We start from the raw sequence: 72,089 nt of genomic DNA, 5'->3' as shown, positions 1-72,089 counted from the left end.
AGCCTGCACAGGAGAGGAGCTCCTTCCCCTCCTCTTACCCAGAGGCCTCAATACATCCCAAGGGAATATCCTCCCATTACTCCCTGATCAAATCAAGTGCTTCTACTTGTCATCAGCCTACCTGAGCATGAGCCAGCTCTTACTCTTAAGTGTCACTTGCTGGACTGAAGCCTGAACTGCACTATCAAATAAAAAACCTGCTGCCAGGCCGGGCGCGGTGGCTCAAGCCTGTAATCCCAGCACTTTGGGAGGCCGAGACGGGCGGATCACGAGGTCAGGAGATCGAGACCATCCTGGCTAACACAGTGAAACCCCGTCTCTACTAAAAAATACAAAAAACTAGCCGGGCGAGGTGGCGGGCGCCTGTAGTCCCAGCTACTCGGGAGGCTGAGGCAGGAGAATGGCGTAAAACCCGGGAGGTGGAGCTTGCAGTGAGCCGAGATCTGGCCACTGCACTCCAGCCTGGGCGATAGAGCGAGACTCCGCCTCAAAAAAAAAAAAAAAAAAAAAAAACCTGCTGCCAGAAGGGCTTAGTGCTAGTGTATGAGATAAGCTTTCTAAGACCTCTGTACCCTCAGCCCTAAGGGGATAGTGTGTTGGTTTATACATCTAATTTCTATAACAAGCAGCACCTGAGAAAGCCACTGTACAGAAACTACCTACAACCAAGAAACCAATACAGAGCCTTGACTCCCTGAAAGCACCCAGAAATGAAGTCAAATAATCATACAAAACATAAAACACAGTCCAAAGGAAAAAAATAATTAAAAATCAACAAGTCCCATTCAAATGATAGCAAATTCAAAAATAAGGAGCAACAGATCACTTAGATAAGATGGAATCAGCACAAGAACTACAGAAATACAAAAACAAAATGTATTGGCAATGCTGAAAGGTCACTCTAGAACTCTAGCAAAGAATCCTAACCAAATTGAAAAATCTGAAAAAATAAAGAATTCAAATTATATCTTGCAAGAAAACTCAAGAGATCCAAGATAAAGTTGAAATCCAACATAAAGAAAACTAAAAATGATTCAGGATATGAAAAATGAGAGCTTTAAAAAAAAAAAACATATAACTTCTGGAATTTAAAAAGTCACTGAAGGAATTTCAAAATACAGTTGAAAGCTTAACCATAGAGTAGGCAGAAGAAAGGAGAAGAAAGAATCTCAGAGCTTGAAAACTGGTCTCTTGAATTAACCCAGTCAGAAATAAAGACAAAAAGACTTGAATTTCAACATGAACAAAGACTTTAAGAAATATGAGATTATGTAAAGTGACCAAAAGTTTAACCTGTTGACATTCCTAAGAAAAATAAGTAACTTGGAAAACATATTTGAGGAAATAATTTATGAAAATTTATCTAATCTTGCTAGAGATGTAGACATCCAGATATAAGAAATTCAGAAAACTCTTGTGAGATACCAGATGAGCATCACAAATGCATATGAAAGTGGTGAACTCTGCATCACACTATCCAAGGTGAATGCAAAAGATAGTCATCACACTATCCAAGGTGAACGCAAAAGAAAAAATCCTAATGGCAACTAGAAAGAAAAGGGCTAAATTACCTATAAAGGAAACCTCATCACATTATCAGCAGATTTATCATCAGAATCCTTACAAGCCAGAAGAGATGTAGTGCCTTTTTTCAGCCTTCTTAAAGGAAAAAAAAAATGCCCATCAAGAATTTTGTATCATCAAACTAAGCTTCATAAATGAAAGAGAAATAATGTCTTTCCAAGACAAACAAAGGCTAAGGGAATTTGTCACCACCAGACTGGCCCTACAAGAAATGCTCAAAGGAATTCTAAACATGGAAACAAAAGAATGATACTTGCTACCACAAGATCACATACAAGCACAAAATTTACAGATATTCTAAAGCAATCACACAACTGAGACTACAAAGCAACTAGATAAAAACACCATGACAGAAACAAAACCTAACATATCAATATTAACCTTAAATATAAATGGCCTAAATAGTCCACTCAAAAGATACAGCTTAGATTTAAAAAAACAAAACCCAAGCATCTGCCACCTTCTAGAGACCCATCTCACACATAACACCCACAGACTCAAATAAACCTGTATGTCCATCAGTGGTGCGTTGGAAAAAGAAAATGTGGCATATATACACTACAGAATACTTCATTCCTTAAAAAAGGAATGAAATCATGTCCCTTGCAGCAACATGGATGCAACTGGAAGCCATTATCCTAAATGAAATAACACAAAAACATAAAATCAAATACCACATATTCCCACTTATATAAGTGGAAGCTAAACAATGAGTATAGATGGACATAAAGATAGAAACAATATATATTGACGACTGTCAAGCAGGGGAGAGCGAGTGCTAAAAACTACCTATTGGATACAATATTCACTATTTGGGTGATGCATTCACTAGAAGTAAACCCCAACTTTACTTAGTATACCCATGTAACCAACCTGCACATCTACCCCCTGAATCTGTGATAAAATAAAATAAAATACATGTTTTTAATCAACTATGAGTGATTAACAAATCTGATATGCTAATTAAATGTATTAAATGTATATATTCATTGTTAAATATGAATATTCAAGGACAATCTATTTTGAAGTCATTGACAAGTTTTCCAAAGTTCATTCCTGAAAACAGAAACTGTAATGTCATCATTCATTATTATGACATATTAATATACAAGTATAAATTTCTTCAACATATAAAGAAATGATTCATGTCTTTAAAAAGTATCAATCTACAGCTTTTTCCTTTTTGTATTTCAATATATATTTTTAAATTTTCATTTTTTTAAAAATGTTACTGGCATGGTCATATATTCAAAATACAAGAAAAGAAAGTTTTCTCCCATCCACGTACTAACCATGCCCAAATCTGCTTAGCTTCTGAGTGGAAGACAGCGTGGCGATTCCTCAAGGATCTAGAACCAGAAATACCATTTGACCCAGCAATCCCATTACTGGGTATATACCCAAAGGAGTATAAATCAATCTACTGTAAAGACACATGCACAGCTATGTTTATTGCAGCACTATTTACAATAGCAAAGACTTGGAACCAATTCAAATGCCCATCAATGATACACTTGATAAAGAAAACGTGGCACATATATACCATGGAACACTATGCAGACATAAAAAAGAATGAATTCATGTCTTTTGCAGGGACATGGATGAACTCAGAAACCATCATTCTCAGCAAACTAACACAGGAACAGAAAACCAAACACCACATGTTCTCACACATAAGTGGGAGTTGAACAATGAGAACACATGGACACAGGGAGGGGAACATCACACACCAGAGCCAGCTGTGGATGGGAAGCAAGCGGAGGGAGAGCATTAGGACAAATACCTAATACATGCATGGCTTAAAACCTACATGACAGGTTGATAGGTGCAGCAAAACCATCATGGCACACGTATACCTATCTAACAAACCTGCACGTTCTATACATGTATACCAGAACTTAAAGTAAAATAAAACAAACAAAAAACAGCTTTCACTGTCTGCATTTTTTTCTGGCCAGAATTAGTATTTCATTTTTCTTATTGAAAATAGTTGTGTCGGCCGGGCGCGGTGGCTCAAGCCTGTAACGAGGTCAGGAGATGGAGACCATCCTGGCTAACACGGTGAAACCCCGTCTCTACTAAAAATACAAAAAATTAGCCGGGCGAGGTGGCGGGCGCCTGTAGTCCCAGCTACTCGGGAGGCTGAGGCAAGAGAATGGCGTGAACCCAGGAGGCGGAGCTTGCAGTGAGCTGAGATCCGGCCACTGCACTCCAGCCCGGGCGACAGAGCGAGACTCCGTCTAAAAAAAAAAAAAAAAAGAAAGAAAAAGAAAATAGTTGTGTCATTCCAGAGAAAATGTCAATACACCACTGTTCATGCTACTGCTGTGAGGGATCTAACATGCATTTAACGTATTTATTTTCCATTTAATGAAAATAATATTTAATATTAAAGTTATTTTCTATTTAATGTAGTCAGAATACATTTTGTTATTTGCAACTAAGAACCCTGATCTCTTTGAAAAGATATTCAAAGGGAGTGATTTAAAAGAGATTTTAAAGGCATAAAAGATACTCTACAGATGACTGCTCTAACAGAAGGAAATAATGACAAGATCTTAAAACTTACAATGTTATGCCTCTAAAACTCAAAGTAAATACAATATCTCCTTAATATATATTTTTAAATGATAGCAAATACTTCAGGCTTACCTCTTGTAAATTTCTCTTTATGTGGGATCCCTAGCCAATCAAATATTGATAACAGTGCTAAGTGTTTTGAGTTTCATTTACACATAGTATTTTAAAGCAGGTGTTGAGTTTAGAAATAGGAATAAAGAATGCTTTTTCTTTAAGGGGTTTACTATATTATTTGGGTAGAAAGACATAGGCATTAGGAAGGCAAGTGAAAATGAAAAAACAAAAGGGTCAAAGGTCAATGTGCAAGGATGATATTGTTGCTCTAATTCTAAGAAAATACTGAAGATTTTTTACGTTATTAACTTTTCCATTGTTCAATATTCAGTGATACTGTCAGGCAAAAAGTTCTATGAATTGTTTTATGTATGAATAATCACAATAACAACAATATTTAACATGAATTGACTGCTTCTATGTATGAGACACCCTTCTGAGCGCTGTATGTGCTTTAACTTAAGAAATTCTTACAAACTTAGGACTGGCTTTAAAGCCTAAAATATCATGATTAAATACTACCCCCAAACGATGACAGCATAATTTTTCAGGAGTAAATAATTTTTTCTAGTGCTTTTTAATATTGATAAAACATAATTCTATTTTTAAATGAAATGTTCTTTAAATGTGTATCTCTTTATGTTCATGTTTCCTGAGCACATTCCACATTTTTCTCTTTTGTGGTATCATCAAAGGTTTCTGCAACAGACCTGGTATTATGAACGGGCGCCACACACATAATCCTACATACCTGTGCACATGGCATGCTTCCCTATATATCTGGATCATTCCCATTACTAATGAAATTTTATGAACTATCATAAAATACACAAGATATGCACACCTTATAAGCTACTTTATGTAGGAATGACCTGAAGTGCCACGTGCATTCACAAAATCCAAGGAGTTCTAAAAATCATTTCCACCAGGTGGAAGGTAAGAGCTTGTTTACAAAATTAATTTGACAACAGTTCATATTTTCTCCAATATCAAGTATTCAATTAAGCAACCCATAAACTTAAAAGAGATGAATAAGTGCATTGAAAATCTTCTCAAAGAAATGCTTTAAGACAATGCCTTTTGTACTTAGTATTTTTAACTTACTAACTTTTATAATAGATTTGTTCATTATGAATTTATTTGGTGTTAATGTAGGTGTCAGTTTTTCTGGAGGGCAGTGATAACAAGCAATAACGAAATGGCAAAATATACTTTTGAAGACACAAGCAAATTATAGCTTCAATAAAAACAATGTATCCATTTAATAGCCAACTAAAAGTGGAGATAATAAATGCTACAAGGCACAGAAAGCCATTTAGTCATTTAGAAATAATCAAAGAGAGAGCGTGCAGTCCTTGAGCATCTCTGCTCATTCCCAGAAGTCTCAGTTTAAAAGTAAAGTTGTATTATAGCTAAACATGTTCTTTAGCAACTCCTATGCCTCCTTCTGTAGCATTCCCCCTTCATTTTCCACACAGGTGCCAATTACCTTTGAACTCTGCTCTTCCTCCCAAAGCCTTGCATCACAAAAACAGCATAGTGAATATGTATTCCTCTTCCAAATAGAGTGGTTGTTTCTATTTATTTATTTTTTTTGAGACAGAGTCTTGCTGTCACTCAGGCTGGAGTGCAGTGGTCCAGTCTCTGAGCAGTGAGCAACTTCTGCCTCCCAGGTTCAAGCAATTCTATCTCAGCCACCCGAGCAGCTGGGACTAAAGGCATGCAACCACCACGTCCAGCTAATTTTTGTATTTTTACTAGAGATGAGGTTTCACCCTGTTGGCCAGGGTGGTCTCGATCTCTTGACCTCGTGATCTGCCCGCCTCGGCCTCACAAAGTGCTGGGATTACAGGTGTGAGCCACCGCACCCAGCCTAGAGTGCATTTTTAAGTTATAAAAACAAATCCACTGAGATTGTTCCAAACCTAAAATTATAACTCTTAAGACAAGGAGAAAAATTCTAAGAAAATTCTAAAAATTCTAAGATTGACAGTTCAGGAAACAGCAGTTAGGTTCCTACTTCTGCACATATCACCTTCACTTTGTAGATTTAACCAGAATCTGACTCCCACCCTCGAAATATTAATTGCCTTGGAGTTTTCATTCCCCACACACAACAGGAAGACAGCTACTTCCAAAGAGTTCTTCCTCCCCCACACCAAGTTCAATGCTTGTTACTTGTAGACTCATATTACTCATATAACATCTTTTATTCTCCCTTGAATCCATTCACTGAAAACTAATGTCTTTCTCTTTAGCTAATTTCCAGCATCATCATCAATGACTTCCATATACAAATTAATGACCAATATATATTTCTGACTTCATAGTCCTGTTACTTCACTGTCTATTATTTTCAACTGTACTCCACTCAGTCACTTACTCACATAGTCACCCACTAGTTATAGCTTTCAAGTGAACTCTACCTCTGAAATCTAGACCTGGGCCTTTGAGACCACAATTCATGTTTTTCCTTTTTTTTTTTTTTTTTTTTTTTGAGACAGTCTCAGCTCTGTCATTCAGGCTAGAGTGCAGTGTTGGGGTCTTGGCTCACTGCAAACCTCCGCCTCCGAAGTAGCTGAGATTACAGGCGCCCACCAACACGTCCCGCTATTTTATTTTATTTTTTTTTAGTAGAGACAGGTTTTCACCATGTTGGCCAGGCTGGTTTTAAACTCCTGACCTCAAGTGATCCACCTGCCTCAGCCTCCCAAAGTGCTAGGATTACAGGCGTGAGCTACCAATATTCTTAATCAGTTACTCCCATTTTGTGGTATTTTATTTACCCAGCAACGTCTCTTAATCTACCTACTTCCTCTACCTTTAGCAGCCTTTATGTATCTTTACCTCTTTCCCTATACAACAGATTTCACACCCATCTCTTTAAGCTCTCTCTGATCAACTTCCTCTACTTTTGTGCCCCACTGGGCCTCTCGCATTCCATTTTACAGAGGCCAATGCTGTTGAAATCCAGCTGCCTGGTTTCTCTCTGTCTACTTAAGCAATCTAAGAGCAACTGGAGAAAATTTACTACCAGATAGACTTGTGCCTCTAAGTTGACAGCCATTGACCTCACCAAAGGAACGCTTCCCAGCAACTCTTATTTCCTATTTAGAATCTTTTTTAAAGTTCCAATCTTCATCAACTTCTCTTCAGTCTCAAATTTTACCTTATTTATTATGCTGCAAAATAGGCAAAATATCATAGAATAAATTCTGTAAGCTCTTGGAACAAATATACAAACCCATTGGTATCTGCATTTATCTCTTCCTGTCTCCCCACTGTTAGAAGAGAAGAGCTTACCCTTTCATTTGCAAGCCTTTCATTTTGTGCTTGTGATCTTATTTCCACCAATTTCCCCTACACATAAATCGCTCTTTAAAGGGTTATTTTTCAACTCCTCCTCCTCTCTACTGGCTATTTATCATTAGCATTTAAATATATTCAGTTCTTCCTCCAACTCAAAACAAAACAAAAGCAACTACACACTCCCCATCTCTTTCCTCCTTTCATAATCAAAGTCTCTAATGGGTTTTCTTAAGCTTTGTTTTTAATTCCTCACTGGTGATGCCTTTCTCCAAAATTCCCTAGTTCCATAATGGAAACAGCTTGCACCGATTCAAGAGAGCCAAGTGTGTGAATCTCTTCCCAACTGCACTATCACGTAACAGTGGCAGCTCAAAAAGTAAGTCATGATAGGAATGTTTATCTCATGCAAACTAGCAAATGTTACACATCTACGAACCAGCTTCGTTAACCAGCACGATGCTTTTTATCTTCTTCCACCCATCCTGTAAATGTCATTTCGCAGCATTCTAGATGTTGATACACACAGGCTGACTTCATGTTCTGAAATTCTAACATCATCTATGTACTAAGAATTCTCATATCTATACCACAAGCCTAAAACTCACTCCCTATAGGTCTAAACTCACGTTTCCAATGTTTGTCTCCATTTAAATGTCTCCAGCACATGTCAAATTTTACATTTCCAAAACTGAACTTTTTCTTTCACAAAATTCTTTGCACCATGTTTCAGTAAGTGACACATTGAGTTGCTCAAGCAAGAAACCTTTGTATTATACTTGACTCTCTTATCTTCCTTCACTTGGCAGCCTAGTCCACATTTCTCAAATCCACAAACTTTTTATCCTTACCATTGCTGTCCTACAACCTTAAGGTAAAATCTAAATTATGTCAGCAGCCTTCTAACTTGTGTCTTTGTCTCCAGTACTATTCCAGGTCAATTCATTATCCACACTACAGCAAGGCTAGTATTTTAAAAATCAAATCATGTAACTCTCATATTTAAAACGTTGCTAATTCAAAACTCTTTTGTATCTCATAAAGCATCTTTTAATCTAGCTCCTGATTATTTTCCCAGGGTCCTCACTCTCTTCTAGCTCTACCTTATGCTACAGCTATTTCAATGCTTTCTGTTCTCAATTTTGAGATGCTTCTGCTTTCTGTGGGGTCTTTACTTATATCACTACTGTCCACCTCCCTAAGCCCTCTACTTCTTCTTGTGTCATTAGTCATTGCCCCTGATTTTTAATTCACTCATTATTATATTATTAAAATTGGGTCTCGCTATGTTGCCCAGGCTGGACTCAAACTCCTGGACTCAAATGATCCTCCCACCTCAGCCTCCCAAAGCACTAGGATTACAGGCATCAGCCACCACACCAGCCTATTTTTTCTTTCCAAAAAGGAAATCCCTTCAAAAAGTTAAAATTTTGAATTCCTTTCAAAATTATGACTGTGGATTTCTTTCAGATTTTGTATCAGATTTGTATCATTCCTATGACAAATTTCCACAAACGTAGTTCCTTAAAACGACACAAATTCGTTACCTTAGAGTTTTGTAGGTCAGTAGCGTGACCAGGTCTCACTGGCCTAAAGTCAAACTGTCTACAGTGCTGTGTTTGTTTCTATACTCTCTAAGACAGAACCCATTTCTTGGCCTTTTATAGATGTTAGAAACCACCCACATTCACAAGCACAAAATGAAAGGCTTGGAAATGAAAAGGGTAAGCTCTTCTAACAGTGGGGAGACAGGCAGGGATAAATGCAGATGCCGATGCGTTTGTGTATCCGTTGCAAGAACTTATATGAATTTATTCTATGATTCTATTGTGTTCCCCTTCCTCCATCTTCAAAGCTAGCAGAAACTGATGGCATCCTTCTCACGTTATATCATGTGACCTTGCTTCTGCCATCACATCTCCTTCTCAGACTCTGACTTTTATGCATGTTTCTTTCACTTTTAAGGAGTTTGAGATTACACTGAATCACCTGAATAATCCAGGATAATCTCTTGTTTTAAGCCCTTTCCTTAAATTATCTATAAGGTAACATATTTACATGTTCTCAGGATTACACTGTGAACACTTTCAGAGCCCTTACCATGCCTACTATAGAACCTCATCTCTTCTCTTACCAAAGTTCTGGGTGTTCAGTGTACATTCATGAATATTCAATGATGTGTTTTCCCACATCACTCAAGATAAAACCCTGTAAACAGCTCTACATATTTTTTAAGTACCTAGGGATATTAGCAGAGACTCAAAGTATCACAATTCATCATTTTAAAGAGAAATATTTATTAAGCTAACTTCCGTTTATGGCTTTATCTTTTATACTAAGATATATGGGCCCAAGTATTCTTGAGTAACCTTACATTCTGTATTTCAAATATTCTATGACGCGATACTAACTGTACTTACTATTTGAAATTATGATCAATGAAAATTTAGGCCAAAAAATTTTAACTCCCAAATTTAAATGTTAATTAGGATATTGGAATTTTTTTATTCAAGGGTATAGTAGACCCACCTTCCCTAGCAAACCTTAAATGACATGAAGAAATTGAGTATCACTATGAAAACAAAGCACTTTTGTATTACACTCCATTGGTTACCAGTATATTATAATGTAAAGACCAAAAATATCTTTTCTTTAGGATGTAATATAAAAATACATCAAGGTCCTCAAAGCCCAATCTGAAAACATGCTAAGTACATAAAGTTCTGAATTTATAGGAAAATGTGACGCAAATAAATAGCATTTTTGCTGCTGCTGCTGTTTCATGATACAAATATATTTAACTTACAAATGAAGTTATCAAGTATCAAGAGATTCTTGATATCTCTCGAAACCCAAGAGATAACAACACTGGCATTCTTGTATCTACCCATTGTATTTCACTGTCTGAAAATGATACAGGCTGTCATAGTTATAACTAGATTCAAACTTGAGTCATCATTGGGACAATTTCTATCACTAGAAAAATAAAATACATAAACATTTAGAGACAAAATTTGTCACTGATAAGGGAATATGCAAAGAAAACAGTTCCCCTCTTCATGGTTTCGTAACCCATAATCTTCTAAAAAGGATTTTGCAAACAACCACAATGTGTGAGGTTTTATATAATCCATAGAGGGCCTGAGCAGGATGGCTGCTGGAAAAAGTTCTTCTGCCCTCAAAATATGTTGTCCTTTAGTCAGCTGACCAATGCCTTCCACTTTAACTAGTCATTTATTTTTTGAAATACGGAATTTCTAAATGCCTTCATTATCAAAATGGAGTAACACAAGAACCACTCTTGCCTTTATTTTTTTTTTTCCTGTTAATACTCAGCTCTCTAGGAAGGCATGCGAGGAACAAAGAGATTTTTTAAGAATGAAAAGTTGGGAAGGGCAGTGGAGTAAAGGGAGAGCTGGGCAATGAGGCGCCACCAAATGAGACTGTGGATACTTCAAGGGCACAGAAATTTCAGAAAGGAAGGTCAAGAGAGCTTGCCTACTTTGCAGTTTTACCTATAGCTAGCCATGCCAGAGACCATTGTATTTGCTTTACTTTTTTAACACAGGGTATTAAAAACAGAACCTGGCTTGGACAGATGTCTTTAGATCAGGTTACGCAGTATAGGTAGAGCAGCCACAGCCATAGTAAGCCAGAATGATGTCCACAGGGTGGAGTCAGATCAGGGCTGCCCCATCTGTGCTTGCCTGGATTGGCCAGAGAAGTGAAGATATTTCCTCTGATCATCTTTTAAAATGAACACATTTTAATCTGCTTACTGTGACTCAATAATGAAGCTACTGACTTTATAATTCAAGTATTTAAATGGTACTTCCTTTCTAGACAGTATTAAAAAATTAAGACTGCATTTTAGTGATTTTTCAAAATAAGAATCCAAATGTTCATGCGTAAGATTCTTATGTTTGTGCTGTCTTCTATATTTATTAGGAACTCCTAAATTTGATTAAAAAGCAGTTATAGGCAGCTATATTTTATATTAATAGAAAAGCATATTAAAATGCTCTAGTGACTTCAATGTGTATGGAATTCTAAAAATGCTTTTATGTTTTCTTCTCCTAGAAGGAAGTACTTCAACAGTTACTCTTGAATGTCACTAAAATGTTTTTAAAGTTTATTTCAACACTCTTCAGTCTCAAAAAACAGACTTTTAAAACAGCTTGGAAAAAATCTAGTTTGGAAAAACTTGTTTGATACTGAAATGAAGAACAGTAGCTATGAAATATTTACACACTTGATGCATGCTTTTTTTTTTTTTTCCAAATTGCCTCAAGGCAGATATGGTGCTTCAAACAAATAGAGTCTGGAGGTAATCTGAGTGGGATGACTGAGTTATTGTCCTTGTTAAGAAAAGTGAATAAATTTACATCACTGTAAATTATTCAGCTTTATTCCAGTGACTATCTCTTATATTCCCTTATCAATGATAAATTTTATTTCTAAGTGTTTGTGTTGTCTATATATTTTTCTTTTCCGGTGACAGAAATTGTCCCAATGAGAACTCAAGTTTGAATTTAGCTGTAACTGTGACAGCCTACATCAGCTACAGACAGTAAAATACTACAGGTAGATATAAGAATGCCAATGTTGGTATCTCTTGGGCAGGCCTTTTTCTTAAGTTAAATATATTTGTATTATGAAATATTACAAATAACAAAAATGCTATACAATGGACATCTATATGCACACATTCAAAAGGTTACTAAATTTCATGCATTGCTGTAATTATTTCATACTTTTAAGTTATATAATGGAGGAAGACAGTAGAATAGTGATTAGCAAGGCTGGCAAGGATAGGATGGTTGGATGGAGAGAGGTTGGTCAATAAGCACAAAAATACAGTTAGGAGCAATAAATTACAGTGTTCGATAGCATAGTCGGATGAATATAGTTAATAATTTTTTCTGCTTTTTGTCTTTAAAGGTGCAAATTTTAGGATAAATGACCTAAATAAAGGCATCACTTCTGCACTTAAACTGGACTGCATAATATTCATTTAAATAGTCACATAGCTGAGAATTCTGTAGTATTATCAAGAAGATGTGTTTCAAGATTCAGGAAATGATAAAGTATAAATACAAATATAAAGTTGTAAGAAAACATTATGGACTGTAAAAATGTGCAATGTTAACATTTTCAATTCATTAGACAATCTGTAAAATGGCAATATTAAATTTTGGTAAATTTAGTATTTAACAAAATTGTTTTATAGAAATAAGAAAGCTCCCCAATTTTTGACTCCATTTGTTGAGAATAGCTTGAGGGCTTTTTTACTGAATCTTACAGTTTCTAGTTTGTGATTTTTCCTCATGTTATAAAACACTAATATTTTTACAAGCACTATTTCAAAAACTATAAAGTTATCTATTATTTAAAAAGTTTAAGTTTCTGAATTTCCAATTACATAGCTGTCTTAGTTATTACATGAGATGTTTCTAAGTAAAATCATGATGGAAACAAGTAGAGAATTAACCATATGATTCCACCATGGCCTGATGGCAACATCTGATACAAAGTGTTGAGAGCAAAGTATTTCATTGGATAGCATTCTTTAAGTCTCCCCAAACAGAATTATATCCCCTGGTTTCTAAAATAATCTTTGGAATTAATGAGGTGCAAGTGTGTACGTATCTCCCAGAAATTGGAAAGGATGCTTGATGGCAAAATTTCAAATAATAAATAAATCTTTATTTTGCATCTTTCTCCCCTCATGAAGTGTGCAGACCAACTGGAAACATAAGATTAATACCTGAAATATCAAGATATAGTGGGATATAATATGAAGTTGCAAAATTGGAGTTAGAGGGAAGATAGAGCAAGATGGCCAGATAGAAGCCTCCACCTGCAGGAAAACCAAATGGAACTACTATCCACACACACACCAAAAAATGTTAATAAGAACCAAAAATCAGGTGAGGAATCACAGTGCCTAGTTTTATGATTCATATCACTAAAAGAGGCATTGAAGAGGGTAAGAAATACAGTCTTGAATAGATGATACCACCCATCCACAACACCATGAAGGTGGCAACCGCGTGCCATGGAGAAGCAATCTGTGCAACTGTGGGAGTGAGAGAACAGTGATTATCAGAATTTTCATTGGAACTCAGTGCTGCCCTGTCATAGCAGAAAGCAACTCCAACAGTACTCAGCTGATGCCCATGGAGGGAGCATTTAGATCACCACTACTCAGCGGCAAATTGGGCATCCCAATAATTGGAACCTGAGTTCTGTTAAATCTTATAACTAAAGGGCTCTGGGGTTCTAAATAAACTTGAAAAGCAGTCTAGGCCTGCAATTTCTGGGTTATGTCCCAGTGTTGTGATGAGCTTGGAGCCAGTGGAGTTGGAGGCACATGACCCAGTGGGAAACCAGGTGGGTCAGCCAAGGGAGCATGTGCCTCCCTTCTCCCTGCCCTAGGCAGCACAGCCTGTAGCAACTGGAGAGACCCCTTCCTTCTGCTGAGGAGAGGAGATGGAAAAGTAAAGAGAATTTTGTCTTGCAACTTGGGTGCCAGCTTAGCCACAGTAGAAAATGGCACCAGGCAGAGTGCTGAGGTCCCCAGTTCAGGCCTTTGCTCCTGATGATGTTTCTAGACACATCCTATTTCAGAAGGGAATGCTTGAGGGGAAAGATCCAGCCGTGAAAGGATTAATCACCTGCTGAATAAGGAGCCCATGGGCCCTGAATAATCATTAGCAGTACCCAGGCAGTGCTCACAATGGGCTTTGGATGAGACTCAGTGATGTGCTGGCTCCAGACGTAACTCAGCACATTCCCAGCTGTGGTGGCTACGGGGAGGGACTCTTTCTGTTTGAGAAAAGAAGAGGGAAGAGTAAAGGGACTTTACTTTTTGCGGTTTTAGTCCTAGCTTGGCCACAGTGCAGTAGGGCACCACATAGGCCCTTGGGGTCCTGATTCCAGGCCCTGGCTCTTGGACAGCATTCCTGGACCTGCTCTGGGCAATAAGGGAGCTTGCTGCACTAAAGGGTAAGTACCAGGTCTGGCAGCATTCACCATAAGATGACTGAAGACCCCTTGGGCCTTGAGTGACCATACGCAGTAGCCAGGCTGTACTTGCCATGAGCCTGGTGTAGTGCTGCCCATGGAGAAAGACTCCTCTGCTTATGGAAAGGAGATGGGAGAGTTGCAAGGACTTTGTCTTATGGCTTGGGTGCCAGCTCAGCTGCAGTGAATAGAGCACCAGGTAGATCCCTAAGGTTTCTTACTCCAAGTCCTGGCTCTCAGACTGTACCTCTGAACCTACCTGAGACAGGGGGAAACTCACCACCCTGAAAGGAAGGATACAAGCCTAGCTGGATTCACTCCCTGCTGATTGTAGAGCCCCAGGGCCATGAGTGACAATAGGCAGTATCCAGTCAGTGATTACTGTAGTCCTTAGGTGAGACCCATAGCTGTGATGGCCTCAGGTCTGGCCCAGCATAGTCCCAGTGGTGGTAGCCACAGGTGTGCTTGTGTCACCCCTCCCTCAGTTCCAGGAAGCTCAGCACAGAAAGAGACTCCATTTGTTTGGGGGAAAGGAAAGGAAAGGAAAGAGTCTCTGTCTGGTAATCTACAGAATTCTTCCAGATCTCATCCAAGAACACCAAGGTGGCACCTCCCTAAGTCTGCAAGAGTCACAGGGTTACTGGGCTTTGGAAGTTCCCTAATGTAGATATGTCTGCACTAACAAAAAAACAGGTTACACTACCCATGTCCCTTCAAATAGCTGGAAAGCCCTGGAAAATCTTCCCAAGAAGAATGGGTACAAATAAGCCCAGATTATGAAGACTATAAGAAATACCTTATTCTTCAATGCCCAGACACAACATACCTCCACAATCATCAAGCCCATCAGGAGAATATGACGTTACCAAACGAATTAAAGCACCAAGGACCGATCATAGAGATACAGAGATGTGTGACCTTTCAGACAGGTAATTCAAATAGCTGTCCTGAAAACACTCAGTGAAATTCAAGATAAAACAGAGGCAGTTGGAATCCTATCATATAAATTTAACAAGAAGATTGAAATAATTTAAAAGACTCGAATAAATTCTTGAGTTGAAAATACAATTGACACACTGAAGGATACACCAGTCTCTTAATAGCAGAACTGATCAAGCAGAAGAATTAGTGAGTTTCAACATAGGCTATTTGAAAGTACACAGTGAAAAGAGACCAAAGAAAATAAAAATAATGAAACACATCTACAATAACTAGAAAATAGCATTAAATGGACAAATCTAAGAATAATTAGCCTAAAAGAAGAAGTAGAGAAAGACATAGGTGTAGAAAGTTCATTCAAAAGAATTATAACAGAAAACTTATCAAACCTAGAGAATATCAATATTCAAATACAAGAAGGTTATAGAACACTTAGCCAATTTACCCTAAGAGTAAGACTACTTTAAAACATTTAATAATCAAACTTTCAAAGGTCAAGGATAAAGAAAAGATCCTAAAAGCAGCAAGATAAAAGAAACAACATACAGCGTAGCTCCAATGCCTGGCAGTAGACTTTACAGTGGAAATCCTACAGGCCAGGAGAGAGTGTCATGACATACTTAAAGTGATGAAGGAAAAAATAATTTGTCCTATCCTAATATATTCGGTGAAAATATCCTTCAAACATGAAGAAGAAATAAAGACTTTCCCAGACAAAAACCAAGGAATTTCATCAATATACGTGTCCTAAAAGAAATGATGAAGAGAGTTCTTCAATTTGAAACAAAAAACATTAATGAGCAATAAGAAATCATCTGCAGGTACAAACCTCACTGGTTGTAGTAAATACACTGAAAAGCACAGGATACTATAACACTGTGATTGTGGTATGTAAATGGCTCATATCTTGAGTAGAAAGACTAAAAGATGAACATACCAGAAATAACTACAACTTTTCAAGGCATAATCAGTTAAAAAAAAAAAAAAGGTATTAGCAAACAACAGAAAGTTAAACATCGTAACAAAATTAAAGGGTAGAGGTTTTATTACTTTTCTCTTTGTTTTTTGTTTATGTAATCAGTGTTAAGTTGTCATCAGTTTAAAATAATGGGTTATATTATTTACAAGCCTCACAGTAACCTCAAATCAAAACACAAACACAACAAATACACAAAGTACAAAAAGCAGTAAATTAAAATACACCACCAGAAAAAAAATAGCCTTCACAGAAAAGAGGAAAAATAAGGGACAAGATTTAAAAAAAAAAAAAAAAAAAAAAAAACAAGAACCAGTAAACAAAATGGCAAGAGTCTTTATTAATAACATTGAATGTAAATGGACTAAATTCTCCAATCAAAAGATGTAGAGGGGTTGAATAAGGAAAAACAAAAGCCAATGATCTACAAAAAATATGTGTCACCTATACACACTAACTGAAAATGAAACAATGAAAAGATACTCCATGCAAATGGAAACATAAAAAAGAAGTGGTAGCTATACTTATAGAACTAGATTCAGGACAAAAACTATAAACAGGCACAAAGAAGGCCATTATATACTGATAAAGGGGTTAATTCAGCCAGAGGATATAACAATTATAAATATATATGCTCCTAACAGTGGAGTACCCATGTATACAAAGCAAGTATTGTCATAGACAGAGAGACAGACTCCAATCCCATAACAGCAGGTGACTGCAACACCCTAATTTCAGAATTGGACAGATCATGAAGACAGAAAATCAGCAAAGTAACATTTGACTGAATCTGCACTATAGACCAAAATGGACCTCACTGATATTTATAGAACATTTCATCTGATGGCTGCAGACTACACATTCTTGTCCAGACCACATGGATCAAGGATAGGCTATATGTTAGGCCACAAAACAAGTCTTTAAAAAATTCAAAATTATTGAAATTAAATCAAATGCCTTCTCTAACCACAATGGAATAAAACTATAAATAACAAGAAGAATTTTGGAAACTAAAACACATGGGAATTCAGTAATATGCTCCTGAACATCTACCGGGTCAATGAAGAAATTAAGAAGGAATGTTAAAAATTTATTGAAACAAATGCTAATGGAAACACAACTTACTAAAACCTGTGGAATACAATGAAGGCTGTACTAAGAGGAAAGCTTACAGCTATAAGCATCTACACCAAGAAAACAGAAAAACCTCAAATAACCTACCAATTAATTTTTAAGAACTAGAAAAACAAGAGTAAATAAAATCCCAAATTAACAGAAGAAGGGAAATAAAAGATCAGAGCAGAAACAGATCAAATTGAAATAAAGAAATAAGAAAGATCAATGAAACTAAAAGTAGGTTTTTCAAAAAGATAAATACATCAACAAACATTTAGCCATACTAAGAACAAAGAGAGGATACAAATGAATAAAATCAGAGATGAAAAAGGAGACATTACAACTCATACTGCAGAAATTCAAAGGATCATTAGAGGTTATCATGAGGAACTATATGCCAATAAAGTGGAAAATCCAGGAGAAACCCATAAATTCCTAGAAACACATAACATACCAAGATTGAATCATGAAGAAATCTAAAGCCTGAATAGAACAATAACAAGTAATGACATTGAAGACTTATTGAAAAGTCTTCCAGCAAATTAAAGTCCAGGATCTGATGGCTTTTATGCTAAATTTTACAAAACATTTAAAGAAGAACTAGTATCATTTCTACTCAAAGTATTTTGAAATATGGAGGATGGGGGAATACTTCCAAATTTATCCTATGTGCCAATGTTACCCTGATACCAAAACCAGGCAAAGCATATCAAAATAAATATATAAATAAGAAAACTACACATCGATATCCCTGATGAAAACTGATGCACAACTTCTTAAAATATTAGCAAAACAAATTTCAACAACACACTGAAAACATCATTCATCGTGGCCAAGTGAGATTTATGCCAGGAATGCAAGGATGGTTCAACAGACACAATCAACGTGATACATCAACACAATGAAGGACAAAAAAACATATGATCATTTCAATGATGTTGAAGCATTTGAAAAAAATCCACACTTTTTTGTGATTAAAAACCCTAAAGACTTGGGTATATAAAAAACATACCACATCACAATAAAAGTCATATATAACAGACCCACAGCCAGTATCATACTGAATGGGAAAAAAACTGAAAGTCTTTCCTCTAAGGTCTGGCACACGAAAGGATGTCCACCAACACCACTGTTATTCAACATTGTACCTGAAACCCTAGCTAAAGCAATCAGAAAAGAGAAAGACATAAAGGGCATCTAAGTTAGAAAGGAAGAAGTCAAATTATCCTTGTTTCCAAATGAAATAATTTTGTATTTAGAAAAACTTAAGACACTACCAAAAAGGCTCTTAGAACTGACAAATTCAGAGAACTTGCAGGATATAAAATCAACATACAAAAATCAGTAACACTTCTTTATGCCAATAGCAAACCATTTGAAAAAGAAATCAAGAAAGCAATCCCATTTATAATAACTACAAATAAAATACCTATGAATTAGCCAAAGATAAGATCTCCACAATAAAAGCTATAAAATACTGATGCAATAAGTTGAAGAGGACACAAAAAATGGGAAGATACTCTATATTCATGGATTTTAAGAATCCATATTGCTAAAATGTCCATGTTACCTAAAGCAAAGTACAGATTAAATGCAATCTCTATCACCATACCAATGACAGTCTTCACAGGAGAAAAAAAATCTTAAAATTTATTTAGTACCACAAAAGACCCAGAACAGCCAAAGTCATCCTGAGTAAAAAGAACAAAACTGGAAGAATCACATTACCTGACCTCACATTGTACTACAGAGTTATAGTAACCAAAACAGCATGGCACTGAAATAAAAACAAACCCATAGACCAATGGAATAGAGACTCCAGAAACAAACCCATACATTTACAGCAAACTCATTTCTGACAAGGTGCCAAGAACATACACTGGGGAAAGGACAGTCTCTACAATAAATGGTGCTAGGAAAACTGGATAGCCATATGCAGAAGAAAGAAACTAGACCCCTATCTCTCCCCATATACAAAGTCAAATCAAAAGGTATCAGACTTAAATCTAAGACTTCAAACTATAAAATACTAAAAGAAAACATTAAGAAAACTCTCTAGGACATCAGACTGCGCAGATTTCTTGAGTAGTACCCTATAAGTACATGTAACCAAATCAAAAATGGACAAATGGAATCACATCAAGTTATAAAGCTTCTGAACAGCAAAGGAAACAATAGACAAAGTGAACAGACAACCCACAGAATGGGAGAAAATATTTTCAAACTGCCAGTCTGACAAGAAAACCAGGATATATAAGGAGCTCAAACACTATAGGAAAATATCCAATAAGCCAATTTAAAATGGGCAAAAATCTGAATAGACATTTCTTTAAAGACATGCAAATAGCAAATAGGAGTATTAAAATATCCTCAATATCATTGACAGAGAAATGCTAACTGAAAATATAATGAAATATCATTTCACCCCAGTTATAATGACTTGTACTCAAAAGACAAGCAATGCTGGTGAGGATGTGGAGAAAAGTGAACCCCGTACACTGTTGGCAGATATTTAAAATTGTAACACAAAATTTAATGAAAAAAAAGTGAGCACGAAATGAATCAAAGAACAAAAACAAAACAATGAACGAAGGAGGAAATGAATTAACAAGTGAAGGAATTTTAGAAAATCATGTTAACATAACAGACTAGCAAGCCATAGTTCCCTCAGGCCTCTTATTCAGTAATAGGAGCCCCACTTTATAGGGAGCCGACACATACACATACATAAATATATATGCAGTCTGTATGCACATTTACAAAACCCACCTAGACCAGGTTACCCATAACTAAGAAGACCATATATTTCGGTTTGCCTGGGACAGTTCTGGTTTACGCCTGTTGATCTACTGCAATTACTAACAGCATCCCCTTTCCCAATAGTCCCAGTTTACACAATAAAACATACGATTTTTCTACCCCAAACCAACACGGTTTATGAAAGACATGATGGTAAATGCCCACATGAGCCTATAAGACAGCCCTAATAATGCTAACAAACAATGACAAAGAAAAAAAAAGGGTAAATGAGATCCTACAGACAGGGTCACATTCCATGAAGGGTATCTTGTTAAATAAAGGCAAGTTTGAAGCTCACTTTGTGCACCAAGGATTAATTTGTTCTCAGCTAAAGATGACAAAATTCCAAACACAAACAGCAGGGGAAGAGGTGAGGCTCGTAAGAACTAATGGGACCTGCGGGGGCAGCTCAGACCCCAGAAAATACAAGTCTGTCGAGCCTCTCCAAAGATGCTGGGAAGACTTAGGCCCATAGGCAGGCAAGCAACCAAAATTATGGCCTTCCAGTATGCCTGGGGTACAACCTACAGGCTGCAGTGTACAAGTGGCAAATCTGCCCACTGTAGAGTCCCAGACTGGCCCCTTAACCAGGATTTCTTGTATAGCCAATGAACCTGCTGGGTCATCAGACCTCATCTTCAGACATACATTCGCTGAACAAGGCTTTATTAAAGGTCATACTTTGACCCAACTGAATACACTTTCAGACATAAAATTGCCCTAGAGATGAGCCACTTGCAGCCCACAATTGCCGTAGATATGCCAGTTTACCTTTGTAGATACCCACATTGAATCATCAGTTTTCAGATGCAACCAGAGTTAGACTTTTGTGAAGCTAATGAAGCTTTATTTTCAGAGCCATTTCCAAGGCCCTATACCTAGTTTTATATTCATATTTTTATTAAAACATCTAATTAGTTAAAGCTTCCATCCACAAAATCTGGATCCACCCTGGTCATGACATGAACAATTGGAGAATTGTCACTAGAATCTGCCCTACTCCTGGCATGTGGAGGACCTCACATGTAAAGGCTGCCTTTTCCTGGTGGTGCCTCAGTGGACACAAACAGCTCACCCAGGTGTCTCTCCCTCAGCAAAACATCATCTCAGGCAGGTAGAAAGAAGCCAGGACTTGGTGCTGGAAATGAATGAAGCAAGCCAAGAAGAAAGGAGGAAGTGGTAATGGGAAGGAAGAAAGGAGACATGAAAAGCAAACTAGCAATAAATTAGCACAGCTTCCTAATGCTGTTAGCCAGGCAGTATGCTAGACTGCGAGCCCCTTGAGGGGAGCACTGTGCATTCCTCTGGGTAGTTCCAGTGCCCAGCATAGTGCTTCATCAACATTAAAGGATACCCTTCCTTTCATCTAGTCATTTTTCATTTCCCATTTTACCAGGTAATATTCTCAATGTTCACCTTCTCAGAGGCTTGTAAACCAGCGGAAGCATAGAAGAATCAATGCTGCTAGTGCCTCCTTAAATGTTCCCCTTTAGAGTGCAGCTGAAGGGGAAAAGCTCCTTTGCTGCCTATTTTTTCTTAAATCGTCCGTGTACATCAGACACCTTCATTCCTTCACCCTGTGTCCCAGCCAGGAAAGCAGCAGCAACGACTTTGCACTAACAACCTTTTCCCCACTGAGCACTCTTTCCATTTGGAATATGCAGGGTTGGCTTGGCAGTCTTTATGTTTTTTTTTTTCCTTCTTCTTTCCTATTCCCCAGGATAGAGTCTCACTCTGTCACCCAGGCTGGAGTACAGTGGCACGGTCTCAGCTAACTACAACCTCCACCTCCCAGGTTCAAGTGATTCTTGTGCCTCAGTCTCCCAAGGAGCTGGGATTACAGGCATGTACCACCATACCCAGCTAATTATTGTGTTTCTAGTAGAGAAGGGTTTTGGCCATGTTGGCAAGGCTGGTCTAGAACCCCTGGCCTCAAGTGATCCGCCTGCCTTAGCCTTCCAAAGTGCCAGGATTACATGCGTGAGCCACCATGTCCAGCCTACTTGGGATCTTGTCTTAACTGGAGTCAAACACTTTTAACACAGACAAATGGAATTGGTTTCTTTTCACAGGTAGCATCTCCAGGGCACAGAATGCTTCAGGCCGCTATTCCGTTTACATTCAGAGTAACAACAGTGGACATGGGTTTGTTCAGGTTCTACTTCCATCAGTAAAGAAAGGTAAAACACACACGCCTGTGGTCCCAGCTACTTAAGGGAGGATCCTTTGAGCCCAGGAAGTGGAGGCTGCAGTGAGCCATCATCCCGCCACTGGACTCCAGCTTGGGCATATAGTGAGATCTTGTCTAAAAATAAAAATAAAAATAAAAATAAATAAAAAGCCGAACACTGTTATTACAGGAAGTTTATTACCCACCTCTCACTCTGTATTATAGGGATGTTTTACACATTAGAAAAGTTTAGTGATTTTTTTTTTGTTTTTAAAAATCAGTGAATATGTGTTCCTTATGAAAATAGTAGGAGAGGATATTATTTGTCTTTACACTGATGCCAAAATAAAAATGTAGAAGTGTTTTAAAGTTTTGAAGTTATTAAAACTGAGCTCTAGGTTTGGCAAGTAAAAATGAGCAACTATGAGCACATTTTGCAGCAAGTCCACCAGACCAGCAGCTGCACCTACGGCACCAAACGAGCTGCTGCACAATCAGGCCCAGTATCATGGCTGCGGCCTTTGCTAGAGCCACACCTAAATCCTCCATGATGCAACAGTGACACTGTAAATGGAAGAACAACCACTGGTTCTGAAGAGGAAACCTCATTGGGTTTGCATTTCAGCATTTATGGCTTTTGTGTGTTTGCATAGAGCGAGGTGACCCACCAGGCCCAGGGAAACCTGGACCTGGGGTGGGGTAGGGGAAAGAAAGGCTGTTAAACAATGGAGTCGGCACCGGCTCCCAGTCTGTCCTCACACCATGTTATGAGAAGAGTCGCAAGGTGTAACTCAAACAACTGAACACGTGAAAGTCTGAAGTCCACTCTCGACATGTAAGCGCGCATGTGTTGATTCTTCTTGTCCTTGCCTTCCACAGCGGCTGCTGTAAGGTGATATTGCAAAGCCTGCGACTGCAAGGCCTCTACCGCGGCCTTCAGTCAGTTGAAAGCATTGGTCTCCTCTTCCGGTTCCTGGTGCTTTTCCACCACCTTGCACTTCTCCTGGTGGACGCACTTCAGGTGTCCAAACTCCTCGTGGAGCTCCCTTTCCTTCTCTTTCAGCTTCACCTCCGTGGGGAGGAGTGGTGTCGGGGAAGGGCGTGTTCAAAAAGGATACAAAGCAAATAATGAAAATGAGAATTTTCATTATTCTGAAAAAGAAAGACACCTCATCAGTTTTGCATTCCAGCATTCGTGGCTTTTATGTGTTTGCATAGAGAGAGGTGGCCCACCAGGCCCGGGGAAGCCTGGACCTGGGGTGGGGTGGGGGAAAGCAAGGCTGTTAAACAGTGGAGTCTGTACCAGCTCCCAGTCTGTGAATTTTCATTAAAATGAATACTGAAAGTGAGAATTTTCATTATTTATTTGACCACAAATCATAGACAGCAAGAATGTCCAGAAAAAAAAGTGGCTATTAGGTACCCATGTAGAAAGAAGGAAACAAACACAGCAATGGTGAGATATCCGTATTACAGGGATGGCAGGCAATTAGCAAATGACCTGGGGGAGACATCTTGTTCAAGGACCATGCTGTCCCACAGGAGTAGAGACAGGGGTCATGAACTGCCCAAACTTTATACAAGTCAGCTCCATCCTGTGGCTCACGGAACAAATAATTCTCTTTATTATTATCTACAGAAGATAGTAAATTATCAGCAGCTAGCACTGCACAGCATTCAGCCAGAAATAGTGACACCCATACGTGTTTCAAAATGTTGCATGCTTCTCATCTGAATTTCCTGTGGGCACCTTTCCTTTCCAAGACTAAGGATTATTGTAAGCCAAGAAGAGTCACAGTGGTACACTTAAGACCTACTTGGCAGGTAGTGAGACTACAGAAACAGTATTGAACCAGCTTGAGGCTGTGTTGAGACTCTTTAAGAATATACCCATTATACAACCACCATGGGAATGTATACTTCCAGGTGAGCATAGCAATTTATTCAGAGGTAGAAAAAGTCATAGTTGACAATCACTGCTAAGCATCTGTATCTTCCTGGAGCAAAATATTTAAGAATTTTGAAGAAAATATTAAACTAATAGTAATGACACACCAAATATTACTGCAGGCGCTTTCAAATCTGGCCTCAAAAAACTCTTTTCCTTTGGATTTTAGCTGTTTCTCCTCTGATAAAAGGATTCTTCAGTAAGAAAGTTTGGGCTGGGTGCTGTGGCTCACGCCTGTAATCCCAACACTTTGGGAGGCCAAGGCAGGCAGATCAAGAGGTCAAGAGATTGAATCTATCCTGGCGAACTTGGCATGGTAAAACCCTGTATGTACTAAAAACACAAAAATTAGCTGGGCGTGGTAGCAGGTGCCTGTAGTCCCAGCTACTCGGAGGCTGAGGCAGAGAACAGCTTGAACCCAGGAGGTGGAGGTTGCAGTGAGCCAAGATCACGCCACAGCACTCCATGTTGGCAACACAGCGAGACTGTCTCAAAAAAAAAGAAAAGAAAAGAAAAAAGAAAAAAAAGTCTGAAAAACGACACTACATAGTAACAAACTGTGAATCTTTATAGTATCCTTAATTATCAGAAAAAAATCATTTTTAAAGTACATGATCCTGATGAGGTATACCATAAACTAAACCTTGAAAGACAGTAAATATTTATATAAATATGAAGCAGCATTTTAGAATTTTATATGGAACGTTACATCCTTTACCTTCCTGATTTAGGTAAAAGCCTAATGCTGTTATCAGTTAGACATCAGTTAGGAGCAGAAACCACACTGGTAATCCGAAGAGTGAAAACAGAATATGAGGAAATATGAATTCACAACAGGGAATTAACCAAAAAGAGCAAAGGGAATCTAAAAAATATAGCCGAGGTGGGTGGATCACCTGAGGTCAGGAGTTTGAGACCAGCCTGACCAACATGGTGAAACACCTCTCTACTAAAAATATAAAAATCAGCTGGGTGTGGTGATGGGCACCTGTAATCCCAGTTACTCAGGAGGCTGAGGCAGCAGAATTGCTTGAATCTGGGAGGCAGAGGTTGCAGTGAGCTGAGATTGCATCACTGCACTCCAGCCTGGGCAACAGAGCAAGACTCCATCTCAAAAAAAAAAAGAAAAGTTATACAACTAGCAGATGTAAGTGGCTGCCACTACCTCTAGGGCTAGAAACAAGTATCCAAAAAAGAGACGATCTTAGAAGACAACCCTGGTAAGGCTAATATTTTGAACTGGTTAGAGAAGGTGCAGTTGTCACCCACAGGATGTCTGAGAACTTCACTGAAATGATGCACACCAAGCCTGGAAAACAGAAACCTGACCCCAAATATTCCACTGATACTCACTTTGAAACCAACAGCATCACCAGCCTCACCAGCTAGGGGGCAGTGAAACTTGCTGGGAAGCTACTTCTGGGATGAGAAATCTCACTAGAAAGCTGCTTCTGTAGTGCTGGCAAAACTCACTAAGAAGCCACTCACTGGGGTGCACACTACTGGTGACCCTCACCAATGACAGCTCAGCTGCATGTCACTGAAGCAAAAAAGAAAAGCAGGACACCAGATTCAGAAAGAGAAAAACGCTTCTAGATCCCTCTACTACAGAGCTTAGCATTATAGTATTAAAGGAGAAATGTTTACGGGGTCGAGCTCCAGTATTACAAAGTAGGGCAAAAAAGGATAGTTTGGGCATGAAAAGCAATATAGTGATAACAAGCACAGTGTGCTTCCAAATAACTTATCATTTTCCAACCATAAATACCAGCATTAATCTTGAAACTCTGCATACCCTTCTACATTTGTACATATATTTCTCTCTCTCTCTCTCTCTCTCTGTGTGTGTGTGTGTGTGTGTGTTTAACATCAGGAGTGTAAGCTTCTGGTCACTTCATTTCTTGCAGGAAGCTGCATGCCAATCAATTGCAGTGGATAGTATAGGAGCTTTGACAAAAATTTATTAAAACTGAGGTAAAAGGATGACTACATGCTCTTTTTATGTAATCCTGGAGCACCTTTTAACAAGTCCTCTTAAGAGTCATCTAAGTTTCTAGCAAAATCATTCTATGTACTACTAATTTTGTATCATTAGAGCTCAGACTATACAATAAGACACTGAATTGAAAAAAGAATAAAAATGATTATCTAATAGATATGAGTATGGTAAAAAAGGTAAACTCAAAACTTTATGGTTTTATCATCATGTATAAGACATTATACCAATATGGCATGTAACTAAGCAAACTGATTCTAGCCTATTTTATCTCTATCTCATATATTTTTATGGGAATATTTTTAACATATTCAGAATTTTACTTTGACAGAAAGAAGGCAAAATATGCTTATTTTTGGTAACAGTTTTATTGAGTGTAATACAAATACTACTTTTGAATGTGATATAAATACTACCTATTGAGTGTAATACAAATACCCATTTGAGAGGTACAATTCACAGGTGTTTAGTATATTCACTAGCTTGTGCAAACCATGAGTTAATTCCAGAACATGTCAATTACCTCAAACAAAAACCCTGTAACATTCAGCTGTCACCTTTCAATATTCCCATTCCCTCCCCACATCTTGGCAAACAGTAATCTGCTGTTTCTATAGATTTGCCTATTTTGTACATTTCATATAAATGGGATTACACAATATACAACACATGGCCTTTTATAACTGGCTTCTTTCATTTAGCATATTTTCATGTATCAGTACTTCATTACTTTTATGGCTTGATTTCATTGTATGGATATAAAATACTTTGTTTATCCATTTGTTAGTGGATATTTGGGTTGTTTCTGCCATTTGTCTATAAGAAATACTGCTGTATACAGCAATGTTCAACCTTTTATATGAACCTGTCTTCATTTCTTATAAGTAAATGTGCAAGAGTTAAATTGGTCAAATGTTAAGTGTACACATTTTTGAGGAACCAGTAGACTTCTTTCCAAAGTGGCTGCACCATTTCCCATTTCCATCAGAAGCAGTGTATAAGGGTTCTGACTTCCCAGTGTCTTTACCCAAACTGGTTATTGTCCACCTTTTTATGGTAACCATCCTAGTGGGTGTGAAATATATCTCATTGTAATATTTGCATTTCTCTGATGCTCAGTTGACATTGAGCATCTCTCATATGCTTATGGGATATTTGTATATCTTCTTTGAAGACATTTCCATTTCAGGACCTGTGTTATTTATTTTTTAAATTATACATAGTGTACATGTGCACAACGTGCAGGTTTGTTACATATGTATACTTGTGCCATGTTGGTGTGTTGCACCCATCAACTCGTCAGTACCCATCAACTCGTCATTTACATCAGGTATAACTCCCAATGCCATCCCTTCCCCCTCCCCCCTCCCCATAATAGGCCCCGGTGTGTGATGTTCCCCTTCCAGAGTCCAGGTGATCTCATTGTTCAATTCCCAAACACCACATGTTCTCACTCATACCTGTGTTATATTTTTAGTTGGATTAGTTGTCTATTGAGCTGCAAATATTATTCATGTATTCTAGATAAAAGTCATTTGTCAAATACATGATTTGCAAATTTTTCTCCCCACTTTGTGGCTATCTTTTCACTTTATTGATAGTGTCCTTTGAAGCACAAAGGTTTTTATATTTTGATTAAGCCTGATTTATCCAATTTTTTTTATTGTTGGGCTTTTGAGGTCATATAAAAAACACTGCCAAATCCAAAAGCATGAAAGGTTTACATGTATGTCTTCTAAGAGTGTTATAATTTTAGCTCTTACATTTAGGTGTTTAATCCATCTTAATCTTTATGTATGGTGTGAGGTTGGGACAGATGCTTATTCTAAAGAAAATATGCAAGTATCTTCTACATTTGCCCTCAGATCAAAAAAGAAATTACAATTTAAATGAGTTAATGAGTCATGGACAGCTAATATTTCCAGGTATTTTTAAAAATTCCTGTATTCCAAAGGCCCAGTGACTTAAAAGCCTAAATTAGTAAGTTAACAATCTTGTATGTTGAAAAAGTAGCAGTTGATATTGATGTCACAGAACAGCATAGAAAGATTACAGACTCATGTTCCTGGCTGACTTAACAGCAAGTTTGTTTGACAATGAAGAAGTGAAATAAATGCCCTTTTAATGTATCATCCCAACGTGCATTTCCGTTATTTCAATAGTCACAAACATTGTTCCTCTATTTCTCCAGTTTTATTCTATTTTTTACGTAGATATAAAAATCAAATACTATATGGGAAAAAACAAAGCTTTTATGGAAAGCTAAAAAGAGGTTTTATCTGAAATAGGCGCCAATTCTCCTTTTACAACCATGATATCAAAAGCGACTTACACCCTGACCTTGCATTTGAAAGAATGCTATATGTAGTGAGACAAAAAATCATCGAAGAATTTAGCAGACTTGTAGGTTCAGGCACTAGGGTCCAAGGGTAAAGATGCAAAAGAAAAACAAACAAAAAACTACCAAGGCAGAATGACTCTTTCCCTCTGGCAAAATCATTGCCTCCCACAAATGAAATTTAACACTCTGATTCGTTCAAGTGAGACCCTCTGATTTTTTTCTTACCATAGCCCTGGGGCCACACCAAAAGTTATCCTATTCTTAATAAGGAATCAAGGTTACAATGAATGTAAGAACTACATAAGGAACTGAAATATAAATAGACATTCTTCTAAGTCAGAAAAGAGTGGTGAGGAGGACTAACAGGTCAAGCTTAAAAAGACGAAGGAAATGTTGTGAAACTTATAACAACAATATATATTCAATATACCAAAAAAATTAGTTCTCTTTATTTTTGACACTTTGTAACCTAAAGTGAAAAGGAATCTGGAAGCTCATCTAATCCAACATCCTGGTCTTCCAAATAAAGAAACTGAAGCTTAAAAAGGTGAATACTTTTCACAGTACATTATTTGAAATTCTTCTGAACCTACATTTTTAGAAAGAATAGTTAACTATTACAGCACTCCAGTCTGGGCAACAGAGCAAGACTCCATCTCAAATTAAAAAAAAGAAAAGAAAGAAGAAGTAATAGTGAACTAAGGAAAGAAGAAAGTTAACACAGTTGAAATGGTGGAAAGAAGTTTAAGGAAAGGAATTAAAATAAAATTTAAAAACTAAATTTAAATGTATATTACTTTGTAGATACATCCTTATATACTGAAAGAAAAAAATTATTCAAGTGCCATATTTAGACATTCATGGCAGCTTATAAGAGTGTTTGTAGATTAGAAAAGATCATGTATCTTTGGAAAAGACTAATTGAGAAATGTAAAAATACTGCATTTTGGTTTTTGACATGGCATTTATGGATAGTACCAGAACATTTTCACTAAGAAAGGATTCATTTTGAGTATCTTTTAAACATTGAGCAAATAGTAAATGTTTATCCCTAACAGCTAAAATTGAAGAGGCTCATGAAGATTGTGAAGAAGATTCAACAATCTAAATGGCAGAAAATATATACTAAGATGGATAACCATAAGAAGATTACTAATCATAAAGGAAAAACAGTCTTCAACTGCATAGAAGACTTTACAGAGAAGATGAATTAGTATCTCTTTACTTTAAAAAAAAATACAACAGAATGGTTATTTGCAAGAGAATAGAAAATACAGATAATATCTGTTAAGCCTTTACTAAAAGGCTTACATCCTCTACCTATGAGGTAGAGGACTATTATATTACAGAAATTTTGTATTTTATATCATTACTGTATTATGGAAATATTAACTAAAAGAAATGAACCATTCATGCAGGTACACACACATAACCAGGTATATTATATTTTTGTATAGCCTAAAAAACCTTACAGTCTCAATCATTATTTTCCCTTGAATATATACTGAGGCAACCTCAACAGAAATCAGATGGTGGTTATATTTTCCAGAAGAGATATTAAGAGCATAGAGTAATTATTATAAGAAATTACTTAAGCGCAGAGGAGCAAACCTCAGAAATATCACTTACTATACCTGTAGATGGATTTTTCTACCCTCTCAGTTGTATCTTGAAAGCGTGAAACGAAATTCTTTTGAAAATCAATGGGAATTTACTCACATTTTAAAAATCTGACCTGGCACACCATCTTCTAGATAAATAATAATTAGCACATACCAGAAGTTCAATAAATATTAAATTAAGTCTAGGGCAAAGAAGGATTAGTTATTTCCCATTTTGAAGGGTTAAAAGGCCCCATTTAGCTACAAGAAATGCTGAAAATGTGTTGTAACTGCACAAAATTTCTACAAAAAATGGAGTTCAGTTAGTAAATAAAAAGACAATGAATATTAGATAGACATCTAGCATTCTTTGACACATACCTCATTGCACAACAATAGAATAATCTACCCACTTTCTTGCCAGCATCACTGCCTAAATTGTGTCATTCCTTTGTATTTTTATTATTCATATGAAATTACATCTAGTTCGCTCTCTTCTGAAATGTTGTAATTTTTCTTCAGTTGTGGCACTATAACCCACGTCACTATGGTAAATAACATCTGCATTTTATTAATTTTTCTCTAAGAACAGACTCCAATGTAATGACTCTATGTTGAACCATACTAGGTTCTTAAACTATTAAGTTATAATGCTCTGTGATTTAGAAAGATATCTCTTTATGGACCTAAAAGCAAGCATTAAGGACATAAGAAATCGGAGTTAGTCATTTGATTTGTTTATAAGTACTTATAATACTTATAATTAATTTATTTCTACTTTTGCAACCACCACAACCAAAAAATTTACTGTTACTCACAGAAACATACATGTTATTGTGTACATTGCTCAATTTTCACAGAAAAACCATAGGATTAGGGTTAGATCAGCTTATATTCTAGCTTTATTGGTTATTTGGCAAACAGGCACTAGATTCTCAGAGCTTTACTTTCAGTATCGCCAATATTTGGGGCGTTTTTTTTTTAAGAGAGAGTTTTGCTCTTTTGTCCCAGGCTGGAGTGCAATGGTGTGATCTCAGCTCACGGCAACCTCTGCCTCTTGGGTTCAAGCGATTCTCCTGCCTCAGCCTCCTGAGTAGCTGGGATTACAGGCATATGCCACCGCATCCAGCTAATTTTGTATTTTTAGTAGAGACGGGGTTTCTCCATGTTGGTCAGGCTGGTCTCGAACTCCTGACCTCAGGTAATCTGCCCCCCTCAGCTTCCCAAAGCACTGAGATTACAGGCGTGAGCCACTGTGCCCAGCCTGGGGCAATCTTAATTTAGTATGCACTAATATGCCCAGACATGTTGTTTACAATCTGTATTACCTCTGGTCAGTGTTCATGCCATTTATATTGCTAAATATTTTGAATTCTAGTAACAGCTATATCAGGGTTTTTTGTGGAACTAGGCAGTTTTTTTTTTTTTTTTAGGCAGATATTTTTAAAGTTTCAATAATTTCCTTCCTTGATCTACTATCATTATGTAATATATAACATACACCAACATCGGCTTTTTAAAGAAAACTGCATATTGTTTAAGATAAAAATACTGGCTTCTTTAGATCAAGGTGACTGACTAGAGGTGCCCAACACTAGCCTCCTCCACAAGGAGGAATCAAAACAACAAATACCCACACATTAAATAGAGCATCTAAGGGAGAATATTGGAATTCAGCAGCCAAATGACACTCTGAGGCAGAGAAACTTGAAATGTCAGCCTAGAAACAGAAATGAAGTAGCCAGCGGGATTGGCTTAGTATCAACAGAGATTATCCATTATAGGGAAAAAGTGAGAGATATTCAGCACTCCACATTTCCACCCCAGACGCCTACAGTTCTGTCAGGAGAGCCCCTTATTCCTCACAGGCCATGAGCCTTTTGTAAGGAGCTGCCTGGAGTACATGTGACTGCATTATTCCAGAAAGGATATTTACACGAAATCCCTGTCATTCCCCAGGACCCAAACTGATCTAACCTTAATCCTACTGTTTTTTTCCGTTAAAATGCAGAAGTATACATAATACCATATACATTTCCACGTGCAACAGTGAATTTTTTGGTGGTTGCAACCAAAATATAGCATAGAACCTTTCTGAGACCAGAGCCACCAACAGAGTATCACACTCTAAGGCCCACTAGGCCCAGCATACCCACCTTACTGGGGCCACACTGGCATCCCTCCACATCTACCCATAGGGCTATAGCATCACAACATTTGCTGGACATAGAGGTACAAGAGTGTCCTTAGCACCTGAGCCCATATAGCACCCTACAACCCAGAGAACACGCACTTCGGTACATCAGGGAGGCTGGCCCTAAGACAGAGAGCTAAGGCACACATTCACCAAAGCCTGAGAGCCACCTACCTAGAGTTTCAGCACTGCCAGCAATCCTGACCCCTCAGTGATGGGGCTGCCACACATCCGCCAGTGGCCCAATGATTAGCCTGCCTGGCATTCCCCTCCACAGTAAAGCCATGCCATAGACTCCACAAACCACCACAATGTCAGTACTAACCGGTGATATGGATTACAGCCAAAGATATTGTGTGGAGACTATTCTGCCCACTCAAAACCAAAGCCAAATCTACCTAATCAACACTCTAGAAGTATCTACAGGGGAAAAAAACCAAGTATTTCCTTATGAAAGCTATTCCACAATATTAGAATAAGTGACTGTTACACCAGATGTACAGATATGAATGTATGGACACAAGAAATGGGAAAAAGCTAGAAGATGACTCCTCCAAAGGAACATAGTAATTTTCCAGTAGCAGACTCTAAAGAAAAGAAAACCTATGAAATGCCTGAAAAGAAATGCAAAAAAAAAAATACATATATATATACACACACACACACATATATATACACACACATATATATATATATATATGCCCTAAAGGAGAATCAGTGAGATACAATAGAACACAAATAGACAATTCAAAGACACCAGGGAGGCAATCTATGATCTGAATAAGAAATTCAGCATAGAGATAGACATCATTAAAAAAACAAATAGAAATGTGGGGACTGAAGAATTCAATTAATGAAAGTAAAAATACTATCAAGAACTTCAATATACTAAATCAAACAGAAAAAAAGAATGTCTCAACTTGCAGATAGGTCTTTTGAAGTAACCCAGACAAAAATAAAAAATAAAAAAGAATGAAGAAAGGCTGCATAACATATGGGATGCCATTAAGTGAAAAGGTGTTCACATTTGGGGAGTTCCAGAAGGAGAAGAGATAGGAACAAGGCATAGAACACCAATTTAATAACATAATAGCTGAAAACTGTCTAAATCTTGGGAAAGATATACTCATCTAGACACAGGAAGCTCAAAGATGCCCAAATAGAATCAAACCCAAAAAGTCCTTCCTGAGACATATCATAGTCAAATTGTCAAAAGTCAAAGACATAATTCTAATAACAGCAAGATAAGAGCATCAAGTCACATATAATGGAATTCTCATCAGACTAACAGATTTCTAAGCAGTAACTTCATAGGCCAGGAGAGATGGAAATATATATTCAAAGTGCGAAATAAAAAAAAAAAACAACTTCTGCCAAGAATACTGTACACAGCAAAGCTGTCCTTCAGAAATTAAGGATAAATAAAGCCTTCCCCAGACAAACAAAAGCTGAGGGAATCTATCACCACTACATCTGCCCTACAGGAAATGCCTAATGCAGTTCTACATCTCAAAGCAGAAGGATGATACCTACTATCGTGAAAACATAAAAGTATAAAATTCACTGGTAAAGCAAATACATATATGAGAAAGAGAAAGGAATCAAATGTTTTTACCACAAACACTACCTAGCTAAAAAAATATGAGAAAGGAACAAAGGATATACAAAACAATCTAAAAATTAACAAGAAAAATGACAGAAATAAGTCTTCACCTGTCAATAACCTTGAATGTAAACAGTTTAAATTCTTCAATTAAAAGATAAAAACTGACTAAATAAGTAAAAACAGAAGACCCAACTACACGCTGCCTGCAAGAAATCCACTTCATGTATCAAGACCCACATAGGCTGAAAGTAAAATGATGGAAAAAGATTCTACATAGAAAACAAAAACATGCAGTAGAAAGATTTCAAATATACAAGCTAATTATGCACCACTAGGAACTAGAAAGGGAAGAACAACCCAAACCTAAATTTAGTAGAAGTAAATAAATAATAAAGATCGGAACACAATTAAAAACAGACAAAAGATAAAGATCAACAAAGCCAAAAATTCCTTTCCTTTTATTATACATCATAATTATGTGGGATTCATTGCAGAGATGTAAAGGTGGTTTAATATTAATAAATATGATACGTCACATCAACAGAATGAAGAACAAAAATCACAAGATCATCTCAATCGATGCTGAAAAAGCATTTGATAAAATTCACCTTCCCTTCTAAGTACTCTCAACAAATTAGGTATAGAGGAACATGCATCAGCACAAGAGAGGTCAAACACACAATCCACAGCTAACACCATATTGTTAACTTTTCCTTAAGAACTGGAACAGGACAAGGGTGCCTACTTTCACCACTGTCATTCAACAAAGTACTGAAAGTCCTTGACAGAGAACTTAAGCAAGAACAGGTAAAAACACATTTATATTGAAAAGAGAGAAAATCATCTGTTTGCAGATGTTACGATAAGGTGTTGCATTAAAGTGAAACTTAATTTTAGTGATTTGTAAAAATAATAGGCATATTAGAAGACAGTCATACTGCTTTAAGTATCTGAAAGCAATAACCACATTCTTAACTAGTATGTAAGATTTTTAAGATTAAAATTAATGTCAATTTTTTCTAAAGCAACAATGTAAGTGGTTACTGCTATAAAAAGAAAAAAACACCTAATACGTTTTTCCTTGGGAGTTAAGTAAAATTGACTTTTTGTACTCTACATATTAAATTACTTTAAATGACTTGATACGTTGTAACAAAAATGTAACAAACGTATTTTTCTAATTCAATTGATGGAGAAAGACTAACCTATTACATATCACACTTACTTCTAACTTTCAGAAAGTTTTATATAGTACCTCTTACATAAATGAATGTGTAGAAGAAATGTAAAAACTCAAATGTTTTTAGAAATAGCAGCAAAGAAAATTTTAGAGTGTTGTTTGTCTGTTTAAAACTCAATGTATGTTGCAAGGATAGCAATTAACTGTAACAAAGCAGAAAACTTAATTCATTATTCAGAGTTTCACTGCCACCTACAGGGGCCTTTTAAGTCTTTTTTTCTACCACTTCCAAATGATCAATATGCCTCCATTTTCACTAACTTGATGAAATTTTGGGAATAAAAGGGAACTTGTGAATCATTTGCTCCCCTTAAAGACTTCTTTTAAGAAAATGTGGGCTGGGCACAGTGGCTCATGCCTGTAATCCCTGCAGTTTGGGAGGCTGAGGCAGGTGGATCACCTGAGGTCGGGAGTTTGAGACCAGCCTAGCCAACATGGAGAAGCCCCTTCTCTACTGAACATACAAAAATGAGCTAGGTGTGGTGGCATATGCCTGTAATGCTAGCTACTTGGGAGGCTGAGGCAGGAGAACGGCTTGAACCTGGGAGGTGGAGGTTGCAGTGAGCTGAGACCACACCATTGCACTCTAGCCTGGGCAAGAAGAGCAAAACTCCATAAAAAAAAAAAAAAAAAAAAAGAGAGAGAGAGCAAAATGTGAAGATAAGACTAATCACTCTCCTGCATGGTAAAATGCTTAAAAACTCATTTTAGGACCACAGTATAAAGCCTATATATAAAGCAAACAATATTTAATGCAACTAATTCCTATGAATGTTGAAAATCTCAATTTTAATAAAACTTCAAAATGCTTTAACTAAGGTTATTGATGGGTAGAGCATAAAGCAAATATATGTTGTGCAAGAAAAACAGCAGTGGTTTAAAGAAGAATAAAATTTTTCTTTGGAAATGTAACAATATTACTAAGACCTGGAGCCTAAAATTAATTTACCATAAATCAAATCAATTATACATACATTTATCTAGGCACAGACAATCAAAGGTCACTGTGCAAACCTCAAAAATATCAAACATCCTCCTGTACTGGTTAATGTGAGTGATAGCTGTTTCTTTACCAATTATAACTGTACTATTTTTCTACTCTTCCCTTCTCCTGACTTAAATTAAGATACTCAGAATAATCCCTACTTCCTGGTAGCTCCAATCCAAAACAAAACAAGCATAAGGTGCTTTAACCTACATACTATTCATGCCACAAAATGACTTTTTTTCATGGCTTCATAAGTTTGCAAATGTTTTTAAAAATCTTTGCTTAAAACTCTATACCCTTATATTTTTTGCAGTATCTCTATCACTAGTAATGTGGCTTACATAACTGCTATAAATACGAATATGGTTGCCTTATCTTCTATGACATTTTCAATTAAACTCTGTACGTTTGGTGTAAAAGGTTACATTTATATAATGAGGAAAGAGGAACAACTTTTCAAAACATCTTCATTAAAAGCAATTTGGCAGACTCAAATTATTCTCTTTTCTACAACTAATTTTTCTCCATTAGCTAGCATATAGATTTCAACTTAGTGTTCTATGCACACTATGACATAAACATCACTCACCAAGTTTAAGGGGATAATTTAGCTCAGAAACACATTCTGAGCTAAATAAATTACAGCTTAGCTTAATTTGAAGTTACAGAACAACAAACTTGGAAGGAGCTTCATAGTTCAGCTAGACCACACAATCTTATGAAAAGTAAAATGAAGCCAATGGCAACACCAGAGCTAATACCCAGGGCATCTGGTTCAATATACCGTTACGTTCCACTAAATACTCTGTCCTTTCCAAAAACAACAGGTAAGCAACGACCTAGAGAAGGGTCAAATGGCTGTATAGAATGGATACAGCTTCCCAAGTTGCTTCTCAGAGAGAACTGAGGCTCACGAAGCCGCCTTGTAAAACACTCCCAGCTACCGCTGTCACCAAAAAAAAAATTCTGTTTAACACAGAAAATCTAAACGGGCATGTAACCCTCCCAGTCTCAATTTTAATTGAGGTACCAAGAAGACATAAAACAGCATATAAAAGAGAGGGTAAGGAATTGTAAGCATGTGCAGATTTATAAAGAAAATGGTCCTAAGAACAGGTCCATGTATCTTAGACAACTCAGTAAGATGAAGAATACAAACCCTTAATAGAGGAACACACAGAAGTTTCTGTCAGGAGAATTATAATGAGATACTCCGTGAAGAACTGGGGGCCGTTAAGTATTCCTCACACACATATATACTCCTTTCCCAATCTGTCTCCTTGATCCTCTGTTAGGACAACTCAGAAAATGTTAGCCAACTCCAAGCTTTAGGGGGTTAACTTTGAAGTTGCAAACTGCAGTGAGCTAGCGTGTTTTGCTATCTGAGAGAGTGCTAGTTCATTTTGCACTGCTATAAAGAAACACCGGAAGCAGGGTAATTGATAAAGAAAAGCAGTTTATTTGGCTCATGGTTCTGCTGGCTGTATGAGCATGGCACCAGCACCTGCTCAGCTTCTGGTGAGGTCTCAGGAAGGTTTTACTCATGGTGAAAGCAAAGAGAGACTATGTAGGTCACATGGACAGAATAACCACGAGAGACGGAGAAGGTCCCAAACTCTTTTTAACAATCAGATCATGTGATAACTCATTAAACACAGAGAGGGCAGCAAACGATTCATGAGGGATCCATCCCTGTGATGCAAAAACCTCCCACCAGGCCCCACATCCAGCTTTGGGGATCACATTTCAACCTGAGATTTAGAGGGGACAAATATCCAAACTATGTCAAAGTGGAAATGGAACACTGACTGTGGACTCTCCTGACTAAGTGCTTTGGTGATGAAGCTGGAAGTGTGGTACTGCTTCGGAATCAATCCACCCTCCTAGAAGATGCTGGTACAGGTGATATGTGAGGATATCAAGTTAACAACGTAAGCTAAAGCTACACTGCAGAGGTGGCAGTCTTAGCATTAGAGGTCATCTCATGTCCTGAGCAATATAGAGCTGTCTCCAGGAACAAGGACACTTTAAAATACAGTGGTTGGATGTGCACTTCCACCTGTCCATGGGATGAGAAGAGTAACAAATGTCCACCTAGATGTATCTGCCCAGGTTAAAGGGAACTGTAGGATGGTGGGTCCTAGCCAGATACACTGCCAGATTTATTTCTAATGATCACACTAATTGTTCTTTTGATTAATGTTACTGTGGTAGATTTTTGAAAAAAATAGCTAAAGTTATTCATCTTCCAGGATACAAACTCCTTTTTAATGGGACTGTTCAGCCCTTTCCATCCAGAGGTAGTTTTTTTTTTCTCCTTTTTACCTGTTAACTGTCAGCTGTCCTTGTGACTTGCTTTGACCAGTGGTCATATGCCATTCTCTAGTGTCAGTGTTAACAGATGTTGCACACTCCTGTCCCTTCTCTTGGAACCCTGCCACCATCACGTGATCAAACTCTGGCTTACAGCAGAATCAAAGACCACAGCAGGCACAGACAAACCAGACAGCTAGCAACCAGCCAGACTAGCAGCTAACTGCGGACACCTGAATGAACTCAACCTAGACCAGAACAAATGCAGACGAATTCAACCCAAAATTCCACCCCCAAACCTTTGAGATAAAGGGTTGTTTTTAAAAACTAATTTTTATGGTGTGTTACATAACAAAGTTAATGGATGTACTCTGCAAATAACCAACCTGTATTTTATCACAATTATAATTTTACTTTTGCCAAATTCATAATTTTATGTCTACTTCTGTGGTATGATATCATTCCTAAGTTACAACAGAAGCTAATAATAGTGAATTATTATACAATATATACTGCATGCTCATTAGTTGTCTTTGTATTAAATGATCACTATGAGAAGATAAAATGAACACACTTCGGAAGAAGAAGAATAGCTGTCTGGGAAGTGCATCAATAGCACAGGAAATAGACAATTAGTAGCCACCGGCAGCAATCAACTCACTTGATTGCTTACTATTACTCCTGTTTCCTTTTGGTGAACTACTGTGGTTTTCACTGTGTCTTCTTTTCGGCATAGGATTTTAACATGTCAATAGAAATAAGCGGGCTGTAAATATTAGTAAGTAAAATGATACATAAATAACATGGCAACATTTCCTTTATTCTCGAATGTCTTGGTTCACCTGGAATTTTCAAGCTGTATTTCAAAAATCTTCATACTTTTGAAATATAATATTCACATCATGATTATGACAACAACTCCCATAGGTCTCTACAACCCACTGTGAACCCAGACTGTACAAAATGTGATGCAGAAATAATAATTATTCCTCATTCTCTGCTGAGCAGATGGAGATAATTCAGGATGGGAAATATAAAATCTAACAAATCTAAATGTTAAAGTCTATCTGAAATAAGAATTACTGAGTTAAAAGCTAGTGATTCATTGAAATCTTAAAAAAAAAAATCTTTTCACATGAATAAAAATAATGTATTTATTTTAGGAACACAAGTTTATCCATTTGACAGAATCAACCAAATGTTCTACTCTGTTTAGGCTCTGGCTCTCCTCAAATATCCAACACCTCTTCTCCTATCACCAGTCTCAGATCATGACCTTATGCTCTATTGCATCTAGAAAATTGAAGCAATCAGAAGGGAACTTACACAAGGTCTCACTGTCACATGTAATATCTCCTGTAACTGTGACCAAATGCCTTGCCCTCTCTTCTATTACTATGGATGAACTCCCATTCCAAGCCAATTCTCCCATAACCCTGCAGGCCATTGTGAATTTCCACTACATTTTCTTCTTTATCCAGAGTGAAGTCCTCTAATGTTTATATATATACAATATATTAGAGGACTATTACATAATATATATATAATATATATATATATATAGAGAGAGAGAGAGACAGAGAGAGAGAGAAAGAAAGAAATTGGGCAAGGATATGGTTTTAGCACAGTAGTTATCAAATCACAGACCAACAGCAGCAATAACACTTAGCAACTTGATAGGAATGCAAACTCCCAGATGTTAGACCAGGTTTATGAATCAAAACTTCTATGAGGGAAGCCCAGTAACGTGTATTTTAACAAGCCTTCCAGGTGATTCTGCTGCACTGTAAGGTCTGAGAAACACTGCACTAGCAATTGCCCCCGATGTGTTCAATCACCAGTTTTTCTTTCTTGGTTAGATCTTACAATTAGCACATAATTATGTTTTATTTCCTAGCTATATATCAAATACAATCTTTCTTGGTGCTATGTGATTCTCCTTTTATACCATTGTCATTGTTTTTCTTCTCCTAAAAGAATGTCATCAAATTTACTTATACTTGCTAGAACCGTTTTTTCTTCTTTCCTTGCTATTGAATCTACTCCAGCAAGACTTCTATCAATCTCAATCCATTGAAATAATGTTTGTGAAGATCTCCACTGACCACGAGGTGACCAAATCTAGTGTACAACTGTAAATTCTCACCTTATTTGGACGACAGCAAGATTTGACCTGGTTGTATATTCCCTCCTTCTTAAAACCATTTTCCTCCAACTGGGTTTATAGGACACCTCTCCTTGTTCTTTTCATACATCAGTGTCCACTCTTTATCTGCTTTCTTTGCTGTTTCCACATCAACTCATCAACCACAGAACATTCAAATGGTCCAGGGCTCAATTCTAGAATCTCTCTTTTTATATATACTCATTTCCCAAGTGACTGTATTCTGTTTTATGGCTTTAAATGTTAGCTATACGCTAACATCTCCCAAACTGTATTTCACAACTTTAAATGCTAACTTTTGAATGACAGAAAATATGATTAATAATTACATAATACACATTCTAATTAAAAATGTTTTTTCTCGAAATAGGGCTTTTTTTTTAAAAAAAACTTCTTTAATGACTTAAAATATCATTTAAGGGGACTGACATAATGAATTGAGTTCAGTGAAACATCTAAATAACATAAGTATAGTATGTTATCTAACTATAAAGCTAGATAACTCTCAAAACAAGCGTTTTTAACACTTCAAAAACAAACTTTCCAAAACAGTGCATTTATTCATGAAAACTGCTGAACCTCAGCTAAGAACAACATTAGTCAATGCAGTTCAGACCTAGGGCCCCAAAACCTCCCACCCCCAACTTTTGCCAGAGCAGAAGTTCAATTAAGACAGGGAAGATTACAAAAAGCAAAAGCTTTGCTACCTCTGCAGAGAGAGATCGCTTGGTTTAGAGTGTCATTGTTGAAGTGGCAATCTCAGTGACCAGTGAAGAGGAAAGCCTAGTTTTGAACAAATAACTAACCGGTGGACTAGCCTGATATTTAACAGAAATTCTCTTGGGGTGAAGACATCCACACAAGACTTGGTAAGCCCTCTATATACCGCCAGTTGTCCATGGGCTGTGCAAGTAAGCATCATCAGAGACTGGAGTGGGCTCAAACCTTCTGTACATCTCTACTGTGTGTGAAAAAGAAATACTAGCATTAAGTAAAAGTCAAGAAGGACTTGAAAATGCCCTGTAGTTTGAATGAGTTACCAGCCAACACTAATCTACCAAAATAGCATGGAAGCCTTATTGGTTTCAGGTGTTTAAACACAGTCTCTGACTAATCTTTGACAAAATACTATATTATGCAGACAAGGGGAAAATTCCAGGAAATGGAAGCTTATAAATAAACCTTTTAAATTGAGCAGGAACATTTATTCAAACATTGTGATGATGACAGAAATCAGAAATTTAATCCATGCAAGTCACTAAACAAGCAAATAACTCACGAAAACCTTCAGAATCTAAAGTTGCTGCAATATATTTCTTAAAATGTCCAGTATTCAACCAAAATAATTACACGTCTGCAAAAAACCAGCTGGGTGCAGTGGCTGACACCTGTAATCCCAGCACTTTGGGAGGCAGAGGCAGGTGGATCACTTGAGGTCAGGAGTTGGAGACAGCCTGGCCAACATGATGAAACCTGTCTCTACTAAAAACACAAAAATTAGCAGAGCATGGTGGTGCACGCCTGTAATCCCAACTACGTTGTAGGCTGAGGTACAAGAATCATTTGAACCTGGGAGTTAGAGGCTGCAGTGAGCCAAGATCACAACCACTGTACTCTAGCCTAGGCGAAAGAGCAAGACTCTGTCTCAAAAAAAAAAAACTGCAAAGAAACAAGAAAGTCAAACCAAGACAAAGACTGCAAAAAGGCTATTACAAACATGTACGTAGAGAAAAGAAACTGTATCTAAAGAATTAAAGTATTATGACAATGACTCAATAACTGGAGAATATTAATATAAAAATTCAGATTATAACAAAAAAATGGAAATTATAGAATTAAAAAGTAAAGTAACTGAAATAATTCAACAAAGGACTCAAAGCAGATTTGAAATACCAAAACAAAACAAAACAAAAAATCATGAATGTATTTAAAAGGATGAACAAAGCCGGTAATCCTAGCACTTTGGGAGGCCGAGGTGGGCGGATCACGAGGTCAGGAGATCGAGACCATCCTGGCTAACATGGTGAAACTAAAACATGGTCTCTACTAAAAATACAAAAAAACAAACAAACAAACAAATAAATTAGCTGGGCATGGTGGTGGGCGCCTGTAGTCCCAGTTGCTCTGGAGGCTGAGGCAGGAGAATGGCGTGAACCCGGGAGGTGGAGCTTGCTGTGAGCCGAGATTGTGCCACTGCACTCCAGCCTAGGTGACAGAGCAAGACTCCATCTCAAAAAAAAAGGGATGAAAAAATTTACTTCCATTGAATTTTTGAAGATATTTTAATACAGAAACTTTGTAGTTTGTATAACCTCTATGGCTATGCTGTCAAAGAACAACCTGAGACAATACCTACATATATGGACACATCACATAAGAAATAGGCAATATTTGGGACTGTAAAATTTTCATATGACTATAATTGCATTACTTAAATCATGGCAAAACTACCAGAACTATTGTGAGTACGCTCTAGCAATGCAATAAAACTTCGAAAACATTAATATATATATATACAGTTTAGAACTATAAAGGAGCTAAGAGATTATTTAATCTATTGCCTTGTACAAGGTAAGTCTGTGAAATGTGATCTTTTGACACTCACCACCTCTTTTGGAGCAAATCAGGCACTAACAATCCTTTTGCATAATTTCTGTTTCTTGAGTTACCTGACACTTCAGGCATCATAGTCTTATGTTTTCTTTTGTGTCTAACAGACTAATTAAATGTTCAGTTTTGGAATTCTGAATCTCAGACCTGTTGACAGAAATCAAATGTGGTACTAGTAAATGAAGAAGGTATAACAGAGAAAGAAGCCAACAAGGAGAAGATGAGTTGTGAAGAAGTCTAAATGGCCATGTCACAAGTCACTGAAGTTGTGCTTGAGCCTCTAGGATTTCTGCGATACTCTGAGTCAAGCCTGACCATATTGTTGTTCCTTGAAATCAATGTGCTTTGAGAGACAGGAATACTAGATCTCAGAGACAGCTGGTGACTTTGCCAACTTTTCCAAGGAAAGAGTGTCTACATTAGAACTCAAATTATCTGGCTAGTAGTTCAGCCATTTTTACACATCACTGATTTACTTCTAATCATTTACTTTAAAAAAATTATTTCCTTCTAATCATCTATCCATAAAGTTACTTGATATTACAAAAGCTTTTTATCTCTGTTCTCAAGAAGACTTCTCCTACCTTCATTTCTTAACACAGCAGCTATTTGTAACTGTTGTCTCTTATGAAGGTTATTTTACTTTTCTATGGACTTACAAAGATAGTTTTTTTTTTTTTTTTTTTTTTTTTTAGACGGAGTCTCGCTCTGTCGCCCAGGCTGGAGTGCAGTGGCCGGATCTCAGCTCACTGCAAGCTCCGCCTCCTGGGTTTACGCCATTCTCTCGCCTCAGCCTCCCGAGTAGCTGGGACTACAGGCGCCCGCCATCTCGCCCGGCTAATTTTTTGTATTTTTTTTAGTAGAGACGGGGTTTCACCGTGTTAGCCAGGATGGTCTCGATCTCCTGACCTCGTGATCCGCCCGTCTCGGCCTCCCAAAGTGCTGGGATTACAGGCTTGAGCCACCGCGCCCGGCACAAAGATAGTTCTTAAAGCTTCCTCTCCTGGCTCTCTTCTGCCCCTAATCCTGATGAAATCTCATCACCTTTTACTGGTTTTCCAAGATTGTTTTGCAGATCATAATGGTAGGTTTTTGATTTTCATTTTTTGTTCACTGTTACTTTGTTTTTTCAGTGCAACAATAAAATTAATGAAAAGTGTTCACTGTCAAGTTTTTAAGGTCTCTTCAGTATGTGTTCTCCTCAAGATAAAAAGAGAATGAGTAACTCTTAGTTTTTTATTCTTGTACTTGTTAGAAAGGCAGAAATGAAATGCACATAATGCTATGTTTCTGAATTCACAAAAGATAGAGATAACATTCATGTAGATTTTAGAAGACAAGCACAGACATTCCTTAGCTCAGTGGTCTTCCAAATGTACTCTTTACTTATCTCCTAAAAGAGTTTCAGAGCACTTTACACCCCATCATACAACTTAATATTTACATTTCTTCATTATTAATTTAAGTCACTTCAAAAGTCTGAGCTTCATGGATAAATAATGGCATTTAAAACTAAAACTGACACATTTCTTTAAACTTCATACAATGGACACCACATTCATTTTAACTATGCCTTTGACAGAATGAGAATACCACATCGACAGTTCAGAGAGAAAAATTAAATCCCATTAAAAGTTTTCTAAAGTTCAGGAATATTACGCTTGAAATTATATGGGATGACATTGTGTCCTGTATCTGTTCACAAGTGGCAGTTCTGATTTTATGAATAAAGTTTAATCTATTTTGTGGAAATAAACAGCAAAATAAGTGAAAGCCTTAGGCCATGAGTTGATGAGGGGCTAACAATGTGCTAAATATGTTAGTTAAATATTGCCAGTCACGGTGGCTTCTGCCTATAATCCCAGCAATTTGGAAGGCTGGGGCGGGCGGATCACCTGAGGTCAGGAGTTCAAAACCAGTCTGGTCAACATAGTGAAACTGCGTCTCTATAATACAAAAATCAGCCAGATGTGGTGGCGGGTGCCTGTAATCCCAGCTATTCTGGAGGCTGAGACATGAGAATCACTTGAACCTGGGAGGCAGAGATTGTAGTGAGCTGAGATCGCACCACTATACTCCAGTCTGGCGACAGAGCGAGACTCTGTCTCAAAAATAAAATTGTATATATATATATCTTTTTTTATATATATATATATACACAAATATATATCATATATATGACAATGTATTATCTGAAGTTTAATACAAATCTGAAGTACATGGAAGAAGTTCATGACTATGTAGAGAAATTGTTTTTGTTTGACAGCCAGCAGGAAATGTACACCTAAATAAAAACAGGAAAGTGGGTTTATTGCCTTCAGTAACCTATTAAAAAGATTAATAAATATTTCCAAAAACTGAATATATTTTTAAGAATAAAATTGATTTACCTCTATTACGTGTTTCTTCTATTTCAAGAAATAACACTGATCTGTTAATATCAACATGGAATTTCCCCCTCTACTTCTTGATATGATGCTGTCTACTGTTAAGATAACACACTAAGACTCACTAAATACTCCATTATGAGAATAAAATTGCACAGTACATTTTGTAGAATATTGGCGTTTTGCATCATGACTTTAGTAAATTTTAAGTGTTCTACGATAGATATGTAGATAACGCATGACACCTTACAATGGGTTTGCTTTCTGGTAGAAACAAGGAGCTTCTACTCTCTCTACTACTTCTTGGTGGTATTCTCTTTCTCACTCTCATGAAACTTTTCCTCAGGAAGCCTGCATTCTTTACAGCAGTGGACAATAGAAGAGAATGGTTCATTAAATGAATATTGTTATCACGACTTCCACTCCACTCTGCCACATACCCCAAGCAAAGTATCTCATTTTGTGAACTGAGAGATGAGGGATAGATAGATGATACATAGATAAAATTTTGTTTTCTATTTCAGATAAAATTTTGTTTTTATTTACTTCTAACCATTTGCCATTTGCCATTACAAAAATGTTATCATTTTTGTAATGTCAAGTGTCATCACCATAATCCTATGTAAAATGACTTTTGTAAAGCCCTGTTATGCAGGATTATAGTGATGACTCCTATATTTCAAAAGGGCCCTTTTTTCAAGCCCTACAGTTTTTTTTTTTTCAAAGTATTACCCTCTTTATTATGGTATAGAGTAGTATTTTATGCATTAGCTCATTTTATAGTAAAAGCATCTATGTATAACTGTGGAGAAACTGCTGCAGAGATAGCTCCAACTTAAACTGGAAAATATTTTCTCTGTAGAAAATAGTAAAAATTATAACATTTACCAAGCTAGCCCAACAAGTTCATTTAAACCAAATAGTAGGTAAATACATCATACATTTATAAATGCAGGTTGAATTCTGAGATCCAGGAGAAACTTCAGTTTCATTTATTGAAACAGCCACGTTTTAAGTTATGTGAAGTGAAATTTCCATTAATCTTCCCTTTTACTCTTAATTTACTCCCAATCGTTTTTCTTTATGCTAAATCCATAATCCACAACAAGGTTTTAGCTGTTCTCTTCTAAAGGACGGGTAACATATCCTTTTAATCTGCTTGATAAGGTACCCATGGCTATCCAAATAATGAAATGGTTTGATTCTTCTTAAAGCATTCCCAGTATTTGGGCAAAACCAGAATCTAATAAATTACACTGCCGCCTAATACGCATGGCTTGATGGGAAGCCATGAGGAACAAGGGTAAAGTGATAAAACCGGCAAGTGAATCAAGGAATAAAAGCCAAGAGAATTCTGAGACCAGAGGGCAAGAAACATCCAGTCATGACTGAAGAACAGAACTGAAGTTCAAATAGAAAAAGGATGTTGCCTCAAGGATCACGAGCTGACCTGGCTATCAGAGCCCCTAGCACATGTTGATCAAATAAGGGGCAGTTAGAGATAAAGACTGGATTAAGCAAGAGAAACCAGGACCTAGAAAGACTCCAGGTATTCACAATAATTAAATGAAAACAAGACAGACCATGCAGCTTTAAATATCCTAGGATAGTATGTTCTAGGATTCCCAGTACAGAAAGAATCTCTGGAAATTAAGGCAAGAAGATAACGCCACTCTTAAGCTCCTGTGCTAGATGGAATGTTTCCCAGATAAATAATATCTGAGAAATCAGGCAGAGTTATCTGGCCAGGAAGCCCTACAGTTTCTTAAACTCTAGAATGATCCATAGTGAGAATCAGAATGGGTGAGAGAAATGTGAGAATGAAGAAAAGTATGGCCGCCCAACCACAGGTGCACTTTCAGGCAGATCAATGTAAGAAAAATGCACATATCCAGCTCCAATAAGACTATCATTACAAGGTTGAGTTCTCTGGAAAAAGAACTTTGAGATGAAGTTTGTGGTGTTAGAAGTTTATTAGCGAATGTAATCAAAATCAGGGTGGGGAAACGGGAAGACACCCGACAGGGCAGAGTGAGACAGAGCTGTGATGTCGATTAGGCAACAGCCTCAGGCGACCATGTGGGGAACACTGGAGATCAAGTTCTTGCCAATCCTAGGAAGGGCATGGCCCCGAGTAAGAAGGTCGCTTCCAAGAAGACAGGACAATAAGCCTTTCCTTGATTGCAGATGTGGATGATCATGCTATGTCTGGAGCCCTTTAGAAAGTTCTTGGTCCCTCTAAGAACATGCATACTACAGTTGTGAATGCTACTAATAGCTCAACCTGCTAAAGAGGTATTTCATATTTCATCCGAGTATGAATTTAGGCTTCCTAGATTTAGTGAGTGACAAGACTAAATACTTGTGGTACAAAAAGCACGACCAATGTTGTTAAGAGGATAGCTTTGGACTGCACTTTCTTCTCTTTCTCTCTCTCCCTCCCTCCATCTGTCTCTCCCCTCATCTTCTTCAGTTTGACCACCATAAATCCGGCCTTAGAGCTAGGCAAAGACTAGAGTGGAAGCCTACAGTATGGGGCCTTGAATGTAAGACAAAGGGTTAGCTTGAGAAAGTGGTGCAAGGAGAGGCATAAGGGTCAAGAATTGCTGAGGACAAGTATGTCCCCATAGGATTTCATACACAGGAGCAGAGGTAAATTTTAAAGACCTCAGGATTTATGTTCAGAATACAGTTATTTGAAGATTTTATCCTCAATATGACCTTATACAAATGATACTTTTAACACATCTCCCAGTGGTGTATAACATGGACCGAAAAAGATAAGGCTGAGAAATTACGTGGCTATCAGCGCTGGATCCAGATGAGTTGACAACAATCAGGACAGAGAAGATAATGTATTAGAATCAATAAAAATCAGTGACCTTTTGGAAATGGGTGGATAACTGAGATGAGAAGTCAAAAAAGACCTAAACTTGCAAACTAAACAGGGACAAAAATGTGGAAAAGAACACCCATTTTGAGGGAAATGCTATATGCCTACTTTCAGACACATTACACATTCAATGTAAGAATCAAGTCAAATGTTTACTAGGTATACAACGGGACATTGAAGAAAATAGGACTGGAAAGACAGATTTCAATACAGTCATTAAATAAAAAAATATGATATTTTTATTTTATTTTCAGATTTTACCCAGCTTATATTTTTAAAAAATAATGAACCCATAAAGATGCCATTAATGCTTTCTAAAAAGGCTGTGCCCAACCTAATTTTACTTAGTATTTCAATCCTTAAAGTTAAGCTAGTTATTATTTAATTCATTATTTCATATTAGTATTAGTCACATTTTACCATAATTATACCCTCAAATATGATAAGTCAGAATATATGTAAAATAAATTAACATAAATTTGGTTGTATTACAAAGGGGGAATATAAGACTTTCTAGTTTTACCAAGTGATGAGAGGTTTTAATATTATTGTAACAGAGTATATTTTTTGATAGCACTATAAATTTGCTCTCACCATGCATCTTAGTTCATTTTGTGTTGCTGTAACAGAATATCTGAGGATGGGAATTTATAAAGAAAAGAAGTTTATTTAGCTCATGGTTCTGTAGGCTGGGAAGTTCAAAGAGCACAGTGCCAGCATCTGTTCAGCTTCTGGTGAGGGCCACATACTGTGTAAAAACACAATGGAGATGGCCAAAGGGGAAGCAAACACTTGGGAAGAGACAAAACCATGATGGGGCCTGTTTATAACAATCTGCTGTCTTGGGAATAATCCATTTCCAAGAGAAATAACCCATTCTGTTGCGGACGTGAACTCACTCACTACTGTGAGAAAGGCAACAAGCTATTCATGTGGGAGCCACCCCATAACCCAAACCTCTCACTAGGCCCCATCTCCAATACCACTGCACTGGCAACCAAACTTCAGCGTGATTTGGGGAGAGCCAACTATATTCAAACCATGGTACCATGTCTTTTACCAAATTAATAAACAATGACTGGAATGAGTTTAACTATAGCAATTTTTTGGAAATAATATTTGTACCAAATGACTAGAACTACCTCTTAAAATATTCTGTATTATCAATGTAAAACTAATACTTTTCATTTTTTAAAAAAGGTAGATACAGTTCTCTATATAGCTTATACATTTGATTAGACTGTAAGTATTTAGAGGTTCTAAACATTCTCATGGGTAAAATAATTCAAATTAAAAAGGTAATGTCAGTAATTTGTTGTCTTATAAGTCAAATTGTTCTTGATTGAAATCACATGATACAGTAACGTAAAAAATGTATTATTTATAGAGATGTAGAAAGTGTTTTTTGAGGAAAAATACAAGTCATCGACAACCAAAAATGTCCAATATAACTTATATAGTGCAGAACTGGTATTAATTTGTTAGTCAGAAAACACCTTTATAGCCTTTACTGAAGAAAGCTGGATTAATAGAATTTCAGCTACTCCTCTGTCATTTTTCCCATCTCCTTTGACTCTGTAAAGCAAAGTTTTGCTGAAGTCTGACCAGTTAAATAAAAAATGAGAACTACAAACTCATAAAATACGACTGCTATATTCTAATGCAAGGGAAATAATATAGAGATGGATGTGTCATATCAATGAATGAAAAGCTTAAGAGGAAACTGAGACTTCTGTAATCTGTATATCCATATGGAAAAAGATGAAACTTCACATTAAATTATGCAGCTCATTCCAGATGACCTGTAGCTCTAAGAAAAACAATACAACTTCCAGATGATAATACAGGAAAATAACTTCCTTGTCTTGCCATAAGTAGAGATTTTTTTTAAACAAATACAAAAAGCATTAACCTTAAAGGAAAAAACAAATAACAAGAACTACATTAAAAATATTAATGTCTGTTTATCAAAATATGCTATACAAAATATCCCATGCAACACATATAACCAAGAAACGCCTCACAACCAGGATGTCTAAAAAATAACATATGAATCAGTAAGAATATGTAGAGTCAACACAGTAGAAAAATGGGCAACAGCTACGAAGAAATCAAGTGAAAATCTATTCAAACTTCATTAGTCATCAGGATAATTCAAGTTAAGTTTTTAATGAGATGTTACTACATAATATACCAGCAGGGCCAAAGCGGAAAGAATGGTACACCAAGCACTGTCAGCGACATGGAGCGACAGGAACTGTTACACTCCTTGTAGGAGAGTAAATGGCCAAAACTATTTGGGGGGAAAAAAGCATTTTATTCACTACTAATTTGAACAGGCGCATGGACAAAGATCCCATAATCCTACACCTAAATTAGCAACAGAAATGTACATATCTATCTATACACACACACACACACACACACACACACAATGATTTCAATTAAATATATTTCCAAGGCAAGGAAAAATAAAATATGTTAGAATTCAAGATAGTATATACATTCAGGACTAAAGAGGGGCTTAGTCACAAGAGGTGCTTCTAAATGAAGTCAGCATTCTATTTTAACTGGGACATTTGCTACACAGGTGTTCAGTTTATGAGAATTTATCAAGCTGTACATTTAGATTCCTGTTCATTTTTCTATTTTTCACAAAAATAAAATCCTGAGGGAAAGTATTTCCAAACCTGGAAGTTTGTTTACATTTTAACAACTCTGCGTTTTAAAGAAATATGTTTTTTCCTGTTTCCCAATGAAGAGGATTTCTTGTTACCTGACAGGCAGATATTGCAGGTTTACAAAATATAGAACTCTTAAAGTACTTTATGTGGAATACAGAAACCCATGTCACTCCACAAAACAGAGCTCTATCAACTGAATTTCATTGGTTAAAAACTAAGTATAAGCGTTACTTATCAACAGAACAGTTGAAAACAATTCCATCCTGCATGGAAGTCATCTATGACCTGATCTGTATCATATCTTCTTTATAGAAATGTGTTTAGTATGAATTAAGGGTTGAATTAATATGGACTGAGGTTGACTCAAGAGAGTTCAATCTCAATGCTACCCTGTTTTAGCAATTTACACTTGGAAAATCATTGTGTGTACCTTGTATTATATGATGGAAATTCTCTTATGGAAAAAAAAATAAGTCAGGTCTTAGGTGGAGTCAAGTTCCCTTGAGAAATACAAACGAATATTTTTAGAGGCCAAATTCCATTTATGTCAGAGCATAATGCTAATAAGCATCACACAGGCAGCCTGAAGGTTTGTACTTAGCAGACGAATCTGAGTCCCCAGAAGAGCCACACACCTCTGATGCTACTCCCGAACTCAATGCTGCTAGGATTCCAGGAAAGCAATTGGATGCACAGGGAACTAGACTTGTCTCTGAAGTAAAACCAAAGACTGAATTCTTCTCTGAGCAAAGAAAATCAATGTGAAAACAGTCTCTTTATTTTTTTTTTTATATCCCAGGGGTAATGATAAAGTATTGAGTGAAGGAAATGATGAAAACCCTTCCAGGTTATTAAACTACTTATATTGCCCTTGAAACACAGGGAGCAAAGTCAGTTATTTCTGTTGAAAAGAAAGTAAGAGTCAGGCCTTTGAATTCTGGGCCTAATAGAGCACTGAGAAATAACAAGGTAAGTGAAGAGCCAGCCAGTCATTGAGCATGTGCCAAGACGGTTATCGGAAGAAATCAAACCCTGTCCACAGGAAGCATTCAAACTAGGATGAAACCAAATTGACTATCTGGAATAGCCCAGCATTGCAAAGAAGCAGAATTCATTGTATTTTTCAGAATAGGCCCTAATAGCAAATCAAAGAGTAAATTCCATGACCTTTCTTTTTTGCCCATAAAATGTAGCCTGGTGTGGTGCAGAATAGCATAAAACATAGACAGAAATCGATTTCAATTGGAGAAAACCCTGAAGTGGAGTAAGAGAACCCTTGCTGTGGTGCATAATTCCATTATGAGTTATTACCATGTTGCCTGTTCAACATAGGAATGGAAAGAAAGGATGTATAACTGGGAAAAGAAGTATCTTCGGACCCCTCCCAAATAACCTGGGAAAGGCAGCTCTTCAGTCTCTCAATCATGTGGGCTTTATATGGTTTCACTTTCCTTTATGGATGCTAGGATAAGACAACTCTGCAAATTATAAGGTACTTGTCTAGATTCAACAAATTTCATGTTATTGTTTTTCCCCTGAATTACCACCCCACTCATGATTGCCTTAAATCTCTACTATAGAAATACAAACCTAGCCTACGTGCATGAACTCTTAAACACCAACTGGAGTTCTTACAATAGATGAAGCTTTATTTAGTGCACTGCAATAGACACTTCCCAAATCATATGTCATTGCTATTCAAGATTTAAAAATCTACCCATTTTAACACTACAGATAAGACGTATCATTGTCAATTTATGTCTTCTGATACTAGTTTGGGCTTAGCCACAGTTCTATTATTTTCTGGACTATTTGTCTTGCTTCTCAACTTTTTTCAAGCATTTCTTTTTCCTCGACCACATTAATTAAAAATGCCTTTAGTACGGTCTGTTTAGTAATGAATTTTCTCCGTTTTTAATTGTCGGAATCCAGCTTTATTTCACTCCAGTTCTTGATATGTTTTTCCCAAGTCTCCCACTCTAAGTTGATACTTCTTTTCTCTCACTCTTTTAAATTATTCTACAATCCTCAAGTGTCTTTTGTTGCCATTAAGAAGAAACATATCTAACTGCTCTTTATTTATGTAAAATCTATTTTTTACTTTGACAGCTTTTAAGATCTTTTTCATTCTTTTTTTCAGTGCCCGTTATATGCAAATTGAACTTATCTTTAGTATTCATTTTGCTTCACATATATGAGAATTATCATCTTTCATGAGTTCTGGGTATTTATCAGTTTTTATGTGTTTGTATTTTTACGTATATTTTTCATGTTTTCCCCTCATTTTCTCCCAGAATTCCAATTATATCCATATTAGACTGTGTCACTCTACCATTCATTTCTCTTAATACTAATAGAAAATAATTGGCACATTCATATTAGACAAATTCAAAGAGAGGTTGCATAAATAATATCTATCAAAAGCTGAACAAATGAAAGGGAACCACGAGGCATACAGCAACCATGTCTAGCAACAGTGAATCTGTTACCATTCCTAAGCCCTAAAGAATGAGGGGATGGAGTGGTTCCCAGAACTCAAAAGGACAGAAAATTATGTATTGCAGACCACACTAAGATAAGCAGTGACCTTCTATGAAAAGACAAAGCTAGACTAAGGCAATTTGCAGAGAGGTAGAGAAGATTAACTATCCTTACTTTATTATTTTTCCTCCCTCCAATCCTCTACCAGGGCTCTTATTAATTGCTCCCAACCGGAAGTGTAGGGCACGGGATAAAGTTCATACAAATCCGCAGCCTGGGACAGAGACACAGGTGGAGTAGGACAAAAATGCATATAGAGAGGAGATAAGAAAGTATCTCTCAGTACTCTCTCAGTTTACATCTTTGTGTCCTTATGCTGGGTTCCACGTTACTTTTTTTTTTTTTTTATCACCCAGGTCATCAGTTACCTCTTGAGTTGTATCTAATCTTTTTTAAACATGTCCACTGGGACTCTGATTTTAGTTTTTATTGTTTTACTTTTGTAGTTCTATATGATTTTTTAAATCCTTTATCTTTTTTATGTTTTAGCTATGTAAAATAAGATTGCTTTATATATGTTTTTGATCGTTCCAATATATAAAGTCTTTGTAGAATGTGATTTTGCTTTGACTCTCTCGTGATTGTGATTTTTATTGTGGGCTTGTGTTTTCTGAAATACTGTCGGTAGGAATTGTCGAAGCCTGTGTTTAAATTGCTTTCTTTTAGATATGCTTGCAGTTGTTTTACCTAGGTGACAATGCTTTTGGGAGGAAGCCCTACCAATCTAGCTTGAGTGTGTTTAGCCCATATAAGGCTTGTGAAATTTGATCCCAAAATGCATATGATTGGAAATTCTCAATGAATATATTTATTTTTTACTGCTTCATTCAGAGACTATGCTAAGACATACAAGTACTCTATGATCTTCCTCTGCAAAGCACATTTTCTCCAAGTTAACTACATGATACTGTTCCCTTTTGGGGACTCGGGCTTTATTTTCAGGTCCCTGTTATCTCCTCCCACTCTACTGTACCTCAGGCTTAGTCTCCTTTGCTCTATCTGTTCAGACCAATGAAGTTTTAACAGATTTTCTCAGGGCTAAAGCTATATTCCATGGTTGGTAAAATCTTAGATTTTGTAATTTCTTATTTCTGACCTATAAGTAATTCCATTACATTCCTGCCCTTCTCATCTAGGCACTTATTATTTTAATATTTGTATTCAACATTTTTAGGGACACTAAAATGTCTCAGGACATCCAGTCTGTCCTACCGGTGGAAATGGAAGTCCATATTTACTTGTTAAAACTTCGTAAATGTATTTAAGATTAAAAAAGAGAGAAATGGCTTAATATCCATCTCTAAAATAAGAACTATACATTATACAAAATGGCCAAAAAATCTTTTAGTCCATAGTTCATCTCTCACACTGGCCTTGTTCCGTCAGTTTTGGTCTATCCTGAAGTATCAGCAATAGTCACAGTCCCTGCTTGTTAGCCTCAATCACACAGGTGCTGCAACTCTTCTTTTCACTCAAATGGTTGTAGCTGTGGCTTTTCTAATTATCCCACTCTCTCCGTGATGGTGGCTTCTAAAATGTGATCAGGAAATCAACTAGATCAACATAACCTGGGGACTCTCATAAAAATGCAAATTATAGGCTTATTGGGATTAAGAATTGGGCCTAGAAATCTTCAAATTTATTAGGCCTGTGATCACGATTCACCGATTTATAAGATAAAAATTTGACACTAGCATCTTCATTCTCTTTCCTAGTAGGTCCCTTGGGAAGGTGAAAGTAATCATGACTTCCTCCTACATGAAGCAGAAACTTTTAGGGGCCCTTTGATTTTACTGTTTAAAATGATTAAGTATTTCAGAGCAACTCTAAATTTATTTCTTTTTTATAAAACGTGCGTATTAGCTACACTCTAAAATTTAAAAGCTACAAAAATATCAATCATTTTGTGTGATACTCCACTTGTTCATTTTTAAAAACATAAAAATCAGTGTAAGGTATAATAGTGGGAAAGATTTCAGCAGGGTATTAGTCCTTTTTCACACCGTTATAAAGAAATGCCTCAGACTGGGTCATTTACAAGGAAAAAAGGCTCAACTGACTCACAGTTCCACATGGCTGCCTCCGAGACCTCAAGAAACTTAAAATCACGGTGGAAGGCGAAGGAGAAGCAGGCACATTCTCTCCAAGGAAACAGGCGAGCGAGAGAACAGCAAACATGGGGGAAATTGCCCTTTATAAAACCATCAGATCTCGTGAGACTTACTATCACGAGAGCAGCATGGGAAGACCGCCCTCATGATCCAATCATCACCTCCCACCAAGACCCTCCCTCGACACCTGCGGATTACAAACCAGATTATAATTCAACATGAGATTTAGAGAGGAACACAGAGCCAAACCATTTCAAGCGCGTAGGGAAGAATAAATGATGAGAAGTGAGGAAGCGTGTGAAAATATATCAAGGAAAGGATCAGAAATGTGCAGCCGAGGCAAGGATGCTTATGCAGAATCAGAAAGACAATGAAGGACCCCAGCTGGAAAAAAGAATCCCTGTTAGATTAAATAGAAGTATAGAAGTCAGGACTAGAAAGGTAAGTCAGGGCTGGACTGTGGAGGGACTTGTAGACTCACCAGACCACTCTGAAATTTCAGTATGGAAGATACTGTGGATCAGCTGAAAAACTCCTAATCTCAACGCCCTTCTCACTTGTCTAATTTCCATTAAAGCCTATATAGAAGATACATGCTGACTATCCCAGCATCACAGTTAGATGTGGTCAGGTGAAACCGTTCTTGAAACTGAGACACCAGTGGGAATCTCTGGGAAGTTTCAAGAAAAGCTTTTGCTTTCCCATGAAGTGAGCAAATGGAAGAGTTACAGCCCCCTTTGGCTTCTTTCTCTTGTCCTGAGCTTTACACAATGTCTTTATCTGTCATGGCCCATCTTGTGGCCATAAGACTTAAAACACCAGCAGGAGAATAGAGCCAGCATGCTAAGTTGGTGGCAGACACTGCAGATCAGCTGAAGCAGTGCCAGCGGCTAATCTCTAACCTTGATGTCTATCATGTGAGAAAAATATATGCTTGTTTAAACTGCTGTTGGTTGAGATTTCTGCTATTTGTAGCCAGGCATGTTATTAATTATACCGAATGAACCTAGACAGTGTGACTTTTTTTTCTTCCTTGAGACAGGGTCTCACTTTGTGGCCTAGGCTGGAGTGCACTGGCACTCCATGGGTCACTGTGCATGGGCACATCACGCACAGTGCATGAGGTCACTGCAGCCTCAGTCTCCCGGTACTAAAATGATGCTCTCACCTCAGCCTCCCAATTAGCCGGGACCACAGACACGCACTACCATGCCTGATTTGCCATTTATTTGCTTAATTTTGTAGAATTGAGATCTCCACTATGTTGTCTAGGCTGGCCTCAAACTTCTGGGCTCAAGCGTTCCTCCCTCCTTGGCTTCCCAAAGTGCTGGGATTTCAGGTGTGAACCACCGCACCCAGCCTTGATGGTGTGACTTTTAATCCACAACATTAGTATGAAAGAAATATCATTTTCCCTTTGTTTTTTCAAATGGATATAAATGCTTCAATGCCTCAGACGTCTAACCAGTGGAGAATTCTACTTCAATCATGTTTGGGGAATGCCCTACTTCCACCTTTAGAATAATGCAAAACGTTTGGTGTTTTAAATAGTGACAAACATTAGAGGAAAGGACCTCATACATCCTTTGCTTAGTAGTTGCCTATGATACACCTCTGTCCATGCTTCATTGTCAAACTTGGCCTTGAAATCTTTTGTCATGGCTCCCACAGGTCTTACCGTTCAGTCCTCTTTGACAGTCTTCAACACACTGTCCCGTGCGTAGTCATGAGAAGCTCTGCATGGGATCAGATAGCTGAACTTAGGTATTTTCAAAATCCATAAGTGTCTTATGAAACTTTTAGGCATGAGGTAAGGCATCTAAATATTTCTAGATCCAGCTATTTCAGGTCCCCCACTAAATAACTCCTGCCTCTAAACCATTCCTTCTGAAACAATTCTCCCTAAAACCCCTTCAGTATGCATAAGCTTTTAAAACTTGGACATTAGTATAGCTTGCGTGGAAACTTCACATTTCGGCTTCACAGGGGGCAAAAGAAGTTTTGGTTACCTTCTTGGGATGAGGGAATTTGTGATAGAAAGTAAAATTACACAGAGTAAAGAGAAGAAAACACATTGTATCATTTAAAAAGGTTATTGTATCCCACCCAGGGGGTAGTGAGTCATCAAATATTTTTAAGCAAATCAGTAGCATTTTTTAAAATGATGAATTAGTGGTAGTAATGGCACAAATTAGGAAGGCTGACTCTTTTGTTTAGAGCCAAAAATAAGGTATCATTTAAAAGTGAATAATCTAAAATAATTCTGTAAATATGTGTTTCAGAGCAAAAGAAAAAATTGTTAATTGCATGCAAAAGACATACCAAAATATCACAGATGGGTGTTCTGATATACCATAGTTTGTTGCAAAGTAAACACTATTAACAGTTAAAATGTCAACGTGTACAATATCTTCTATGAAAAGTATGTAAATATATACATCTATGTACATATTATATTGGAATGAAAGCAATAATAAAATTATACACATCGTTCTGCACCCTGATTCTTAGATGTTTTAATACATCTTGGAACTACCTTTATTTCAGGACCAGTTCATTGCTTTAAATACTACATAGTATTTTATTTCATGGATATATAATAATATAGAAAGAAGTGAGTCATTACTTCAAACACAGTTTATGGTGATTTGTACTTAACACTGAAATCATGTTTAATTGTATAAGAAGAATTTTTGCGATGCTTCTTGGTTTTCAGAGACACCCTACTGATCGTCCAGCAGATGGCGACATAACAACATGCCAGGAAATGGAAAGCAGAAAACAGGTGGCTAAGATGTATAAAGTACTGCAGTAACAGGGCTGTCTCTTTTCCATAGAGAGAGCAAAAAAAAAAAAAAAAATCAGAAATGACAATTTTGTCATGGTTTAAGTATGATTCCAGACAACATAAGTTTATATGTGCTTCAGTAGTGGAAGTGTTACTTAAAAGTCTTGCAGAGAAGCAGGCACCATAGGAAATGGGTCAGAGGAAGGACCTGGGAACTTATAGTGAAAACAGCAGCATTTTTTTGTTTGTTTGGTTTCTGTTTTCGAGACGATTCTCGGTCTGTCGCCAGGCTGGAGCGCAGTGGTGTGATCTCAGCTCACTGCAACCCTCGCCTCCCGAGTCCAAGCGATTGTCCTAGCATCCCAATAGATCCTCCAAATGATTTTATGAGGTCAGAAAGTCTAAGTTATCCTCAGTTACAGATAAGCAAACTGAAGTGTTCATGCATTGCAAAGCCTTAATGTAGAAAGAGAACAGGTCTTCTCACTCCAAAATTTTGAGTTCTCAATATACCAGTTTATTTTCTGGGTGGACTATTGCTTTTTTTGTTGGTTTTTCTTACGTGCTCATGCATGCAAATGATAATATTTTTAAGTTAAGAAGAGGTAATACATTAGTATTCAATCAATCCAACCCATATTAAATCTCACCCAATTGAGACAAGAGGAAAGGAAAGAAAAAAAGGAGACATAAAAAAGAATCCAAAGGGACTATAGGGAAAGGTAATGAAGATGGAGGAGGCAGAAAAATGGAAGGACTGAGATGCAAATACATTTGGACAGATTTTCAATTGGGTTTAGAATCACTGCTAAATACTGATTACACACTATACATATTGAACTTGTTATTGATAGTGCAGAAAAATATTTCACCTGCTCTAATTCTTGAATGTCTTTATGTAGGGAATATATGAGATGTGTGCCTGTGTAAAATGTTTGAAAGATATATATTACAGTATTTGAAGTTAATATCACCCCGAAATGGACATGTCAAACTCCATTCTTCACCAGGTTTTGAATCCCATTTCTCATCTGCAAAACTGGGAATTTAAAAATGTAGCATTACTGTGAGCCTTAAATACACTTGTCACATGGGAGGTGCACAAATTGTTAATTTCATTTCAGCTGGTATGCAGTGCCTGTATACCATGGAATTAAAAGCTATGCCTGTGTGATCTGACTCGTGTGTTTCCTCCAGCCTTACACTGATTCATATTCTTCCTTCAGCAACAGCAACACGCTTCCAAGTCTTTGTTTTTTTGTTGTTGTTTTGTTTTGTTTTCTGTGGATGTGTTTTTTATTTCACTTTGCTCTTTTCCTCATTAAACCTCTTTTTATGTGATTTGATTTTTTCTTGTTGTTGTTACACCTCAGCTTCTTGCTAAACCGTAAACACCAAGAAGTTAGGAACCATTCTTGGTATACCCCCATCCTTGGGTGCACAGCTCACAGCACAGACACTAATATATTGCAGAGATACAACTGAACTGTGTGATATACATTATGTTAGGCAAATTAGTATGGCTCATTTGGTCAAGGGAACAGTTACCCAAGAGTTGAATTTTGTGTGAGAAAATAAGGTGACAGCTTCAAAGTGAAAATGTTTTCTAATCCCTTTTATTACCCCCCTTAGAGCAGAAATTTTAGGAGCAGGGTGTCATCTGCCCACTTTACTCTCAGCTTAAAGCAGGTTAAAAGATGACATCCAACCACACACTAATTTGAGGCACTAAACAGGCAGGATTTTCTTTAGATACCCACAAAACATGCCAGAATAATTTGCAGACAAAGAAGCTTGCAATAGGAGATTCTTCAACTATACCAACTTCCTCCTTCTCAATATTATTTCTTCCTGGAAATGATGTTCACATATCTTGATGCATCTTACTTAAGCATAATAGACAAGTGTCATAATTAGATCATTCCAACTCTTCCACAAGAAAAGGTACCTTTTAAAGAATATCACTGGGTAGATGCCAAACTACTCATTTCTATAAGAGGAGATTGGACTAAGCATCTCTCATAAGTAATTTGGCTGAATTTTAGAAAAATCCCTGAGCTTGCTTCAATAAATGAGAAAGTCACTTTGTAATTAGATTCTTATTTCTATTCAATATGAGGGTCATACCATGTTCCCTGACCTGGGATGGAGAACAAATGAGCAAAATGAATAAACCTCGGTCTTAATTGCCATTATCTTCTGTATCTCAATCCTCTCCCTAAATTTATTCATTTTGATTCCAATGTTTTCAAACAAAAGATAAATCACAAGGCTTATCTGCTTTACCTTCCCATAAATTAAACCAAAAAATTAATGAACACATACTGAGGTACAGGATGGTAGATTTTTTTTTTGCTCTAAAATATGAGGAAATTCTTGCGGGGCAAGGTGGCTCAGTTCACCTGCTCTAATTCTTGAATGTCTAGTAGTCCCAGCACTTTGGGAGGCCAAGGTGGACCGGATCACCTGAGGTTGGGAGTTCGAGACCATCCTGACCAACATGGAGAAAGTTTGTCTCTACTAAATATACAAAATTAGCCAGGCATGGTGGTGCATGCCTGTAATCCCAGATAGTCGCGAGGCTGAGGCAGGAGAATCTCTTGAACCTGGGAGGCAGAGGTTGAGGTGAGCAGAGATTGCACCATTGCACTCCAGCTGGGGAAACAAGAGCAAAACTCTGTCTCAAAAAAAAAAAAAAAAAAAAAGGAAATTCTTAATGCTTAGGTTATAATTACCATTCCAAGACTGTAGTTGTTTTCTCCATCTTTAACAGATTGTTACTATAAGTTGTATATTTACAAATTTCAAAGATATACAGTGATTAAAATGCAAATTCATTAGGACACTTATGATACCTTTAAAAGAAGGCTGGATTGCACTTCGGCATAAAAAAATGCCACAAGGTGGCACTCCTTCTTAATGGCAGACTCTAAAAAACACATAGATTATTCTGAAATGTATTAGATTTCCAGACGAAGACTGACGTTTCACCATATTATTCTAAATCTCCAATAACTGCATTAGCTTGGTGTTTTGTGAGGTTAGTTGATTCCTTTTAAGTGACTAAAATCAGTTACTGTACCACAAGTTTTAATAAATGCTTTTCACGGCAATGATGCTACCAGGTGTTTCTGAGTATGAAGCACATTGCTTAAGGAAATACCTCAACAGACAAAGCACAGGCTCTGGAGCCAGAAGTCTTGGGTTTGGGTTTCATCCTTTTTCATTCATTCTCTGAATAAACTGAAAATGTGCTACACTTCATGAGTCAGAATGTACTCATCTAGAAAATGATTATCTTGAGCATTCCTCATCATTGCACATTGCCCTGTTTATTACATAATGTACAGAAACACTGAAAATGTGCTACACTTCATGAGTCAGAATGTACTCATCTAGAAAATGATTATCTTGAGCATTCCTCATCATTGCACATTGCCCTGTTTATTATATAATGTACAGAAACACTGAACAGAATAGGCTTTTTGAAAGCTGTACCCTCAAGCACACATACCCTAAAATGCTAATACTTGTGTAACTTGTCTTTATTTCATATTTTTTATATATTATCTGAAATAAATATTTTACAATAATTTGTGTAAGGCTTTTTAACACAAAACTTTTTCTTTGAGCTGGCTGTGGTGGTGCATGCCTGTAATCGCAGCTATTCGAGAGGCGAACGTGGAAGCATTGATTGAACCCAAGAATTTGAGACCAGTCTGGGGATCACAACAAATGCTCACATCTAAACACCACCACCACCAAAATAATAAAAATAAAACAAAGAAAACCTTTGAATTATTAAACCAAGAAAAATATCTATATCATGTTTAGGATATTAGGAAAATCGACATGATATTTAGCCAACTTTTGAGTGCCTACTATGTGCCAGGCACCTGTATTCCAGGTGCTCGAGAGAAACACTGAACAGAGAGCCACATTTGCCTCACAGGAAGTAGTCAATAACTGTAGAAACAGAAGACGAAGTCGTGTGATAGGCAGTGAGGTACTGTAGGATGGCCAAGAAGGCTTCCTGAGAGACGATATTTGCACCAAAATCTCAATGCTGAGGAAATGACAACCCTGCTCAAATTAGGAGAAAGAGAAATTGAAGAACAAGTTACCGCAAAGGTCCTGACAATGCAATTCTCTTTCACTGATGACAGGAAGAAAAGAAAGCTTGAATGTGGAAAGAGTCGCGAATCAAAGAGTGGAGAGAGAAGAGCTGGAAATGCGGGTAAGAACCAGGTCATACACGCTGTTGAAGGCCTTATGAGCAGCTTAGATTGTATTCTGAGATTAGATGGCTCTGGGGTTTTGAACTGAAGAGTGATTTAATTGTATTATTGTATGTGTATTTCAGATTCGTAAACATGAACATGATATAAACAAAAAATGATGGATTGATGATGAACTGCATTGCTTAGTTATATTGCTTAATAATTCGCAAACTGAGCTTGCTTATAACTAAAAACATTTTACTTTCTGAACATATAAGAATAAACATTTGGTCTTGTGGTTTCATCATAATTTAACAGTTGCTTATAAGGGAACACACATCAGACCACACAGCATTAATGTCCACGTAGTAATATGTATTTTCTCCTGTCTTAAAGATAATACCTAAAGTCTAAAAATGTGTACTTTCCCTTCCAGAAGGTGGAGGCCTTGGCCCAGCCCATGTTGAGTCCAAGTAAAGCCACGTGACAAGTACTCACAAGAGAATGTGAATGGAAGTGATGTTTGTTTCTTTTGGGTTAGGGCCTTACAGATGCTGACAAGTTTCCTCCATTCTCTTTTTCCCCTTCTTCCACTGGAAAGCAAAGGCCAATCAATTCTGTATTTGTCAAACAATACAAGTATTTACAGGCCATTTTCCAATTATCCAATTATCCATATTGGCTATGTTTCGCAAATGATTTTATGTGGTTTCAGAAGCAGATTTTTATTTTGAAATACAGCTATTCTTAGAAGAAAGTCATGGGCCAATTTATTTGTCCTAAAAGTGTACTGAAATACTGAATATATCTAGTGGAAAAGATAAAGAATACAACATTAATACATAGGGTATGCAGCTATTCAAACCAGAGGGGACAGGGAAGCTACAGAATGGAATGACTCAGTTCCTTAAATTGCTGGATAGAAAAACGCAGCCCAGCAAACTGAAGCACCCTCTTTACAGGCCCTTTACTTCCATGAAGTTCTATTCAATTCCTGCCAGAAAACTACTGCCCTCAATGAGCCACTGCTCAAGACCACCCTTCTCTGTCAAACCTGACTCCTGCTTTCTATCTTTCCTGGCATAGAACCCATTGCCTCCCTTTACTGCCTGGAGAATTGAGACTGGGGGATTGGAGATGGGGGAGAACGAAAATTTTAGTGATCATTTTCTCTGAGGGATTCCCCCGCTCCCCACTCAGTTCTTACTTATTAAATGGCTTTTGTATATGTTAGGAATAAAAAGCCATCGTGCCTGAGTGTCTTCTTCCTGCTAGCAATGGAGCCCTAGCTGGTCTTGTCAGGAATCAAGTCATTAAATCTGACTGGCACGTTGCAGAGGATGGTGGGGCTGAGAGACGACAGGTCAAGTTTTCGAGGGTACGTCCTCTGAAACTAAGGCAGGAGCTCAGGTAGTAAGAATCTGAAAGCGATCAAAACCAGAAGTGGGCATTCTCCTTCTTGTTGAAAGAACTACTTATTCAGGAAAGCCAATGTTGAGACAGAGATTTGATAAGGACATGAACAAGCAGCTGAAAATTCAAGAAGATAACAAAGCCAATTCCGGAAGAAACCAAGCATTGACAACAAACTGAGCAGGCGGAGGGAAACTGTCCAGATCTCATAGAGGTGCTGGCAGTGTAGTTAGGTTAGAGTTTCCATTTGTAAAAGAGTTCTTAGATTCCCATCATATCCTCACTGAACGGTTTCTATCCTAATCTCAAAGGGCCTAACACATTCAAGGAAAAAGAGATCAGGAAGGAGCAAGGAAGACATTAAAGGGGCACTGGGCAGGGATGATATCTCACCAGGGATTAATAATACCAGATAATAAAATGTGGCATTAATCCCTGCCACCAGGTTTAATATTAGATTTCACTTAGCGTCTGGCACATAATAGTTGCTGAAAGCATGAGTGTTGTGTGAGTGAATAAATGGGTGAGTGGGTGATGACTGAATGAATTAGTAAATCAAAGTATAAATATTTAGCTTCCTGGTTATGAATTTTAGGCAGAAAAGTGAAGAAGGAAGTATCCAGATTCATCTGATGATCTTCACTCAAAGATTTGTCTTCCTGCACTATCCTCCTCCATTTAAGTGTGATTATTCGAGAAGCACCTTGTGATGCTGAAAAATGAGAGTTGAACACTGACAAGCTAAAGATTACTGGAGATTAAGGAAAGTGCGTGGAGTAAGATTTCAAGTCACCTGGAGCCAAGGACATAGTGAACCAATTGAGGACTAACACATACAGCAAGAAAAAAACATCTAATTTTATCTTCAAGGAGATGAAAGAAAGAAGAAGGAAGTTTTGGGAAAAAATCAAATACTAGATTTGATGTTAAATAAAAATCTCTTTGTAATTCAATGCCTACCCCACACTCACATTCTCAACCCTACTTTTTGGTTACCATCAATGCATCGATACCGTATTCCTTTTTCTCCACGAGAAATACTCAATATTTCAAGACAATTGTGTGATAAATAAATTGGCCTATGACTTCTTATTAAGAATAGCTGTGTTTCAAAGAGAACTATGTTCCCATAATCACTTAATCTCTTGGAGCACAGCAAATCACCAGATAATTGAAATTTGGCTGTTAAGACTTGTGTTTGCTTACTAAACACAAAATTGATTGGCCTAAATGGATTTTGTACTTATTTTAGGGAAAAACAGCAAAGGACAAAAAGTGACTATCTTAAAAAGAAAGAACTATTGCATTTAACACCCCCCAATTATCTAGCCATTTCGAATATCAACATTATCCCAGTGCAATTCATTTTTTCATACATCATTCTGTGTTACTGTTTTATGCCTTCATATTGGCAAAATATGAATTTGTTAAAAAAAAAAAAAAACTTTGATCTTTTAAAAAATCCCTCTGTAGCAAAACAATTTTTGAAAATGTATGGAGAACCAGAGTATTTTAAAGATTTTTTACTGCTTTTGCTAATAGCAAATTTAAGGGGATATTGGAAACACATATAAGCAATTTAACCGATGTATGTTAAATGCAATGGTGTTTTATGTTTTGAATTTACTTTATTGTCTCACCTGAATCTAGATCTTGGTCATGTCAGTTCTCTTAGAAGACCTCTAGAGGGCGATGTCTCATTTAAATTATAACTGAAGGCAATCTAAGGTTCCTTTGGCAGTGGACCTTAGCAAGTGAATCTTACTAAAGTACCAGACAAGTAACCACTGCAAATATAACTTGTCTTTTAGCAGACTGAAAAAAAAATCTACCTAGCCAGCAAAGTCAAACCGAAATGCTTCCTTTGAGCCTACATTGAACCCCTTTGATGGTTTACACACATTCAACAAATTCTCAAAGTCATTGGTTTAACCACTCTTGGACGCACCCAGTTCTGAGCTCAGTTTTGTGTTCTTTTCTTTTCCATTGAAAGCTGTATATCTCTTCTCAGCATCATGCATGTTATTTTCTCTTTTTTCCATTCTTACCAGTATGTCCCCATTTACAAAACAAAAACAATAATAATCAGAAATAGTCCTATGAAAATGTTCATTCTGCTTAGCCATTGACTGATCTTGCTCTAACCTTAACATTTTGTATTATTGACTGTTGTTGCATTTAACACCCCCCAATTATCTAGCCATTTCGAATATCAACATTATCCCAATGTAATTCATTTTTTCTTTTTTTTTTATTTATTTTTATTTTTTATTATACTTTAAGTTCTAGGGTACATGTGCATAATGTTTATATCATGTATAACTCCTCAATGCAATCCCTCCCTCCTCCCCCCTCCCCATGATAGGCCCCAGTGTGTGATGTTCCCCTTCCCGAGTCCAAGTGATCTCATTGTTCAGTTCCCACCTATGAGTGAGAACATGCGGTGTTTGGTTTTCTCTTCTTGTGATAGTTTGCTAAGAATGATGGTTTCCAGCTGCATCCATGTCCCTACAAAGGACGCAAACTCATCCTTTTTGATGGCTGCATAGTATTCCATGGTGTATATGTGCCACATTTTCTTTATCCAGTCTGTCACAGATGGACATTTGGGTTGATTCCAAGTCTTTGCTATTGTGAATAGTGCCGCAATAAACATACGTGTGCATGTGTCTTTGTAGTAGAGTAATTTATAATCCTTTGGGTATATACCCAGTAGTGGGATGGCTGGGTCGTATGGTACATCTAGTTCTAGATCCTTGAGGAATCGCCATACTGTTTTCCATAATGGTTATCCCAATGTAATTCATTTTTTCATATGTCATTCTGTTACTGTTTTATGCCTTCATATTAGCAAAATATGAATTTGTTTTAAAAAAACCTTTGGTCTTTTAAAAAATCCCTCTGTAGCAAAACACATTTTTTTTGTTTGTTTGTTTATAGAGACAGAGTCTCATTCTGTTGCCCAGGCTGGAGTGCAGTAGCGTGATCTCGGCTCACTGCAACCTCCCTCCACCTGCTGGGTTCAAGCAATTCTCCTACCTCAGCCTCCCGAGTAGCTGAGACTATAGGCTAATTTTTTTTTTTTTTTTTTTTTTTTTTTTTTTTTTTTTTTTTTAGTAGAGATGGGGTTTCACCGTGTTGCCCAGGCTGGTCTCGAACTCCTGAACTCAGGCAATCGGCAATCCTCCTGCCTCCAGATCCCAAAGTGCTAGGATTACAGGCGCAAGCCTGGAGACTGGTTTTAGACTTTCTCGTAATCTCAAAACTGCATAGCTGGACTGAATGTTGTCATTGATCACAGGGCATCCGACAAATATGGATTCAAATTTTTGTGACCTTAAGCTAATTACTTAACCTCTCTAGGTTTGGTTTCCTCATTATTAAAATGAGAATAACATCTAACTCGAAATGGTTGTGGTGGAAATTAACAAGATGATGCAGTAAAGCAGTAAACACAGCGTTTGACACAGTCAAAACTAAATGGCAGCTACTATGATGTCTCTTTCTGATTTTAAGTGTGAGCCCTGACAAGTTGCCACCCAAGAACTAATCTAACGTAATACCTTGAAATGCTCCTCTCTTCTCTCCTTCATTTCACTTGTTCCTTTGCAGTCTATATATATTCTTCAGGAGCCACCTAGAGTTTTTCTGTTAAAGAATTTTCCAAATTTCATGATCAATTTGAGTTGTCCATTCCCTTTGCTTCAAACAAACTCTATTGATCCTTCTGTTACAGCCTTGATGTATTTTTTACGTACCTGCACATCAGCATCTTCCAATAAACTATGAAATTTGCAAAGTCAGAAACTGCATTTTATACACTTGTGCCTTCCCAAAAGCAAAAGCATGGCATGTAGTCTGTACTCGACAAAGGTTTGCATGAAGGAATGAATGAATGACCCATGACTGACCTCACCTTGACCACAATTCCAATCTCATGATTCCCACAGTCCTTTCTGAGTAGACTGCAAAATCAATCTGCTCTGCACTTTTCCCAGGGCAGTGGGAGGGACTGCTTATCTAGTCCCCTTTGATTTGGGGCCAGAAGGAATTGCTTTTGGGAAGATTGCCCTGCTGAAAACAGTAAACCTTTTACTCTATTACTTTTTCTTGATTTCTTTTTTCAAACTTTCTTTGTCATAGCAGGCTAATAAGGATTTAAGCCATGTTTCTGTGCCCACTAAATGCTTCTGCCAAAGATCAGAAAGGAGATGCAAAATTGGAAATAGCCTTGCTAGATTTCTGGCATTATGGATAATTAAATTTTTATGGTGTTATTTAAATTTTACAATTAAGAAACAGAAAAGAACTGTCCATGGCTGAAAAAAAAAAAAGTTGCAGTACTCTATTAAACCCTATTTTTCCACTATAGCCAAAATAATCTGACCAATGTGTTTTAAAAAAGTCATAAAAGATAATGGCAGTCACATGGCATTTTGAAGATTAAAGGACAGATTGATTTTTATTTTTGTTTTTGTGTTTTTATTTTTCAGATGAAAGTTGTCTGCTTTAGTTGATAAGATTCAATTATTTAGCTAAATAAAAAACATAATCTGTACATTCCTGTGTTCAAATAAAATCTTCAGTCACACTTTTTAAACAATTGAGATAATAATTACCTCTTATATCTCGGACCTACCCTGAATGAAATTCAAATGCATTATTTGATGGAATCAGTCACATTGAAGTACATCTTGGCCAGAATGTAATGATGGCTTGGAGACACTGGAGAAGTTTTACAGGAATTTCATGTGTCTAAAAGGTCTGAAAAAAATAACGTATTCAAGGAAATTTCAAAAATTGGGATTAATTTTCAAGCAGAAAAGAATTTTGTAAGAGTAGGATAATAAGACATAATCGGATACCCTCAAAACATAAAGTATCACTAATATATAAGGCTTCCTCACCAGCTGTCTTCACTACTATAGAGAGGGGCACATGCTTGCCTGCCGTCTTGGCCCAGGCAGAAGCCCAGGGAGTACCTTCCCCTATAAGGATATAGTAAAGCTTATTGATTGTCTCAGCGTGTGCCTGCAAATGGACACTCCATAATGAGCAATGATTTAATCTTCTATAGATTTGGTTCTAAGTTTAAAAAATAATTTTGAGTTAAGGTGCTTTGGGGGCATCTCACCATTAACCCACACATGGCCAGCACATTCTAACCCTAATTTGCAATCCTAGATGTCACACGTGGAACACATCTTACGAAGAATTAGCTTCATCTTCAAATAAGAAGTAAAGTTCTGCCTTTCGGCTCTCTGATCAGCACCATGGCGGTTGGCAAGAACAAAGCGCCTTACGAAAGGCGGCAAAAAGGGAGCCAAGAAGAAAGTCGTTGATCCATTTTCTAAGAAAGATTGGTATGATGTGAAAGCACCTGCTATGTTCAATATAAGAAATATTGGAAAGACGCTCGTCACCAGGACCCAAGGAACCAAAATTGCATCTGATGGTCTCAAGGGTCGTGTGTTTGAAGTGAGTCTTGCTGATCTGTAGAATAATGAAGTTGCATTTAGAAAATTCAAGCTGATTACTGAAGATGTTCAGGGCAAAAACTGCCTGACTAACTTCCATGGCATGGATCTGGCCCATGACAAAATGTGTTCCATGGTCAAAAAGTGGCAGACCATGATTGAAGCTCATGTTGATGTCAAGACTACTGATGGTTACTTGCTTCGTCTGTTCTGTGTTGGTTTTACTAAAAAACGCAACAATCAGATACGGAAGACCTTTTATGCTCAGCACCAACAGGTCCGCCAAATCCGGAAGAAGATGATGGAAATCATGACCCGAGAGGTGCAGACAGATGACTTGAAAGAAGTAGTCAATAAATTGATTCCAGACAGCATTGGAAAAGACATACAAAAGGCTTGCCAATCTGTTTATCCTCTCCATGATGTCTTTGTTAGAAAAGTAAAAATGCTGAAGAAGCCCAAGTTTGAACTGGGAAAGCTCATGGAGCTTCATGGTGAAGGCAGTAGATCTGGAAAAGCCACTGGGGATGAGACAGGTGCTAAAGTTGAATGAGCTGATGGATATGAACCACCAGTCCAAGAATCTGTTTAAAGTTCAGACTTCAATTAGTGTCAAATAAAAAGTGCTATTTGTGAAAAAACAAAAAAAGAAGAAGAAGAAGTAAAGTTCTTGGTACATTCTCTACAGATTTCAGAAGCTAACTGCACTCTCAGATGATTAGTTTGGGCCATATTTCATAATTCAAGCAGATTATCTTCATTAGCATAGTCTTTTCTTCTCTCCCTTTCTCTTCTTTCCTTCTCTTTTACCAATTCTCAATGTTTTCTCTTGTTTCTCTTATTAGTACATAGTTACGTAGAAAAAGCTACAAATTCCACAGTAATTGGCTATCATTGATATTACTCCAAATTGTGTTTTTCCAGAGCACACAAAAATTGGGAATTTGATACAACTGAACTAAAAGAAACACAAAAATGCAGTTAATAAGTGTTAGTCTAGACTAGCTTCCTAGAGCAGTCCCTATTTTCCCCCATGCTCTGACCATCTGGTGTTTATGTGACATTCACAGATTTGGGGCCTTTACAATTATCTTCTACGTAATAAAAGTTACATTAAACACCCTAAAGCAAATTAAAAGGATCAGAATCAGAAAGTACTCTTGAGTGAACACTGGATGGTATGCATTTTGTAGTTGCCTATTAACAAAATTATTTGAGATTTGCCTAAGTTTTCATAGAGAGAGCAAAAATGGAAATTGTGTGACCAGTCAAAAACAAGGAAGTCAAATAGAAGAAGTCAAGAGGGGACTCGGGACTACATAATGGTTTACCAAGGCACATTAACCAAAATCAATTTCAAAAAGTAACATCTTGATTCAAGGGTACGTTTAAAATGCCTAGAAACTCAAAGTCAAAATTTAACACAAATTTACTTTTTTTAATGAAAAAGTAAATATATCTACTAAGAGTCTCCATGTTCCTTCACTTAGTCCCTCAGAGATGTAGAAGTTCTTGGGGTGCTTTCAAGTTCATGTCTCTAGAGAGACATGCTGTGAAAGTTATGATTAGCCAAGCAATAAAAACGTGCCAATTCATTTTGCGTAATATTAGTGTTCTAGAATATAAAGATTGCCAAAAATATTAACGTATTGCTACAAATAATCTCGAATAATAAACATCATATTTCTTTAACTTTGATACAAGCTAGTTCAATAAAAATTACTCAGGTTAACAGATAATCTGACATTAAGAAATGACAATAAATCAAACATAATTATTAAACTTAATTTATGTTAGGGATGTGATTTATCACTTCAAACCACTGAATATTCCCAAAATGAAGTGAATTGAAACCTCACAACATTGAGTAATTATTTAATGTTAACAAAGAACAGATTATATTCAGATCTTGTGCAATTTACGGTGCATGTGATATTTATTAGTATTTGGCTGGCTAAGTCTATAATTCTTCCAATTTTTGTTTAACTAAAATTGTTTTGAATTGAGTTTAGTGAGCAAGATGA

The 72,089-nt window shown here is 37.0% G+C and overlaps 1 pseudogene across 1 annotated transcript; it reads left to right on the top strand.

Annotated features, from left to right (window-relative positions):
• The first annotated feature begins 37,194 nt into the window (after positions 1–37,194).
• LOC117095905 lies at positions 37,195–70,717 on the top strand (annotated as a pseudogene). Its single transcript, XR_004442237.1, has 2 exons — positions 37,195–37,291; positions 69,858–70,717. The product of XR_004442237.1 is annotated as a 40S ribosomal protein S3a-like (transcript).
• The last annotated feature ends 1,372 nt before the right edge of the window (positions 70,718–72,089 follow it).

Source organism: Trachypithecus francoisi, unplaced genomic scaffold (genome assembly GCF_009764315.1).
Source record: "Trachypithecus francoisi isolate TF-2019V2 unplaced genomic scaffold, Tfra_2.0 Contig01440, whole genome shotgun sequence".
NCBI classification, from domain to species: Eukaryota; Metazoa; Chordata; class Mammalia; order Primates; family Cercopithecidae; genus Trachypithecus; species Trachypithecus francoisi.
Note: the sequence above shows the minus strand (reverse complement) of the source record. Positions and strands in the feature narration are given on the sequence as shown.